General features: G+C 45.9%; 1 protein-coding gene and 1 long non-coding RNA gene across 3 annotated transcripts; both read right to left on the reverse strand.

Moving 5' to 3' along the window:
* Positions 1-15,015: 15,015 nt before the first annotated feature.
* Positions 15,016-17,795, reverse strand: LOC123133510 (uncharacterized). Of its 2 annotated transcripts, XR_006465280.1 has the most exons (6): positions 17,491-17,795; positions 17,216-17,344; positions 16,862-16,990; positions 16,318-16,574; positions 16,004-16,148; positions 15,016-15,463 (listed from the first exon to the last, which is right to left on the reverse strand). It is a non-coding gene; the product is annotated as an uncharacterized lncRNA (long non-coding RNA). The 2 variants fall into 2 exon arrangements; XR_006465279.1 differs by having other exon boundaries at positions 16,318-16,990.
* A 38,776-nt stretch (positions 17,796-56,571) lies between these two features.
* LOC123133511 (acetolactate synthase 1, chloroplastic-like) lies at positions 56,572-58,233 on the reverse strand. The gene has a single exon (XM_044552990.1). The coding sequence runs from the start codon at positions 58,216-58,218 to the stop codon at positions 56,572-56,574; it is 1,647 nt and encodes a 548-aa protein (XP_044408925.1). The 5' UTR covers positions 58,219-58,233.
* Positions 58,234-67,254: the final 9,021 nt, after the last annotated feature.

The raw sequence follows: 67,254 nt of genomic DNA on the forward strand, positions 1-67,254 counted from the left end.
ACCGGAGTCCTGTTAGCCCGCTACAGCCCGGTTCACCGGAGTCCTGCTAGCCCAGTGCTACAGCCTGGATTCACTCGCTGATGACCGACACGTTCGATGCTGGGTCATGGATGCCTGTCCTTGTAAGTTTGTGCCACTTTGGGTTTACGACTAGCCATGTCAGCCCGGGCTCCTTATCATATGGATGCTAGCGACACTGTCATATACGTGTGCCAAAAGGCGCAAACGGTCCCGGGCAATGGTAAGGCGACACCCGTGGGAATACCGTGCGTGAGGCCGCAAAGTGATACGAGGTGTTACATGCTAGATCGATGTGGCATTGAGTCGGGGTCCTGACAACCGCGGGATGGGTTTTCTATGTACAACTCCCCAAGCTGGGTAAGTCGTCACTCTTTCTCCTGCTTCATTCAGTCCGGTGTCCTTCGTGAAGATTATTTACCTCGATATTTCTGAGCACGAACTGAGGAGGGCCGTAGAAGGATTCTCCAGCCCCTCCCTGCAGCCAAAGGACCCCAGAAGGGCCTTCGATCCAAGACTCGAAGAAGACCCGGATATTACTATGGAGCTCGTCAATGGGACATTTTATCAGGCGAGCTACGATTGCGCCTCAATGGCTATTATTGCCGACTGTCCCGGACTGCTACCTGCATCGCGTGTAAGCAAAGCCAAAAAAACCTATCCTCTAAAGAGGAATCCTTTCTGATGCCATGCCTTATGCCTGAAATATCATCTTTTTGTAGAGGCGACAGTCAGAACGCGGCGCCGAGCCCCTGGGGGCCCGTCGGCAAAGGGCGTCCAAATCGGGCGGGTTCAAGAGGAAGGCGGTTAGGGCCGAAACACCGCTACAGAGGTATGGTAAAAACCTGCTTTGTGATTATTGTGTTTGAAATGTGACAGCGTCCTTTGTGTCCTAGCAGAAAGAGGAGTAGCCAGACTATATCCGGAGATCCTGCCAATCACGCCTCCACCAGCCGGATTCCAGGACCGGCTTCGAGGGAGGAAGCGGACGCGGGGCCAATGCCGAATTATCCTCCGACAGAGGATGCGGATATGCTCTCTGCCACGAATTCCGAAGTAGAGAGTGCCATGAATCACCGGCGCCGATGGGTCGTACTCCGCAACATCTTTTCTGAAGAGGCATTTAATGCTTTCAATTCGGGAGACGCATACATCCGAGCTGCTCAAGGCGGGCTTGCCCATGTGATGGACCAGTATGCCAAAGATATAAGGGTAAGAAGATTTGGTAAGCATGTATAGCAGTAGCCCCTGAGACTTGAAACGGTTGGAACAACTGTTTTAAGGATCAATTTATGCACAGGTCCTTGTAGATAAAATGCCCAATTCTCCCGAGAGCTGGAGGAGTGCAAGACCCAGCTAAGCACCACGGTTGCCAAGCTAGAGGAATCCCAGAAGGCCTCATTTGGTAACATTTGTCTCAATTGTATGGAAATGTACCAGTTAGTAAGTGGCTTGTATGATAAGTCTAACAGAAAAATTCTGTAGACAATCCTGGGGTGAATCTGGAGGTCGTAAGAGGTGACGAGTCACATCTCCAAAGGCAGCTAAAAGTTGGCAAGCATATTCTTACGCAAGTTAGGCAGGAGAAGAACAATCTTGAAGATGCCAATGTCCGGCTGGGCATCGAATTAGGAGATGTTCGCGCTCAGCTGGCGGACTCCGTGAAGAAGAACAAAAGGCTTTGTCGTGGCATTTTTGGTAAGTGCCAAGACGAACTGTAGTACAGCTTGGCGAGGAATCATATTGAAAGAATTGATATCTGTAGGTATGTTGACGGGCCGCCTTGAAGAGGAGATGCCCGCATCTGCAGGCGATATGCTGCAAGACCTCTCACAACTGCACAAGCGAGCTCGGCAGGTGATGCAGGGTATTGCCCAAGCCTTGTGGCCATCCACCTTCCTACCAAAAGGCATGGGGGAGCTCGTGAATATGCTCCAAGGAGCACGGCGGCGCTTCTGATTGTGGAAGATGTCATCCTGTCGACAAGATGCAAGAGAAGCCTGGGCTATGGTGAAGACGTGCTACACCAAGCTTGACCCGAACCATATGGCCGAAATCGGACCGGCGGGGTTAGATGGGCAAGAAATTCCCGTGAATCTGGTGTATGACCAGGTAGTGTTAGCCGCAAAGTATTCCCAACAGGATTGTAAGCTATATAGCATGTTGGATGGTATAGAGGAAGAATATAGTGAGTCCAAGTGACTATGTAATTCAATGGACATATGTAGTCCCTAGCCGGATTAAAATCATTTGTCATGGCAGACCTTTTCGCTTCAGCCCCCGGATCCGACAGTCCAGGGTGTATCCGAAATACCCGCTCAGTTATTTAGAACTGGGGTATGCGTGGAAACCAGGCGTAGGGGTCATAAGTGCTTGAACAGACAAGTACCTAAATAGTTATGTTATATTACATGGATAGTAAGAAACATCTTCCAGGGAGAATAGTTCCGTTAGGGGTTCCTTTTCCTGGGTGCGCATGCATCGATGTACATGTCCGGACTGCGAACAGAGACACGGGATAAAAAACTTATGGGGGTTCATGTTGTGATAAACGAAAAAACATCTTTTGTTCACCGACCGAATATTCCCTTAAGAACGCTAGCTTTCGGCTTCACCCAGTCTGAGGTACACATCCGGCTCAACCAGCAGTAACAATCGTAGAGGTGCTCCCTCTTATGCCCTAGCCGAATTAACAGGAACGTAGGGCATAAACACAAGAGCCAGGCAACCCAGCATGGCCACATCTTAAGTCATATCTATGCATATAATGGTGAAGAAAAGGCACACATGGAAAAAGAACGCATATGTGATAAGCAAGAAGCCATGAAAGCAATTATATTTAGCTTCCATATAGGAAGCCCCCAGGTATGGCTTACACACATAGTGCGGTCGGAGCGATCCGAGCATCCACACTGTATTCAGTAATTTTTGTGAAGAATGAAAAGAACAAGAAAGGAAAAAGGGGAGGAACATAATGAAAAAGGAGTGGTAAGGAGACGAACACTGAGTTCGGCGCTAGGCGTAGAATCTTCAGAGTCTGGCCGCGTTCCATGTGTTCGGCTTGAGTCTGTTATTGGATGCATTACATAGGCGGTAAGCTTCTCCGGTGAGAACTTTGTCAATAACGAAGGGCCCTCCCACTTAGGTTTGAGCTTGTCCTTCTACTTCTCTGGTAGGCGTAGAACGAGTTCGCTAATATTATAACTTTTGGCCCGCACTTCTCTGCTTTGGTATCGTCGAGCCTGCTGCTGATAGAATGCGGAACGGGCTTTTGCGACGTCGCGCTCCTCCTCTAGGGCATCTAAGTTGTCCTACCGGTCTAGCTCGGCTTCCTTCTCTTCGTACATGCGTACGCGAGGCGAATCATGTATTATGTCGCAGGGTAGTACTGCTTCTGCCAAGGATCGCACTAGAGTATCCGGTGGTGCGATTCGGAGTGGTCCGCAGCCCCCAGAGTACGGAGTCGAGCTCCTCGACCCAGTGCATGTCCGATTCTGTCAAGGATCGCACTAGTCTGGGTTTGATGCCGCTCATGATGAGAACGTTTGCATGTTCGACCTGGCCGTTTGTTTGGGGATGGTAGATGGAGGATTAATCGAGCTTAATGCCATTGTCAGTGATGATGCTGTGGGGGATGCCGTATTGGTGTACACCCCCGGATATGAAGTCTATCACTGGTCCGGATTCGGCCATTTTGACTGGTTTGGCTTCTATCCATTTGGTGAACTTGTCCACCATGAACAATAAGTATTTTTTCTTATGGCTTCCCCCCTTAAGGGGTCCGACCATATCCAGCCCCCAGACCGCGAAGGGCCACATAATGGGGATTGTTTGGAGAGCGGTGGGGAGCATGTGGCTCTGATTGGCGAAGAGCTAGCAACCGACGCAGTGTTGAACAAGGTCTTGTGCGTCTGCTCGGGCTGTCGGCCAATAAAAGCCTATGCGGAAGGCCTTGTTGAGGAGTGTCCGAGCCGCAGCGTGGTGCCCGCCGAGTCCGGCATGGATTTCAGCCAAGAGCTGCCGCCCTTCCTCCTCGGAGATGCATCTTTGGAGCACTCCGGTCGCACTTTTCTTATAGAGTTCTCCCTCATGGACTTTGTAGGCTTTGGAGCGCCGCACGATGCAACGTGCTTCATTTTGGTCCTCGGGGAGCACCTGCCTATTTAGGTAGGCCAAGAAAGGCTCGGTCCACGAGGCAATTACAGCCATGATTTTGTGGGACGAAGGTGTTATTTCAGTGGTGGAGCCTCCGATTATGCCTGATGGTTCGGAGTCTGGGGGTGTATTCGGGTCCGTGCTAGTGTTGCCGGACTCCCCTTCCCATACCACGGATGGATTGAATAGCCTTTCCAGGAATATATTAGGTGGGACAGGGTCGTGTTTAGCACTGATGCAGGCGAGGATATCCGCCGCTTGATTGTTTTCTCGAGTCACATGGTGGAATTCGAGCCCCTCAAACTGAGCTGACATTTTGAGGACGGCATTACGATAGGCCGGCATTTTCGGATCCTTGGCATCAAAGTCTCCGTTTATTCGTGATATTGCTAGGTTTGAATCCCCGCGCACCTCCAGGCGTTGAGTGCGCATAGAGACTGCCATCCGAAGACCATACAATAGAGCCTCATATTCGGCTGCGTTGTTGGAGTCTGTGTATAATATTTGGAGTACGTATTGGACCGTGTCACCGGTGGGAGACGTCAGGACTACACCTGCTCCCAATCCGGCCAGCATTTTAGAGCCGTCGAAGTGCATGATCCAGTTAGAGTACGCGCCGTACTCTTTAGGGAGTTCGGCTTCTGTCCATTCGGCGACAAAGTCAGTCAATACTTGCGATTTAATGGCCCGCCATGGTTTGTATGTTATGTCGAGTAGAAGGAGCTCGACGTCCCATTTAGCAATCCGGCCTATAGCGTCGCGGTTATTTATTATGTCATTGAGTGGTACTTCAGAGGCCACCGTGATCGAACACTCTTGGAAGTAGTGTCGTAGCTTCTGGGATGCCATGAAGACCGCGTATGCTATCTTTTGATAGTGTGGGTATCGGGATTTGCATGGGGTGAGGACCGTGGATACGTAATATACCGACTTTTGGAGCGGGAATTTGTATCCGTCAGCCTCTCGTTCGACGACGAGCACTGCGCTTACAACTTGATGTGTTGTAGCTATGTACAATAGCATAGGTTCGCCAGTATTTGGTGCTGTTAGAACTGGATTACTGGCCAATAAGGTCTTTATTTCGTCTAGTCCGGTCGCGGCTGCATCCATCCGCACGAAGTGTTCGGTGCGCAGAAGAAGGAGGTAAAGAGGTAATGCCTTTTCTCCTAATCGGGAGATAAAGCGGCTTAGGGCAGCCACGCATCCAGCTAGTATTTGGATATGCTTGAGGTCTGTTGGGATAGCCAACTGCGACAGAGCTCGGATTTTTGCCGGATTTGCTTCAATTCCTCTATTGGAAACAATGAAGCCGAGCAGCTTCCCGGAGGGCACGCCGAAAACACATTTTTCTGGGTTTAGCTTGATGTCGTATATCCGGAGGTTATCGAACGTAAGCCTCAAGTCATCTATTAGGGTTTCGACATGTCTTGTTTTTATGACCACGTCATCCACCTATGCCTCCACTGTTTTTCCGATTTGCTTTTCCAGGCATGTTTGAATCATGCGTTGATAGGTTGCGCCGGCATTTTTAAGCTCGAAAGGCATAGTGTTGAAGCAGAAAGGACCATAGCTGAATCTGGATTCTAATCCGATCTAACGCCCTGGGGCAGGGGACCTTCCGGGCTTGACAGCTCAGGATCCGGAGCGCTGTCCGATTTTTCCGTCCTGATACCCGATTCTAAGTCCGGAATCTGGGCCGTGTCCTCCCGTGAGCGGGTATCTGGCTCCGGGAGCTCGGTAATCCGGACATAATTCGTCCTCAAAATAGAGGGATAATCCGTATGTGGCTCCTCCACTACCGCTATCTCGTGGGTGACCGGTGGGGATTTGATATCCCATTGGTCGGGTTTAAGCCCGATCCGGTCATAGTCTGTGGCGACGCCCAAAGCCGCGATGCGATCCAAGAGCTCATTAATGGAGGAGAGCTCCCTTGGATCCATCTGTTCCGCGAATTCCGAATTGACGTGGAGGCTATTCGTGATGACCCGAGAGGCCATCGTCGGTGCGAAAGCCGATCGGGCGGCCATGATGAAGCCGCCTAATCAGAGAGTTTGGCCTACAGCTAGCGCTCCCCTAGAGGTGATGTTGTCCTTAACAACGAGACGGGCCATCAAGCCTTGCAGCGACAACACAGAGGAACTCTCAATGAAAGCACCAATGTCGGTGTCAAAACCGGTGGATCTCGGGTAGGGGGTCCCGATCTGTGCGTCTAAGGCTAATGGTAATAGGAGGCAAGGGACACAATGTTTACCCAGGTTCGGGCCCTCTCGATGGAGGTAAAACCCTACTTCCTGCTTGATTGATATTGATGATATGGGTGTTACAAGAGTTGATCTACCATGAGATCGTAGAGGCTAAACCCTAGAAGCTAGCCTATGATGATTATGATTCTGTCTCTAAGGACTAAACTCTTTGGTTTATATAGACACCAGAGAGGGCTAGGGTTTACATGGAGTTGGTTAAAAAGAAGGAAATATAATATCCGGATCACCAAGCTTGTCTTCCACGCAAAGGAGAGTCCCATCCAGACACGGGACGAAGTCTTGAGTCTTGTATCTTCGTGGCCCAATAGTCCGGACAAAGTATATAGTCCGGCTGTCCGGATACCCCCTAATCCAGGACTCCCTCAGGAGGCACGGCTACGACACGGTCCACAATGCGGCTCAACCGCCCCAGGATCTGTATATCTTCACACCTTTTCTATTCAGGTCCCTATTTTTTGGAGGCTCTTCCGATAGTCCGACTATCGGACCCATAACGGGATGGAAACACCAAGGAGACAAGAAGCTTTGGCATACAAGGGAATCCCCAGGTGGTCTCTCATATTGATTGCTATACATGTTTTACATACCCACATAGCTCGCTCTTGGTTAAGGACTTGTCAAATAGTCCTATTTTGCTTATCGCACCTCCTGTACACATACGCCTTGACTTATTATTCAAATAACAATGGAAAATAATGTACAACGTCAGCTTACTATTACATTTCTTTATCATTTTACTTTACTTCTTATTTATTACAAATTGCACTTGTACATTTTGGTACGTCCACTTCGCCAGGGGCTTCAGTGTACGCCATAACACGGCAAGAAAAGTCCGAACACTTTCGACAGTGCGGCACCACGAACTTATAGCATTATATGCATCAGCTCCGAATCATGTCTTGGGTCAATAGTTGGGTTTGCCCGGCTCCCATGTTTTGGTGCCTTACGTTCCGCTATATCGGCTAAGGTAGCACAGGGAAAACTACTGCGATTGTGTCCCGGTTCTTCCGGATAAGCACCTCAGTAGAGAAAGCCGAAAACTGACTGTCATGATGAGGCGAGAGCTGGTCGCTGTTCGAGAGGTCTCAAATCCTTAAAGATTTTTTCCGCTTCGGGCGAGGAATTGGCCTTGTCTGATTTAGGCGTTTATAGCGCCCCAAGTTCAGCCTTCCGAATACTAGGGGCTTCGCCAAAATTTAAAATTGTAGACTTCTATGGCTAAGTGAGAGTGAGTCGTATAGTCCGATTGCCTTGTTCACTGCGCTAAACACCTCCTTAAAGGACCAAAAAATTTGGATAAAGAGTGTTTAGATTTATCCCGAACACCTGAGTATTAGTTACATCGGGGCAGAAGCCGACGACTGGCCAACTCTCAGATTTTATAAATGGCCGCACAGAAGGTAATATTTTAAATCAACAAGCGTTATATAACGTACATGAACTCGTTTTCATATACAGGATCACATGAGTACATTCATTCAAATATTACATCCTAAGCACATTCCTCCACCACAAGGCGGGCACCCTTCAAGACACTGTCATAATACTTTTCGGGGTGGCGATGCTCCTTGCCCTCCGGTGGCCCCTCTGTCACCAGATTCTTGGCATCCATCTTCGCCCAGTGCACTTCCGCACAGGCAAAGGCCCTGCGCGCACCTTCAATACAGACTGACCGCTTTATTACTTCAAGCCGCGGGCAAGCATTCACAAGCCACTTTACCAGGCCGAAGTAGCTGCTGGGCAGGGGCTCGCCAGGCCACATCCGGACTATGACATCCTTCATGGCCAGTTCGGCAGCCTTGTGAAGTTCGTCCAGTTGCTTCAGCTGGTCGCTCAAGGGCATCTGGTGTTCGGCCCCAATATACTGGGACCAGAACAACTTCTCCATCGAGCTCCCTTCCTCAGCTCGATAGAACTCTGCGGCATCAGAGATGCTGCACGGCAGATCTGCGAATGCTCCTGGAGAGCTCCAAATTCGGGTAAGTAAAAAAGAAAGTCTCCTTCACATCCTTGCTTTGCATATTGAATGCCTTACCATCGCAATCTTCTTGGCCGCTTGAACCTCTTGGAGGGACTTTTGGGCTTCAGCTTTGGCGTCCTGTGCACTCTGGTGGGCCTTCGCAAGCTCAGACTCTTGCTTCTTAGAGTCACACTCCAAGGACTCGTATTTTTTGACGAAGTCCTGGAGCTCTTGCTGGACCTCGTCAACCCGGGCCTCTTGTTTCTCACGCTCGGTGTGCTCCTTGGCCGCTTTGTCTTCGGCCTCGGACAGCGCCTTCTTAAGGGCCACCACTTCGGTCGTGGCCCCTATTAAAATTCATGATGCTTCTATTAGCATCAACAACTTTTCCTTTATATGACATACAAAGGGGGCATTGTGTACCTTTGTTTTCCTCGAGCTGCCTCTTCACGAGGCCGAGCTCTTCCTCGTTCCGCTCCAGGTCCCGCTTTAGTCTAGAGACCTCCACAGTATGAGCGGCAACGGCCAGTAGCAACGCCTGCTTATTCACATAGACATATTCTGATTAGACTCCTGTGGATGTTATTTGATCCATTGTTCGGCCTTTCTTTCCGAACACCAAATAGAGCATCAAGGGTTACTCTCTATGTTGTGATATTTTCTCAAAATTTGATTACTTACCTCAAATCCTGTTAGGAGGCTGGCGCAGGCTTCGGTCGGTCCGCTTTTGGCGGACTGAACCTTCTCGATCACCACACTCATGATGGTGCGGTGCTCTTCGTCAATGGAAGCGCCGCGAAGCGCTTCTAGCAAGTTGTCCGATGCCTCTGTATGAACAGAGGTCATCGGCACAGGCGGCTCGCCCCCCTTAGTAAGGAGCTGCCTACCTGAATCCGGAACCACTGGAGGTTCCGGCGCAGTATCCGGCTGGGGGCCAGACTTGTTGCGGCCCCCGTCATCAGAATCCGTGGGGATCTCCCCCCCCATGTGCCCGGCGTCTGGGATTTTGCCTTGGGGTGTCTCCAGAACTGTCTCCCCCTGGTCCGGTATCCTCTGAGACAACACCTCGGTGTCGTCCGCGGGCCAGGGGGTGGTGGCCGTCGGGAGTGAATTGTTGTTCATCACCGACTGGCTCAAAGACCCATCCGAGGACGATACGTCGAAGTGGGCTTTGGACAGACTGCACGATCATATTTAACATGATAAGAAGCAATAAAGCAAAACATGCCGGAAGTATTATAGTGTCCAGATACTTATGACTTCGCCAGGGGCTTGTCCCTTGACAACCACTCCTCGTCGCTATAGGCGGATGTTGTGGAGTGGCCTGGAGGGAGGGTCTTTCTCTTCTTGGACCCTTCGGCCTCCCCAGACGGGGCGGCCTCCCCCCCCCCATTGGGGAGGGAGGACTTTCCTCTTCCTCCTCCTCGTTTTCGTTGGAGGAGCGCGCCTTGGTGTCTTCAGACGATGAGTCTGATACAACCTTGCACCAAAGACCTTTCCTGGTCCCCATGGCCTTCTTCTTGGCCTTCTTCTTTGGCACCTCATAGGGCGCCGGAAACAGCATCTCCGTTAAGAGAGTCGTTGTTGGAACTTCAGGTAGTGGAGCCGGACAGTCAATCCGCTCCGCTGTCGCTACCCAGTCCTGTTAAATTGGCATGGAGGCTTAGATTCCTCCCATGAATATACTGGGGAAAGGAACATCTTGTGAAATATAAAGAGCTTACCGGATTGGCGGGGCGCTTTGCGCTGAGTCCGCGATCCTCGGTAATGGGAGGAGGTACCTCGGTGGCCTTGAACATCACCTTCTAGACGTCTTTGTGTGTCGTGTCGAAGAGCTCTCACAGTGTCTGGTGTTCGGCCGGGTCGAACTCCCACATATTGAAAGCCCGTCTTTGACACGGATCGCGCGGCTCGGTGATATAGAACCACCCCGATTGCCAACCGTTCATGGTCTCCACATTGGAGCCTTCGGGCTAGGTGACGTTGGGCATCTTGCCCACTATGGCGCCTCCGCACTCTGCTTGCTGGCCGACCACCACCTTCGGCTTCACGTTGAAGGTTTTTAGCCACAGGCCGAAGTGGGGCTTGATGCGGAGGAAGGCCTCGCACATGACGATAAACGCCGAGATGCTGAGGATGAAATTGGGGGCCAGATCATGGAAGTCTAGCCCGTAGTAAAACATGTGCCCGCGGACAAATGGGTGGAGGGGGAATCCCAGTCCACGGACGAAGTGGGCAAGGAATACAACCCTCTAATAGGGTTCTGGAGTAGGGACAATCTGCCCTGCGTCTGGGAGCCGGTGCACGATGTTTGCGGCCAGGTATCCGGCTTCCCGGAGCTTCGTAATGTCCTCCTCCGTAATGGAGGAGACTATCCACTTGCCTCCTTCTCCGGTCATGTTTGGAATGGCTTTGCGGAGAAGGTGAGAACTTGGGCGCTGGATCTCGGGCATGCGAGAATGGGTGGACAGGGGAAGAAGAAGGCATGGGTGAAAATAGGAATCCTTAACCCTTTATAAAGGCGGTAGAAACTGTGCGCCTCCCCACTTGCCCCGTAAAATCGCTTATTCCCCAAGCGTCGTGATTGATGGCACGGTTGGGTTACCCACACCCGTATTGATGAGAATCTCGTGATAAGGGGACACGATCTCTGCTTTGACAAGACGTGCCAAGGAAACCGCCTCACAATATGTGCAGTAGCTGGTTGAGAAAAACGGTTCGAATAATGATCGGGCCGTGGCGTGATGTCACGCTGTGAAAAGTTGTCAGCAGATTAGATTTGTGGAATATTGTACTCTCTACGGTGGTATGTGTAATTTGTTTTGCAGAGCCGGAGACGGTCCTTGTGTTCAAAATCTTCTATGGAGTATTCGAAGAAGGAACCCGCCTTGAAGAGCCGGACTCATCATCATTGAAGCCTAGTTCAGGGGCTACTGAGGGAGTCCTGGATTAGGGGGTCCTTGGACAGCCGGACTATATACTTTGGCTGGAGTGTTGGACTATGAAGATACAAGATTGAAGACTTTGTCCCGTGTCCGGGTGGGACTCTCCTTTGCATGGAAGGCAAGCTTGGCAATTCGGATACGTAGATCTCCTTCTCTATAACCGACTCTGTGTAACCCTAGCCCCCTCCGGTGTCTATATAAATCGGAGGGTTTAGTCCGTAGGACAACAACAATCATAATCATACTCTAGCTTGTAGGGTTTAGCCTCTACGATCTCGTGGTAGATCAACTCTTGTAATACTCATATCATCAAGATCAATCAAGCAGGAAGTAGGGTATTACCTCCATCGAGAGGGCCTGAACCTGGATAAACATTGTGTCCCCCGCCTCATGTTACCATTAGCCTTAGACGCACAGTTCGGGACCCCCTACCCGAGATCCGCCGGTTTTGACACCGACAGTGACCTTTGCTAGAAAGTGCACATATAGAGCGCCTGAAATTTGCCGGAATGGAAATGAATCAACATTTCCGGCAAAACATAGGTCACTTTTTTAACAGCAAGCATTTCAGCACTCTAACAACCATTTTAACAGCCACATTATGAGCACTCTAAGAAGCTGAAACAAACATCACAGACTTTGCTGCTGCTGACATATACACAATCAGGAACATTGCTGCCCAACTGATGCAAAAAAGATCAACTACCGCAGTAAAACTGCAAGCTCATTAACCAATCTAACAGCTCCACTCCCTATTGCATCATTATGAACACTTTAACAGCCACATTATGAACACTCCCCCTTGCATCATTATGTGATGATATATGAAGAGGGAGGGAAGAGGGGGTGGCGCACCTCGGGGTTGGGATCGGGGTCGGGGTCGCCGGGGCAGAGGGGGTCGGGGGGGTTGAGGGCGTCCTTCTCCTCCTCGTTGATCTGTGCCTAGCTTCGATCTGTAGAAAGACCTAATTTGGTCAGAGAGAGAGAGAGAGTGACCAAATTTTCAAACACTTCCATTAAAAATCCTCGTTTTCAAAATGGACAGCAACATAAGCTAATTTTCAAAAACTGTAATTTTCATTTTCATTTTCATTTAAAAACAAACACTAACATCAAATTAAGCTAACTAACACTAACTAACACTAACATCAATTAAGCTAACAGAATACACTAACTAACTAACACTAACAGCAATTAAGCTAAGCACCATCACTAGGCTAACACTAACACTAACTAACACTAACAGCAATCAAATTAAGCTTGTACGCACGGGGCGGGAGGGAGGGGGGAGGGGAGGGAAAGGCACCTATCCACGAAGTGCTCGCTGGCATTGCTGGGCGTCGCCGGCTGCTTCACGGGGGGAGGCGCTGAGGGGTCGGGGTCGGTGGACGGCGTCGGGGTCGCCGGGGTCACTGATCTGCAGAGACATACCAGAAAGGGAGGGGGTCAGAGAGAGAGAGAGAGTCGGGGCTGAGGGGTCAGAGAGGAAGGAAGAGGGGCGGGGGGCCATATCGGAGCGGGAGGGGGTCGGTGGCCGGCGTCAGGGTCGGGGCTGAGGTCGAGTCCGGCATCAGCGGCGGCGTGGGTGGTGCAGCATCGACGGCGTCGGCGGCGGCGTCGGCGGTGCGGCGTCGGTGGCTGCGTGGGCGGTGCGGCGGTGGCGGTGGCGTCAGAGAGGGGATCGACTAGTGGCGCGAGTGAGAGACAAGAAAGAGGGAAGCTAGCGGAGCGGTGCTGTAGGCAACTTAGCTATAGCACGTGTTGGCAAAACACGCTATAGCTAAGTTAGCTATAGCACTGGTCTAGCAAAAACGCGCTACTGCTAATTTTTCTTTTTTCTTTTTCTTTTTTTCTTTTTCTTTTTCTTTTTCTTAGCTATAGTGCTGCCCACGATAAAACGCGCTACTGCTAACTTTTTTTCTTTTTTTTCTTTTTTTCTTTTTTTATTTTTCTTTTTCTTTTTTTATTTTTCTTGCATTTCATTTTCCACATCTTATTAGTTTCTTTTTCTTTTTCTTTTCATTTCATTTTGTAAAACTTCCTTTCTTTTTCTTTTTCTTTTTCTTTCATTTGCACTTTTCCTTTTCTTATCTTTCTTTTGCAATTTCCTTCCTTTAATTTGGTCTATCGTTTCAGCAATACCACAGTTACCCTCCAGATAATAATTAGTATAACTAGTCGTCAACCCGTGCATTCGCACGGGCTAGCATGAAAATACTACCTTTGAACATTTATAAACGTACCTTATAATTAAGCTATTATTAACTGACGATTTCTTTAGTAACTTAATCATCTGATTGTTGCCGCTAACATTAATTTTCATAGAAGGCACTTACATGATTTCTAATTTATCCATTTGTTTCAGTACATATTATAATGTATTTATAGCAATTCTAAAAGTATGTCACCCTATTTGGAAACTGGCCTATGAATTTATTCAACTTGGTGCACGTTGCATAAGACACTTACCTTCAGTGCATAATTTAAAATTTGGTTCGACTCTAGGATGTACAGAATACGTTTCCTATTTGCATGTGTAGCCGTGTGTATTGTCAAGTATGACATATGCTTATCTCTATCTCCTCACTGTGAAAATAATATTTAATTCTATTCCAGATTTTTGTCATGGTTGGTTACACGTGACAGAGCTAGGTGGAGTGCTCTCTTGGTTGGCAATGTAGATTATTAGTAGATGTACCTTCTTTTAACCCGTCATTAGTTACCATGCTCAATTGATCTAATTACATTGTTAATTTGTAATCAAAACAAAGTGTATAGTGAGATTTAAACAATGTATGCGACTCTAGCTAGCACATGGAGCAGACACCTGGGAGAGAACTGCACTTCCCGATGATGTCAAGGTGCGCTAGGCCGTGTACTTTGTTGTGCTTGGTGGTGATGAGAGCAGATGGCCAATGTTTTTTTCTTACTTTGTGACACAAAAGAAAGGGATTAACAACGAAGTATATATGTAAAGTACAAATCGTACGCTCCCATATATTCTATTAAATCCTAGTTTTTATTAAAATATACATCAATACCCTGCTTATCTTTCGAGGTCTTGATGCTTCTAGCTTCAGAAATTGTTTGGTTGCTGATTGTTTATTAAAAACACTATGAAACTTATATTATGAAAGAACATGGAAATGCACCAAAAAATCTTACATGTTTATCCTTTTAATTCCATTGTTAGTGACAGTACCTTTTTGTTGGTCTTTGAATAATTTTAACTTCCTTTTTTCCTTGAATGTGCAACATCAATATTTATACTGGTATTTTACGTATAAGCCACATATGCGAGTTAATGTAAGATTTATCGTAAGTCTTGATTCCTTGAATATGGATTCATCTTTATCCTCATTACCATCATATGCGCAATACAACTGTCCTGTTGGTTCTAGTCTTTTGAATTTTCTTCCCAATTAGTTTATCATCGCTAACATGCTTCTACAAAAACCTGACCAAACCTGTGTTACCGTAAAATATTTATTGTAAATATAATTTGGAATGCATTAGATATAAAAATCATAGAACATCATATTAGAAAAGGTAGATGCATGTGCAAAGTTGCTTTCGATCTCCTCGATCTCCCAAGTAGAGGAACCCGCTTTGTTTTCCTGTCTCGTATTACAAAACAATATTATTATGCAGTACCGACTCATGAAATCCTCCATAAAAAATCTTAATTATAATTTAAATAACTTATATCTCAAGCTATTTAAAACTCCCAATCTGTTCAATAAAAAAAACTGTAGGTGCCATCTAAAATGCTGTTTGTGGCTAAAGTCATAGATATGGAGACATGCAAACCGTATATGTTCTGTTGTTTGTATTCCAACAACAAAAACTGTAGAAGCCACCTCTAAAAAACGTGTTGACGTGCCATGTATCTGCCCCTCGCTGTGTCCGGTTTGCCTCTCTATGTACTCCTCGCCCATCCTTTTCCAAATTTCCAGTCTTCCGCGAGCCCATGCCGGACTACCCTGCCGCAGCCTATAGCTGCCACCGGATATGAATCCCTCTTCCGGTGCCATTGCATCGACATCTCCACAAAATGCGCGTCCAGCATCCGGACGCTGTATAGACAACGCCCGCCTCAACACTTTCCTAAACCCACGGTCCTGGCAGTCGAGAAACATATGTACAAACACAGTTATTCGTCATAATGCTGATCGTAGGTAAGACTAATCAGCTTCTCGAGCATTCAAATAATGAATTCCATATAACGGAAAATGAAATAGAGATACCATATTGGTCACTAATGCATGTGCTCTAATGATAGACCGATAAACAATGGTATGACCGTGGAAATAAAACAATGAATAGTGCACAATGTGTTGGAAAAAAATGATCAATCAATATAGATGCTATTGAGTTTCTTCTTCTTTGTGAGTGAAAATTCCATGAGCAGCATTTATGGGCACAGGTTTTCAGCCTTTCGATTGAGCAACACACATACATGGGATCCGTTGAAAGCATATCTGCATATGTTTGTTGGTGAACACCAAGATAAATTAGTTCTGCTAAAAAGAGTAATATAGTTTGCTTGTCGGACATAAACTGTGAATAGAGGATCAAACTAACCCTAGATCGACAAATTTCGACAAAAAGTAAAACTTAAGGAGGAGTAAACCTGAATGCAGATTTGAGAGAAGACCAACCTATCTAGTTGGTCCGATTCTCGTCTTCGCCCTGCTCAAGGGAAGTGCATGCTTTTTCTCGACATGTGTCAATTCAAAGAAAGGATTTGTGCCCTTCAGTCTTGTAACACGTACATGGAGTCTGTTCGATGCATATCTGCATTTGCTGTTGGTGAAAAACCAATAAATTTGTTTTGCTAAAAGAAGTAAGATATTTTGCTAGTCGGCATTAAACTGTAAACAGAGGATCAAACTAACTATAGAACGAAAAAATTTGACAGACAGTAAAACTTAAAGAGGAGTATACTTGAATTCACAATAGAGAGAACACCAACCTATCTAGTTGGTCTGATTATCGTCTTTCCCTGGTCCAAGAAAAGTGCAGGATTTTTTTTTAGAAATAGACAGGCTGTAATCGGTATGCTGGTGGCTGTTAGGGCCGTACTAAGGACAATAATGGGCCTAGCTACCGGCAGTTGGGAGTGACTCTGGAGATGCACAGGTGGAGAGGAAACGCCTGCCCATTGAGAAACACCTGCCCACGTAGTTTGTTGAGATGACCGATAGGCGGACGCTAGATAACAAATGGAACCTGCAGCATTGCCTTGCGTCAACCCTTCTCCACTGCATCGTCCATCATGGATTACAGTGTGATCAAGCATGTAAGTTGAGGAGATTAGAAAAACCGAAGACGTAGCACTGCCCAACTACATATATCATCTGAATAATATTTAGAAACTTGGAACCCACAAACTGGTCCACTTTTAATCCGTTTGTGACGTTGAATGCTTTGGTCAAGCAATCAATCAACTACACCAATTATATTGGAAAGAAACTAAAAAAGCTGCACAAACATAAAATCAAATTGAAAGTGCTTACTTGTAGGTTCTGAACCTACGAAAAATATTCCATACAGTGTTGCAGATATTGAATAATGTGAACTGATATATCAATCTGTGTCCGCGTACTTTCCGGGTTTGTTTTGTGTTGTCGCCATTGGTTTAGATCCTAAATTGCAGAAAACATAGAAAGGAGAACATTAATATAACAGATCAAAGGAACCCAAATTTTTAAGTTAATAATATTTAGAAACTTGGAACCCACAAACTGGTCCACTTTTAATCCGTTTGTGACGTTGAATGCTTTGGTCAAGCAATCAATCAACTACACCAATTATATTGGAAAGAAACTAAAAAAGCTGCACAAACATAAAATCAAATTGAAAGTGCTTACTTGTAGGTTCTGAACCTACGAAAAATATTCCATACAGTGTTGCAGATATTGAATAATGTGAACTGATATATCAATCCGTGTCCGCGTACTTTCCGGGTTTGTTTTGTGTTGTCGCCATTGGTTTAGATCCTAAATTGCAGAAAACATAGAAAGGAGAACATTAATATAACAGATCAAAGGAACACAAATTTTTAAGTTTATTCAATGCACAAATCGGAAAGAAAGGAGTATGAAACTTTGATCAAATCTTGGTAAAAACAATGTGAGAAACAAACCTGATCCAATTGCTTTTTAGATCCAGATGAGGAACCAAAATTTGATGCATTACGATCATTGATCAGCTGGATCCATGCCGAAAACTCCCTTGCTTCAGTTTGTGGAGAGAAGATGATTTCGTTTTCCCTGGGGGAAGAGAGAGAATGGAGAGTGGAGATGCGCGGAATTTCTTCTGAGAAAGGAAGGGTCGGTGGGATAGTTTCTAGGGTTTAGAGAGAGAGAAAGAAATAGAGGAAGATACGTGTGAGGGAGAGGGAGAGGAAGATATGGGGTAGAGAACAGAGCGATGAAGGGATCGTGTTTAGATAAAAAAAATTTGGTAGAAGTGACGTGTTTACACGGGAGAGAGAATTAATTAAGGGATAGGCCGGGAGGGCTGGTTTATGTTTTTCCCTTTTGAAGGGATGATATATGAGTTTTTTTTTTAGGGGTAGGATGATATATGAGTGTGTAGTTAGGATTCTTGTTTAGTTACAAACAGATTGGTTCGTGGGCCTTTTATTTTTTTTTTCCTTTTTACAGTTATACGATAGAGAATTTGATGGGTTAATCTAGACCGTAAAAAAGTGGCCCCACAATATTAACGGCTCCTAATTTCTAATTAACATGAGATTTTCTAGGGAGTCACTAATTAGTATAGGTATAGATAGATAGATATATCTTACATCATTTGACCGCTATCGGCGGTATACAAAATAACTAGACAAACACAAACTTTGGGGATTAGTTTGTCAGCTTGGGCAACGACGACGCCTCAGACTGATCTTCTTCCCTCTTTTGTTCGTTGTCGAATAATTGAGCCCATGGTCGTGACTTTTCCTTCTCCAGGGATTACGATCTTTCGTAGGTAATGTAGTCTTCGTTCTTCTTTTAACGTATGTTTCATCGTTATCAGCATCATCTTCCCTCATCGGATCACCGTACTGGTCATAGTCTTTCTCATTGGCGACTCCATCCATTCCGGCGATGCTCCTTTTGCTTCTCCTCACGACAACACGGCTGGGATTGATCGGATCAGTTATGAAGAAACATTGTGTCACGTGTTTAGCGTGTACCCATGGCTCATTTTTGGTGATGGCGTTGACGGTACCGCTATCGGATTCGGGTATACACATGGTAGTGAAATGTCGGTTTTCTCTGTGTACATTCTTAGCCCATCTGACGCGGAACATCATCGCGCTATGCAATCCAGAGTAGTTAAGCTCCCATATCTCTTCGACCCTTTCGTAATATATTTCAATTACATTCTCGGTCATGGATTCCATCGTCACCCCTGAGTTTTGGTCATCACTGTTTATATCTTTCTCCTCCGTGTAGAACGTGTATTCGTTGATATCGTATGCTTGATAAGTCGCGAGGTTGGTCGAGGGGCCATGTGCTAAGGCGTATATGAGTGTTCCGTTCGGACAACCCTCTTTTGAGGGATTAGCCAGAACTCGCTCTTTGAACCAACACACAAAAGTGGAGTTGGCTCTCTAATAACTTCAGCGTCCGTCCTGTCCACCCCATGGTCACGGTACTTCTTTGTGATGGTCTCTTTGTGCAGTGTCATGAAATATTCTAGCACATCTAGGTGTTGAGCACTACTAAGTTTTCCCTGCCAAGGTCGTTTTGTCGGCCCGAGCGTAACACATTCACATCCCTATGACCGTTGGTGTGACCTTCGCCTTCGAGCCTTCCATAGTGCTTGTTGACGGGCAAACCAACAACATGGTCTTTGGTCAGATAACTCTCACAGAAAGAGATGCACTCTTTGGTCAGATATCCCTGGACTATGCTTCCATCTGGACGGGACATGTTACAAACGAATCCTTTCATGACCCCATGCATCCTCTTGAACAGCATCATGCTATGCAGGAATGTCGGCCCTAGGTCGATGATGTCGTCCATGATGTGGACACATAGATGCACCATGACATCAAAGAACGCGGGCAGGACGTACATCTCTAGCTCATTCAGTATGACAACGATCTCTTCATGTAGCCTATGGAGTTGCTTAACACTGATCGACTTTCGAGAGATAGCATCAAAAAAGTGGCATAGGTCAGTAAGCGTCTCACGCACATGTGTGTCCATAATCACTCTAAGTGCAACCGGGAGTAACTGCATCATCATCACATGACGGTCGTGAGACTTCATCCCACTAAACCTTTTTTTCTTAGTGTCCAGATATCTGCTTATCTTCCCACAGTATCTGGAACTAACTTTGATTTTGGCAAGGCACTTGAACAATTGATCGACCTCCTTCGGATCTAAGGTGAAGCAAGAGGGGGGCAATATTGGTCTTCCTTCTTGTTTACTTTTTTGCCCCTATCTTCCGTCTTCGTCTCCGTCTCGGTCTCCTCTGACCTTTTACCGGGCATTTGGAGATCTTTCCTGATATTCAAAAATTCCAAGTCTTTCCTTGCCTTCGGCCATCCTTGGTCCTCTCCGGCATGTTCATCAATATTCCAAGAAAACTCTCAAGGATATTTTTTGTGATATGCATTTGATCAAGGCTATGAGGCGTGTCGAGTATGGGCTAGTATTCCAAGTCCCAGAAAACAGATCTCGTCTTCCATATCTTCAGCAGGGGCTCCGGCACTTTTTTCTTCGTCTTTCCCGGCGAGGGGCACTCTTCCCAGTTCTTCAATAACTCATATATTTATGAACCGCTATGCTTACATGGAGGACCCCAATGCTCAGCCTTATCATTGAATAGATCCCCACGCTTTCTCCATGGGTCATCCTTCTCGTCCATCTTCGATGCCCCATGTACATGATTTTCTAAGACCCGCCATCTTTCGATAGCTGCAGAGAAGTCGTATCATCCATGCACCTCGTGCATCCGCAATATCTGTGGCACACCTGGACGGAGAGATAGCCGTAACCGAGATAGTCCTGCACCGTCGTGATCAGCACGACTCTCATGTAGAAATACTCTCCTTTGCTTGCATCCCATGTCTTGGCCGACGTTTTCCATAAGGTATGAAGCTCCTCTTTCAGTAACCCGAAATACAGATTTATATCATTTCCCGGCTGTCTCGGCCCTTGAATAAGCATAGCCATGTGTATGTATTTTTCCTTCATGCACAACCAGGGGGAGGTTGTACATCCATACATACACGGGCCATGTGCTATGATTGGTGTTCTGGTTGCCAAATGTATTCATGCCATCACTACTAGCGCCAAGCACGATGTTCCTTGCATCATTTGCGAAAAATTCAAATTCAGCATTTAATTCTCTCCACTGGCTAGCATCTGCGAGGTGTCTCAGCTTCGGCTCATCTCCGTCATCTGGCTTCACCCTCTCCGCGTGCCAGCGCATAAGCTTTGCTTCCTTAGGATCTACGAAATACCGCTATAGACGCGGAGTGAACGGAAAGTACCATACAACTTTCTGTGGAGCTTTCTTTCCGGCCTTTTTATATTGTGAAGCATTGCACTTTGGACAGATGGTTTTTTACGCATGCTTGTTCTGATATATGATGCAATCATTGATGCATGTTTGATATCTAATATGTGGCAGATCAAGAGGGCACACGATTTTCTTTGCCTCCTCGACACTAGTAGGACATAGGCTTCCCGCGGGAAGAACCTTCTTTAGATACTTTAGAAGCTCATCCAGGCTTGTATCTGTCATTTTGTTTTTTTGACTTCCTCTTTAGAAGTTCTAGTGTGAAACTCAACCGGGTGACCTCGAGATTGCAACCATCATACAAAGGAGTCATCGAGTCTACCTCCAGTTGTGCCAGTTTGGCCTCCTCTCTTGAAGCAGCTCTGTAGCTAGTCGTCTTCTTGCGAAGCAGGTCTCGAACATGTGGGTCCCGCATGGCTGAACTTGGTAGCCATGAAGACGGTGGCGTGTCCGCGTCTTCTTCTCTTTGAACTGTCTCTTCACCATCGACATTTCCGAGGCCGTCTTCCTCTTTGGGCACATAATCAGTCATCTCTTCATCTGGTGGCCCCATGTCATAATTTCCTGCCCCACCGACGTCCTCATCATCATCATCATCATCTTCACTTATCCACCGAGTATGGCCATGCATGAAACCATGCATGAGCAGATGCGCCTTGAATTTACCACCCTGAAAGGGGTCGAGCCTGACTCTTCCTTTGCATTTTCGACACGGCCATAAAACATCCTTCAGTCTTTTTTCATACATGTCATCCACAGCGGATTGCCAGTATCTTTCCACCATCCTTCCATTGACCTTCATGATCACCTGCGCACAGAGTAAATATTATAACCACGTATATATGCATGCATTTATCAAATTCATACAAAAATTCGGCATGACCTTCCCTAAACATAGGACATATGGAGTATGCATGCCCGAAATTCGCCGAAACGGAATTGAATCGACATTTCGGCAAAACATAGGCAACTCATGTCACCCACATTATTTCATCAAATACACAATGTAGGCAACTCAAATTATGCCACACACAATTCGGTATATATATTCTCATATTGCCTATATATATAGTTTCGGTCCAGTCCACACAAACACCTTTTTTGCTCACCTATGTGTCGAGAGGGATATCGAGCACCTTTCTTCTTAATTACCTAGTACCTCTAGATATATAGCTCTAACTAGCTAGCTAGCTAGGGAGGAGAGAGAGCTAGCTAGCTAGGGAGATAGTGGGAGAGGAGAGGGAGAGAAGAGGGAAGGCATTAATGGAAGAGGGGGAGGGCAAAGAAGAGGGGGAGGGAGGGCATTAATGGAGGGGGGGTGGTGGAGGGCACAAAGAAAAGGGGGTGGTGGAGGGCAAAGAAGAGGGGGAGGGAGGGGGCTCTAATGGAAGGGGGAGGAGGGGCAAAAAAGAGGGGGAAGCACTGAAGAACAAGCAAGTGCAAGAGGGAGGGGGAGAAAGAAAGGGGGGAAGAAGAGGGGGAGGGGGAAAGGTGGTAGATATTTTGGCTGGCAACCATAGCAGTAGAGCGGGGCACCAAAGCGCACTACTGCTATGTGTGCCAGCCAAAATATCTACTGGTACATAAAACTATCTATAGCGCTTGCCCAAAAACGCGCTACTAGTAAAAGATTACACATAGAAGAAGTAGCAGTAACACTTCTTGGTGGCCCCGCGCTACTGCTATTTTCTTAACAGTAGCACTTGTTAGAGTACAAACGCTGCTACTATTTTTTGGTCGGGGGTGTGGTGTTGCTAACTTACCAGTAGCGTGCCCTCTAGAAACCAACGCTGCTCCTAAGTTGTACCAGTAGCGCGGTTCGTGACACACGCTATTGGTAATTATCAGTAGCGTGGGCTACAAAACACACGCTACTGGTAAACTTCTATGTATAAGCCTTTTCCTAGTAGTGCATTGTCAGGACCCCGACTCGATGTCACATCGATCTAGTCGGTAACACCTCATATCACTTTGCGGCCTCACGCACGGTATCCCCACGGGTGTCGCCTTACCTTTGCCCGGGACCGTTTGCGCCTTTTGGCTCACGTATATGATAGTGTCGCTAGCATCCATATGATAAGGAGCCCGGGCTGACATGACTAGTCGTAAACCCAAAGTGGCACAGACTTACAGGGACAGGCATCCATGACCCAGCTTCGAACGTGTCGGTCATCAGCAAGTGGGTCCGGGCTGTAGCACTGGGCTAGCAGGACTCCGGTAAACCGGGCTGTAGCGGGCTAACAGGACTCCGGTACTCAAAGCGTGACATTTCCCCGAAGGGACAGACACAGGAACGAAGAAGGACACATGCCGGCCAGCCTAAGTGTTCCGGAGCAGTAGCAAGCTACCATGGCTCAGTGGAAACACTAGGAGACATTTCCCGGTAAGAGAGGCTACTAAAGATAAACAACTAGATGGTCAGATCCCACACATACCAAGCATTTCAATAACATACACACAATATGCTCGATATGTGCAAATACAACATGGCATCACAACATGTCTCTACGACTCAAGTAATTATTCATTAGGCTCCGAGGAGCGAGACATTACAAACATGGGTCTCACGACCCAACAATCAGAGCATACAAGTCAAAGCACAAGCGGAAGCTATCATGTCTGAGTACAGACATCTATAAATGAAAAAGGCTGAGAAGCCTGACTATCTATCAGATCCTGCCGAGGGCACAAGATCGTAGCTGAGGTATCAAGCTAAACGTCGAAGTCCACGTGGAACTACTAGTGAGACTGAAGTCTCTCTGCAAAAACATAAAATAGGCAAACGTGAGTACAAATGTACCCAGCAAGACTTACATCAGAACTAACTACATATGCATCATTATCAACAAGGGGATGGTGGGGTTTAACTGCAGCAAGCCAGCTTTGACTCGGTGGCTATCCTGAACTACGACTGCAAGTAACTCTTTTGAGGTGGCGCACACGAGTCCACATATTCACCATATCAATACACCACTATGGATCCGCTCCCGTCTCCCTACGAGAACGCCATCCATAGCACTCACGCTTATCTTGCGTATTTTAGAGTATCCACTTTCACTTGTCTATGAACTGATACAAGGGGTCCAAGTTCCATATCCGAGGAATCCGGCTATTCGAATAGATCATGATAACCCTGCAGGGGTGTACTTCTTCACACACGCTCTCGCCACTTACCGCCCTGTACACGTCATGTACCTCGGCAACCTTCAAGCGGAAGCCGGGCGAGGGAGTCGGCCACGACCTGACTAACCGAACTCAAGTCTCTAGTCCAGGTTTATCGCCTATTCGGGTTCCATCAATGAGGAGATCCGGCCGGAGTTTCGCTCACAGCCCCAAACGATGTGTACAGGGTTCCCGAGACACCAAACGGGCGCCGGGTACACCGTGCCACGTGCCTACCGCATCACAGCCCACCCCTACGGTCAGCGCTGCCCACGGCCTCCAGCATACTACAAACACCAGAAACTACTTGCAACTCCTGGACAGAGAACAAGGGTGATCAAGAAGCCGAGAGGGTCCATTGGTTTCGGGCCCAATGCATGGTAGTAGCTGAATCATGGATCACAAACACAGAACTCAGTTCCTGAGGACGGCTGCAATGAGACAACCCACCATGTACTCCTACATGGCCTCTCACCGCTACCTTTACCAAATCGTGTTCACACACTTAGCTCACACACAGTAGGACAGGTTCACACGCCTCTGATTCATCCCCGATGAATCAGACCTGACTCAACTCTAAGCAATAGCAGGCATGACAAACAAACATGAATGAGTAGGCACATCAGGGCTCAAACAACTCCTACTCATGCTAGTGGGTTTCATCTATTTACTGTGGCAATGACAGGTCATGCAAAGGATAAAGGGTTCAGCTACCGCAGCAAGTATCAAATATGTCGTTGTTGTCCTAATGCAGTAAAAGAGAGCAGGAGCGAGAGAGTAGGATTGTATCGGAATGAACAAGGGGGTTTTGCTTGCCTGGCACTTCTGAAGATAACATTGAGTCTTCATCAGTGTCAACGATCACATCATCGGTATCACGTCTATCGAGAGGGGACAAATACCGGCAACACAGAAAGGAACACAATCAATGCAATGCACAATATGATGCATGATCATGACATGGCAAAATGAATGTGTTTTGGGCTAATGCAACTAAAACCAGATTAAATGAAGTTGGTTTGAATCCAAGATTCAAATTCAAACTCCATATGTGGTTATTTAAATGCCATTTACTTCATTTGCCCTAAACAGTAGTGATAAGTTGTTCTAACATGCATGAAAATGGTACAGATGGATTCCTTGAATTTTTCTGATAATTTTTCATATATAATTATTTAATTTGGAGTTACGGTTGAATTTCTATGATTTATTGAAGTTTTAGCTATTTTCTGGAATTTCCTGATTATTTTTAAATCCAGAAAATACTTATTGCGTCAGCCCCACGTCACAGTGACGTCAGCAGGGTCAACTGGGCTGGCTCGGGTCAAACCTGACGTGTGGGGTCCACACGTCAGTGACACAGGGGCTAATCCCGCGTTGACCCGGGCTTTGACCCACTACGGGGCCCACTGTCAGTGGCTGTGGGGGGGTGTTTAGGCGTCATTAGTGCTAATTAGGCGTGCCACGTCGGCAGTCGCCGGAGTTCGGCCGGCGACGACCAAAACTGCGGCGGGAGCTCGCCGGAGTGGCGCTGCGAGCGGTTTTGGGCCAAGCCAAGGGCACCAGAGGGTTGCCCTTGCTTGCGCGCATCCAAAGGAGGCATGCGGGAGGCGCGGGGTGGCCGGAGCTGCCGGCGGCGAGCTCCTTTGCGGCTGCCGGGGTTCGGGCAATCTCGGGGTCGGGGTTAGGGAGCACGGCAGGAGGAGCTGGGGCGTGCTACGGACTCCTGAGATCACGGTGAGCACGTCAGTGGGCTCGGATACGAGCTGGGGTGGCTGTGGCCACGGCCACGCCATGGCCGGCGGCGAGAGATTCTCGGGCAAAGTGGTGGGGCTAGCTAGAGAGGGAGGTGGGGCACGGGGAGAGGGGGAATCGGGTCGAGGGCTCACCGCGGTTCTTCTGGTGCTGCTGGCGAGGCAGGGGAGGCACGGGGTCCGGCGAATCGACGGAGGGGAGCTTCGGTGGCCGGCGACGGAACGGCGATGGTGACGGCGTTGCAGGGCTTCCGGAGGGCCGTGGGTCGGTGGGGAGGAAGGAGGGGGTCGAGGCGGAGCTCCCTGGGGCGTCGGTGAGGCGTGGGGAGCACGGTGGCTGCGGCAATCGGCGTCGGTGGCGACGGCTGCGCTCGGCACGAGAGGGAGAGAGAAACAGAGGAGGGGGAGAGCTCGGGAGAGAGTGAGGGGCGGTCGGGGAGGCCGCGTGTCGACGTCCAGGGCGTCCAGAGCGTCGGGGGAGAGCGGTAAGCAGGAGCTGGCGAGGCGCGTGGCCAGCGCGCGGCGGGCACGCGCTCGTCCTCCTGTCCAGGGAGGAAGACGACAGGGAAGGCGCTGGTGGGCTGGGCCGGCCAGGGGGGGGAGCTGGGCCGGCTCTGGTGGCTGCGCGGGTAAGGCCAGGTGGGCTTGCTCTTTTTTTTTTTGTTCTCTGTTTTGTTTTAACTCTGTTTTCTATTTTGCAGGTTTGTTTTGAATTTGGTTTTGAAACCAATTCAATTTATTTTGCTTCTGACAATATTTTTAGGAGCTAAAAGAATTAAAACAATGCTCCACAAAATATTTCAGAATTATTGGACCTATATTTATTTAATAGTAGATATAAATCCAATTCAAATAATTATTGCTTTAATTCAAATGCCCCAAATTAAATGTTTCTGAGACACCAAAATTATTGGTTTGGATTTTACCTCTTGCCAATATTTCCAGAGGATATCAGGAACATTTTCTTGGACACATTGAGAGAATTTAAATGTTGGTTATTTTTAGAGGTTTCTGAGGCTTTGAAAATTCCTCAATTCAAGTTTCATTTGAATTTAAACATGATGCAGCAAGAGGTCTAGCCTAGTGCATTACCAGAAGCTAGGGATGTGACAACTCACCCCCACTAAACAAGAATCTCGTCTCGAGATTCAAGCGTAAGGTAAGGTGAAAGGGAAACGCAACTAGTATAATCTTCACGATCCAGGGTGCACTTCAGTTGAACGTTGATTCATTCACCATCATTGTCTTGATGTCTTGCTCTGAGAAATCCTGCCAACATGACATGGAGGGAAGGAGACTCTAGAAGGGTCGATCTTCTTGAAGATCGAACAACTCACGGAATGAGGCATAGGACCATCTCTCGGGTTGAGACACGAGATACACATCAAGAGGGGTGGAAAGAAACGGATGACGAAGGTTCACTAGGTAGACAACGATTCCACACCTAAGAAGGTGGTAAACGATTGTCCACGTAGCGAGAAGTTGAGTTGCCATGATACCACGACGAAACATCCTGAAGGAGGGTGATTCGTAGATTATCCCCTTAAGTGGCAAAAAGAATTACCTTTGATTCAAAGATCATTGAAACTCTTTATACCAGCCTAAGGCAATCACAAGCGATCATTTGGAGGGGGTCGGTAGAATGGCATACTCGGACTTGGATGATGTGGATTATCTTGTTGAAGACAACGTAATGGATGAATTTGCTTATCACCGGAGGTGGAAGAGACCCATGGTAGAATGGCACATTGGCGGTGCAGGCTAGGAACAAAATGCAAATGCTGGGAATGATTCTGGTAACTGGGGAAGAACACAACAATAGAGAGTGAATTCACTGTTGGAGTGGTTATAGCATAACCGAGGAAATCTGGGGCAATCCCAGCTAGTGCCGATGATAAGACGTAGCGCTTGTGCGTGCTCTCAAGAACTTGAGCATTTCCACAATCATCAAGGTTTTATCAACAACCGCGTCAAGGGTGCTGACAACACAACATACTACCATGATGAATAGCGATGGACGATGCAGATGTGAAGGAGGATAACACTTTCTCATATTTCACCTTAGCGAGGCCAAGCAAATAAAATCTGGATGATTGACCGAGAGACATTTAGCACTCCGCTTCTAATGTTCTCCTTGATGTGCTAGTATAACCCATTCATAGATATGGTTTGATATCTAAAACATCAAGTAAAGGTCGGACTTCGGGAGCAATAGAATCCATAAGGAACAGTTATGGAGGTAAAACCTACGAAATCCTTATGGGGAGGTGGCTAACTTCCTCAACCAAGATACTGCAATAATAGGTCTTCCGGCTGGGTGTGTTGGCCACGACATCCACTTTACCGGTTATCGAGGGACCAATATTATAGTTCTTGGGAAAAGTTCCAACCATCATATCTGCCTGAGACTCAGATCTGGTTGGTGTCAGGATATTCCAGACTCATCGAGTCTAGGAAGAAAAATGAAAGTTTGCAACACAAATCGACGAGATGACGTTGCGGGATTCTCTGGAGATGAACTACGATAGCAAGCTCCAAAACATGAGCTGGTTCTGCTACAAACATGTGAACACGCTGTCCCAGACAAACATGACCACGAAGTAGTCTTATAATAAAACACTACCGAGTTCAGGAGGGGGGAACCATCATTAATGACATCGAAGTCTCCACGCGTGGAAGTCCAAAGAGTTCACCTTGGACAAACTCCTTTATCTTTGAACAACTCAATCAGTGGCTTGGTGTGCTAGGATATACATATGGAATGAAGATGATCAGTCTAACAGACCACAGAATTCTTCGCACGTGCATGACCGACTTGGGATGATTCCAAAGGAGCAAAAACAAACTTTCTCGAATTCACGACGGCAACTTACATCAAATGCACGTGAATCAAAGAAAGTCACTTTATTCATCCAGCATATGCTTCATGAACGGGGCATGAAGAAAATGCTTTCAAAAGTTTCCAACACTAACTTAATGTTCAACAACATCATGGAGGAGATAAGAATGTTGTCAATGGGCTCAACAACAACTCATCGGAATTTCCATATCACTGGACTTCCACCATCGTGTGAACACGGTGATAGCATTGGTCAGCCCCAAAAGATATAATGGTGTATGCTCGAGGGATCAACCACGAGTAAGACAACATTACGAACATCGTTGGTTCTGACTTGATTTGACGATAGCCCACACTCAAATCAAAGGATTGATAAGACAATAGGTCCAGCAACTGATCACAGGGACCAATCGATGAAGATATCATCTTTCTTCAACACACACTACACAAGAATATCCCTTTGGAACGAACTAAGTCAGGCAAGCTTTTATCTTCCAACCCTCCAAGTTATTGTTTAGCTTAACCAACTAGCTCAGGGATATCTAACACCGATTCTTGGAGAGAAGGTGGTTCACAAGAAACCAACTTGATCACGAGCTCAACATAGCGGTCAGGTGACAACCTGGTAATACTTCTGAGAAGATATTCAGAAAATCACGAGCCACCGGTATGTTACTAAGCTCGAGAACAATCTTGCTTTTCAGGGCAAGACGATATGATCAATAGAGCAAGAATTTGAAATAATCCTAACTCATCGATCGAGGAGTGAACCAGGAGAATGGACTAGGTAGCACGATCAATCTTAGAATGATGATTCAATAACCAACACACTAAGAATAAAATTATTGTCTTTTAACTACCCAGCAACGAGGTTGCTAGGCGTATTGATTTCACACATCACAATTCATTTGTCGGTATTCCGGTTGCATCAACACGAAGACCGAGGAATGACTAATGACGACAAGAAGTATCACTGTACCAGGAGTTCATAGGATGGTGTGCAATTCCTATAACAATCCCGATTTAAAGATGGTAATACTCCAAGGTAGAACAGAACAAAAGCTGGATTAGCAATTTGATCTGCGGAGCACAACTTCTTTGACCCAATCCTGGATATGGAAGAGGTACTGGAGTTTGTTTCTCCTAGTCGTTCTGCGATAGAATGGCTTGACGGACCACAAGAGTAATAGGCATCGATAAACGAGCGCACGCATACTCTTGACTATCAATTGATAGACGAGGGTCAGAATGCAACTAAAGAGAGACAACTCAAAGGAACTTATGATTTCCTGAGTTGTGGATGCATGGTTTAGCATGTCGAACGAAATCCACATGTTTCTTCCGGATAACCCATGCAGAAAAGTAGAACTGGCAGAGTTACAATGTAGAACCGAGAACCCATCGAGAGCACTCTGATTGTGATCTTTCGATCAGCGAGGAACATCTGCCATAAGCGGTTCATAGTATTTGGAAGAAAGGAATACCACGAACATCGAGGACTAATGCAAAGGTTACTAATAACCTAAAGGAACGAGCAAAACTATCAACATGAAGCAAGTAGAGTGAATCTCGGGTTCAAAACCCAGGGATAGAATACCTACTACTAAGTAGCATCACGGGATGCTTTCGAGAATGATGGCCAGAATCATCACACTGGGAACACAAATCATGGCTAGATTACTAGATGATCCCCTAAGACACCTAGGGTCATAGTAGTAACTCCAACATAATGTCAAGGCAATAGAATACCTCAACTCAACAATTAGTGTGATTGAGCTGGCATAAAGGAACATCGAAACCAGAGGGAAAGGATTTTGCAAATGCATCAGACTATTTAGAAACCTGGATGACTCGGACAGCATAACGGCTGTAAATGCTCAAAAAGATTTGAGACATTCACAAAAATGGTGGCATAACCACTCAGAAGCACAATATCAAGGTTTCGAGATCAACAATTTAACATACGGAAGTAGTAGGAACTGAACTGAGGCTTAAGTCCAACAATCTATAAGTCTACGGATTAGTAACACGTGATCCTGATAGAAAGAAGAGATAGCCTAGTTCTTAATCCCCGTAGAAGAGAGGATGATGACTCAGATCAGAAGGCCATGAGGTATAAGGAGTAAAAAGAGCCTTACGTTCCATCCCACAATCAATTCCCTTATATAACTAAAGAATTTCTAGACTCAACTTCGACCAGTTTGGCTTGGTAATCCTACAGGCAGTCAAGCTCTGATACCAACGCTGTCAGGACCCCGACTCGATGTCACATCGATCTAGCCGGTAACACCTCATATCACTTTGCGGCCTCACGCACGGTATCCCCACGGGTGTCGCCTTACCTTTGCCCGGGACCGTTTGCGCCTTTTGGCTCACGTATATGATAGTGTCGCTAGCATCCATATGATAAGGAGCCCGGGCTGACATGACTAGTCGTAAACCCAAAGTGGCACAGACTTACAGGGACAGGCATCCATGACCCAGCTTCGAACGTGTCGGTCATCAGCAAGTGGGTCCGGGCTGTAGCACTGGGCTAGCAGGACTCCGGTAAACCGGGCTGTAGCGGGCTAACAGGACTCCGGTACTCAAAGCGTGACATTTCCCCGAAGGGACAGACACAGGAACGAAGAAGGACACATGCCGGCCAGCCTAAGTGTTCCGGAGCAGTAGCAAGCTACCATGGCTCAGTGGAAACACTAGGAGACATTTCCCGGTAAGAGAGGCTACTAAAGATAAACAACTAGATGGTCAGATCCCACACATACCAAGCATTTCAATAACATACACACAATATGCTCGATATGTGCAAATACAACATGGCATCACAACATGTCTCTACGACTCAAGTAATTATTCATTAGGCTCCGAGGAGCGAGACATTACAAACATGGGTCTCACGACCCAACAATCAGAGCATACAAGTCAAAGCACAAGCGGAAGCTATCATGTCTGAGTACAGACATCTATAAATGAAAAAGGCTGAGAAGCCTGACTATCTATCAGATCCTGCCGAGGGCACAAGATCGTAGCTGAGGTATCAAGCTAAACGTCGAAGTCCACGTGGAACTACTAGTGAGACTGAAGTCTCTCTGCAAAAACATAAAATAGGCAAACGTGAGTACAAATGTACCCAGCAAGACTTACATCAGAACTAACTACATATGCATCATTTTCAACAAGGGGATGGTGGGGTTTAACTGCAGCAAGCCAGCTTTAACTCGGTGGATATCCTAAACTACGACTGCAAGCGACTCTTTTGAGGTGGCGCACACGAGTCCACATATTCACCATATCAATACACCACTATGGATCCGCTCCCGTCTCCCTACGAGAACGCCATCCATAGCACTCACGCTTATCTTGCGTATTTTAGAGTATCCACTTTCACTTGTCTATGAACTGATATAAGCAACCCAGAAGTCCTTTTCCGCGGACACGGCTATTCGAATAGATCATATTAACCCTGCAGGGGTGTACTTCTTCACACACGCTCTCACCACTTACCGCCGTTTACACGACATGTACTCGGCAACCTTCAAGCGGAAGCCCAACGTGGGTGTCGGCCACGGCCTACCTAAACACTCAAGTCTCTAGTCCAGGTTTATCGCCTATTCGGGTTCCATCCATGAGGAGATCCGGCCGGAGTTTCGCTCACAGCCCCAAACGATGTGTACAGGGTTCCCGAGACACCAAACGGGCGCCCGGTACACCGTGCCACGTGCCTACCGCATCACAGCCCACCCCTACGGTCAGCGCTGCCCACGGCCTCCAGCATACTACAAACACCAGAAACTACTTGCAACTCCTGGACAGAGAACAAGGGTGATCAAGAAGCCGAGAGGGTCCATTGGTTTCGGGCCCAATGCGTGTTAGTAGCTGAATCATGGATCACAAACACAGAACTCAGTTCCTGAGGACGGCTGCAATGAGACAACCCACCATGTACTCCTACATGGCCTGTCACCGCTACCTTTACCAAATCGTGCTCACACACTTAGCTCACACACAGTAGGACAGGTTCACACGCCTCTGATTCATCCCCGATGAATCAGACCTGACTCAACTCTAAGCAATAGCAGGCATGACAAACAAACATGAATGAGTAGGCACATCAGGGCTCAAACAACTCCTACTCATGCTAGTGGGTTTCATCTATTTACTGTGGCAATGACAGGTCATGCAAAGGATAAAGGGGTTCAGCTACCGCAGCAAGTAACAGATGATCGTGTTGTCCTAATGCAGTAAAAGAGAGCAGGAGCGAGAGAGTAGGATTGTATCGGAATGAACAAGGGGGTTTTGCTTGCCTGGCACTTCTGAAGATAACATTGAGTCTTCATCAGTGTCAACGATCACATCATCGGTATCACGTCTATCGAGAGGGGACAAATACCGGCAACACAGAAAGGAACACAATCAATGCAATGCACAATATGATGCATGATCATGACATGGCAAAATGAATGTGTTTTGGGCTAATGCACCTAAAACCAGATTAAATGAAGTTGGTTTGAATCCAAGATTCAAATTCAAACTCCATATGTGGTTATTTAAATGTCATTTACTTCATTTGCCCTAAACAGTAGTGATAAGTTGTTCTAACATGCATGAAAATGGTACAGATGGATTCCTTGAATTTTTCTGATAATTTTTCATATATAATTTATTTAATTTGGAGTTACGGTTGAATTTCTATGATTTATTGAAGTTTTAGCTATTTTCTGGAATTTCCTGATTATTTTTAAATCCAGAAAATACTTATTGCGTCAGCCCCACGTCACAGTGACGTCAGCAGGGTCAACTGGGCTGGCTCGGGTCAAACCTGACGTGTGGGGTCCACACGTCAGTGACACAGGGGCTAATCCCGCGTTGACCCGGGCTTTGACCCACTACGGGGCCCACTGTCAGTGGCTGTGGGGGGGTGTTTAGGCGTCATTAGTGCTAATTAGGCGTGCCACGTCGGCAGTCGCCGGAGTTCGGCCGGCGACGACCAAAACTGCGGCGGGAGCTCGCCGGAGTGGCGCTGCGAGCGGTTTTGGGCCAAGCCAAGGGCACCAGAGGGTTGCCCTTGCTTGCGCGCATCCAAAGGAGGCATGCGGGAGGCGCGGGGTGGCCGGAGCTGCCGGCGGCGAGCTCCTTTGCGGCTGCCGGGGTTCGGGCAATCTCGGGGTCGGGGTTAGGGAGCACGGCAGGAGGAGCTGGGGCGTGCTACGGACTCCTGAGATCACGGTGAGCACGTCAGTGGGCTCGGATACGAGCTGGGGTGGCTGTGGCCACGGCCACGCCATGGCCGGCGGCGAGAGATTCTCGGGCAAAGTGGTGGGGCTAGCTAGAGAGGGAGGTGGGGCACGGGGAGAGGGGGAATCGGGTCGAGGGCTCACCGCGGTTCTTCTGGTGCTGCTGGCGAGGCAGGGGAGGCACGGGGTCCGGCGAATCGACGGAGGGGAGCTTCGGTGGCCGGCGACGGAACGGCGATGGTGACGGCGTTGCAGGGCTTCCGGAGGGCCGTGGGTCGGTGGGGAGGAAGGAGGGGGTCGAGGCGGAGCTCCCTGGGGCGTCGGTGAGGCGTGGGGAGCACGGTGGCTGCGGCAATCGGCGTCGGTGGCGACGGCTGCGCTCGGCACGAGAGGGAGAGAGAAACAGAGGAGGGGGAGAGCTCGGGAGAGAGTGAGGGGCGGTCGGGGAGGCCGCGTGTCGACGTCCAGGGCGTCCAGAGCGTCGGGGGAGAGCGGTAAGCAGGAGCTGGCGAGGCGCGTGGCCAGCGCGCGGCGGGCACGCGCTCGTCCTCCTGTCCGGGGAGGAAGACGACAGGGAAGGCGCTGGTGGGCTGGGCCGGCCAGGGGGGGGGAGCTGGGCCGGCTCTGGTGGCTGCGCGGGTAAGGCCAGGTGGGCTTGCTCTTTTTTTTTTTTTGTTCTCTGTTTTGTTTTAACTCTGTTTTCTATTTTGCAGGTTTGTTTTGAATTTGGTTTTGAAACCAATTCAATTTATTTTGCTTCTGGCAATATTTTTAGGAGCTAAAAGAATTAAAACAATGCTCCATAAAATATTTCAGAATTATTGGACCTATATTTATTTAATAGTAGATATAAATCCAATTCAAATAATTATTGCTTTAATTCAAATGCCCCAAATTAAATGTTTCTGAGACACCAAAATTATTGGTTTGGATTTTACCTCTTGCCAATATTTCCAGAGGATATCAGGAACATTTTCTTGGACACATTGAGAGAATTTAAATGTTGGTTATTTTTAGAGGTTTCTGAGGCTTTGAAAATTCCTCAATTCAAGTTTCATTTGAATTTAAACATGATGCAGCAAGAGGTCTAGCCTAGTGCATTACCAGAAGCTAGGGATGTGACATGCATCCGCAGCATAGCGAGATAATTCAAGGAATTTCCTTTGATATTCATCCACAGTCATTGAGCCTTGTGAGAGTTTGCAGAATTCCTTCTTCTTCTGGTCCATCAAGCCTTGAGGAATGTGCCATGCACGGAAGGCTAACGGAAATTCCTGCCAAGTGATTACAGTCTCTACAGGCACCATACCCTTGTGGCTTTCCCACCATTGGGCAGCTGGACCCTTCAAGTGGAATGTCGCAAAGGTGACATAACTGGCAGGGGCAACATTAGCTGCTCCATCTCAAACTGAATGTCACGAAGCCAATCATCAGCATCATAGGATTGGTGGAGTTGCGGAAAATGGACGGGTTGAGACGCACGAATTCTTGCAGTGTTATTGGGGCAGGCTATTGATGAGCATTCTGGTTCGGAAGCTGGGCGATTACTCCAGTTATAAACTGACGATTCAGCTCAAACTGCTGCATCATTGCGACAATATAGGGTGGAGGTGGAGGATCGTCAGCCATCCTGCTAAAACATCAGGAAGCAATTTAATAGGGGATGGAGCAGGTGTATGGAGTCATTCATGATGTAACTTGAACAATGAGCGAAGGCGTAGTGTGTATAAAGCAGTAGTCATTAAAGACATACAGATACATATATAAAGCCAAATACACGTTGTTAGTAGGAGTTGGACAAGAGGATCATCCTAGAAATACTAGGCGGCACGCATGCCCGCGATGGAGGGATACAACATTGAGACGTAGCAAAGGCTACATCATCGTCGGAGAAAACCAGTAGAGCGAGGAATATGCAGCGGACGATGCAGGGTGCCCTCGATAGAAGGATTTCTGTAGCCCGTGGACAAAGTGAAGCAGATCCTGGCTCCCAATTCAAGAAAGGCATGATACAAATCTCCGGGTGGGTGTGATCACGAGAACCTAGGGTAGAGTTAGCAAAACCATTTAACCCAAATAAGAGAGATTTGAGTCCCAGAGTAAAGGTCGAGGAGTAAAAGATCCTAATACCACCCAATGGCGACGTGGGCCTGTAAGCCACACAGCCATGTTAGTAAAACCATTTTTCAAACGCTAGACTCAACTTCGGCAAAGGAGTTGGAAAGGGGGATCCTATAGGAAGTCGGCTCTGATAACAACTTGTGACGCCCCCGATTTAATCGTACACTAATCATACACGCAAATGTGTACGATCAAGATCAGGGACTCACGGGAAGATATCACAACACAACTCTAGACAAAAATAAAATAATACAAGCTTTATATTACAAGCCAGGAGCCTCGAGGGCTCGAATACATAGCTCGATACACAAGAGTCAGCGGAAGCAACAATATCTGAGTACAGACATAAGGTTAAACAAGAATGCCTTAAGAAGGCTAGCACAAAAGCAACACGATCGAAGAGGCAAGGCCTCCTGCCTGGGACCTCCTAACTACTCCTGGTCTTCGGCGGCCTCCACGTAGTAGCATCCATCGGCGGTGGCATCTGGCTCCAAGGGTCCACCATCTGGTTGCATCAACCGGAAAGAAGAAGGGGGGAAATGTAGCAAAGCAACCATGAGTACTCATCCAAAGTACTCACAAGCATCAGATCTATACTAGGTATGCATTGGTATCAAATGGAAGGGTTGTATCTGTGGACTGAACTGCAGAATGCCAGAATAGAGAGGAAGGCCTAGCCTATTGAACACTAGCATCTTCAAGCAGCTCCAAGCATCTTGCAGCATGTGGAAGAGTAAAGAATAGCAGTTTATAATTAACAAGCATGTTGTAGCATTAACGCCCAGAGATCCTTCCTCGACTCCCTGCGAGAAAGCAATCCCGGGGCCACATATCCATCACATATCAAGTATCCATTTCTAGTTGTATAAGATCAGGATACAAGTCCGAACGTCCATTACCGTGGACACGATATTCGAATATATGACTTCCCTATAGGGGTGCACCACATTACCCAACACGCTCGATCACTCTGGCCGGACACACCTTTCTGGGGTCAATGACCGGCCTCGGAAGATCAATATGTCACAGCCCTACCTAGGCTCAGCAGAGAGGTCCCCGCTGGTCTACATCCTAAGCACTCCGGGATCTTGGGCCCATCGCCTGCAGCACTCCGGGTCGTTGTGTGCAGGGTGGATACCAGCACCACCTCAGATGGCCAGCATGATCCGACCGTGCCACAATGCTGAACTGGACGTCTAACAAAGCTTCGACTGATACCGCGACGTCGAGGCCCATATATATTCCCGCGTGGTGGTTAGTGCGTAAAGGCCAGAGGACAACTCAGAACAAATACCCAAACATGTATGTGCATTGGGGGCTCACAGAGACGAGCAGAGACTCGCGATAATGTGAACCCTTCGCCCCATCTCGTGGGCCTACGACAAGGGCCTAGACTGCCCGGCCGTGCCATGTGGAAAACTCGCGGGTGCTCTACGGGCCAGCCCGACTTTCACATCAACTCGCGGGTACCCCTCAGGGCCGACCCAACTTCCACAATGGTCTCAAGTAAAGTCAAAGTAATCGTGTGTCCAAACATCAAGTGGAAACCCTGAGGAATCACCCCCGATGGATTCCACTCGATGTAATCATCAAGGTGAACGTAAGAGGAACCCCCCTCGAGGTTCACACTTGAGGGGTTGCACGACAGAGCCGTATCGGGAATGGTGAAGGAGGAACCACCCTCGTTGACCACGACCGAATAGCTACACTACAGAGATCTCATCAGGAGTGATGTATGAGGTTCCACCCTCGACACTCGCTGGTAACTCTGCAGAGTCGAGAAACAAAAAGGGCGTGATGTGATGTGAGGTGTCAAGCTTCAAGAACATCAACTCTATGAAAAGTATTCTAAATGTGAATTTTGGCTTCCTGAAGTGACCTACCTTGGGCTTGTCATCTCCAAGGATGGTATTGCCCTCAACCCCGAGCGAGTTTAGGCTATTCTCGATTGGACTCCTCCGAAGAATGTCAAGCAATTTAGAAGTTTTCTCAGACTCGCCAGCTATTGCCGTCGATTTGTCGAGAACTTCTCCAAGATTGCAAAGCCCCTGACTGGTCTTCTTCACAAGGGAGTCAAGTTTGATTGGACAGAAAAGTGTCAGGAAAGTTTCGCATGGTCGCACTCTCCGGACCTATTCCAACATCCCTTGCAGGGTACTCGGGATGGATACTGGTGTACTAGCGCCAACACCTTCTCCCTGGTTCAGTACTGAAAGTCTTGGAGGAAACTCACTCTTCCTTGGACAAAACTATCCAATGATGGTGGAAGGCGATCCAGTTGTTGTTGACACAACGTTACTACCATTTATCAGAAGCAATTATATCTATATCTCGGACATTGTTATGCTTCCCTACCATCCCAATATGGGTCCTGACATAGGCCGCTTCTGCCTAAATGATCAGTCCTGCGTTGGTCTCGAGATTGAAAGTAGCTGGCCCTTCCCAGAGAATCACTTCAAAGCAAGCGTTTCCAATGCCGGCGAGTGGTTGAGCTAAAGTTCATTTCATCACTTTGTTATTTGTTGTGTGAGAAAAACTTTACTAGAATGTTTTGTTGGAAATGATCTATAATCGAACGTGTATCCTCGTTGTCGTTGTGGGTTGATGACTTGTTGTATGTAATCAATATTACATTTCATATGCGTCCATCAACTCACGCCTGCTAGTGGTGTCCATATGAACAGTGCTATTGATTTTAGTTGCAAAAATTAGATAGTGCTAGTGATTTTTAGCTGCATATTTTGACAAATCGCAGTGTTACAAGGTCAACAAATGGCAATGTTACTAGATAAACAAATGTCAATGTTTCCAGTTTGACAAATGGCAACATACCCAAAATGACAGATATGAAAATCTTACCCAATTGTTTGTACATGGTTACACACGGGTCTAGGGGCAAAACTAAGCACAATCTGCATCTGAGGGCAAAACTGAGCACATGGACACCACTGAGGGCAAAAGGATAATTAACCCTAAAATTTATTCAACAAAAAATATAAAAGTATTTTCTGTTAAAACATTAAAAGCAAAAAGAATTTTCATAAAGAATTTTTTTGTTAGAAACTTTAATAGCAAAAAGAATTATCATAAAGAATTTTTTGTTAGAAACTAAAATAACAAAATCTGTTTTTGAATATAATGATAAAACACAGTAATATTAAATAGCAGGAAAAAGAATCACTCAAAAATCTATTTTTATAGTAAAGTTATTCAAAAACTAGTGATTCACACAAATTTCAAAAAAAATCAAATTTAAACTATTCAAATTGGAAAACAAATGGCACTTATATAATTTTTATTACCTAAAAGCAAAAGGAGTTACGTGAAAAACTAGTAAGTATTTTGTTGTAACTAGAAACAAAATATAATAAATAAAGCAAAAAAGAAAAAAGTGCCACCTACTGGGCCACCACGGCCTGAATACGACTAGAAACCCAACCATGGGCCAGGATTCAGGCCTGCAGCAGGCCCAGTAGGCCCATAGGTCAGCGTGACAGAGATTAGGCTCGAAAGCCTGCAGTTGAGAGGAGCTTGAGAGGGCGGTGGAGCAGCGCTTATAAACCACTCTCAAGCTCTCTCAACTAGCGAGGTGGGACTAAACTTTTGGACGCAACGCGGGCAGCACAAGGCCTTTTGTCCAGGTTGGTGGCACCAACCGGGACTAAATGGGTGCATTAGTCCTGGTTGTCCATTTGTCCCGGTTGGTGCCACGAACCGGGACCAATGATGTGGGTTTATAAGAAAGACGTGTGAAAATTTTCAGTTTCGTCTCGCAGTTCCCCCCGCCCGAGGGCCCCTACCTCCTCAACTCCGCCCGCCAACCCCGTCGTCGCCGTCGCTGTCGCCCACGCCCATCGTTGCCGAGGCATGGCCCCGCGCGCCCTGCCCCGACCACGCCGCCGTCATCGTCCATGCGCGCCCTGCCTCTGCCTCGCGCGCCCTGCCCCAACCACGCCGCCGTCGCCCCTACCCCGAGCATGCCGCCGTCGCCGCCCTCTGCCCCGCCGCCCTCTGCCTTCTGCCCCGTCCACACCGTCGTCGCCCTGCCCTGGCCCGCCCCCACCGTCGCCATTGTCAACGCCCTCGCCGCCCCCGCCGTCGCCCTTGTCGGCTGCCCCCGCTGTTAGCCGCCGCTGCCCTGACTCTTTTTTCATTTTTTATATGTATGTATGTGGTTATATATGTATGTATGTGGCTATATGTATGTCGAAGTTCACAATGCATTAATTTTTTGTTCATATGTGTATTAATTTTTTTTTCATATATGTATTTTTTTCATGTATATATGTATGTGGCTATGTATGTATAGATGGATAGTTTTTCCGTGTATGTATTGTTGTTGTCGATATACCCCCTCCCCCATAACTTCGACATGAGGGGGGCGATATACCCCCTCCCCGATAACATTTTTTCCATGTATGTATTGTCGTTGTCGATATACCCCCTCCCTGATAACTTGGACATGAGGGGGGGGGTCGATATACCCCCTCGCCGATAACATTTTTTTCCATGTATGTATGTCGTCATTGTCGATATAACCCCTCCCCGATAACTTCGACATGAGGAGAAGAAGAAGGAGAAGAAGAGGAGAGGAAGAAGAGGAGAGAAAAATAAGAAGAGGAGGAAGAAGAAGGAATAGAGGAGAAGAAGAAAAAATAGAAAAATTCTATTTTTTTTCTTCTTCTCCTCTTTTTTTTCTTCTTCTTCTCCTCTTTTTTCTTCTATTTTTTTTTATTTTTTTCTTCTTCTCCTCTTTTTTTCTTCTTCATCTTCTTATTTTTTATTGGGAACGAGGGTGTCGGGAACTAGGGTAGAGGGTCGGGGGTCGCCGAGGGGTCGAGGGTCGAGGGTCGTTGAGGGGTCAAGTGGTCGAGGGTTGTTGAGGGTCGAGGGTCGAGGGTCGTCGAGGGGTCGAGGATCGAGTATCGCCGAGGAGTCGAGGGTCGTCTAGGGGTCGAGGGTCTCCGTTTAAAAAGAATGCCCCCATTATGGATGTACACAAGTTGATCCATTTTTTCTGATCTCATCTATATAATATATTCGTCTATATGTCACGTTGTCTATCAAAGTATTAAAGAAATCTATGGCTACATCATTTGCTGGAAGTAACAGGCGTATGATGCTACGAAGCTCTTCAAAGTTGTTTTGGAACGGAGTTCCTGATAGAATGATTCGCCTTTTTGTACGAATTTCAGCAAAGGCCTTCCAAATAGCGATATTCGGAAGGATTGCTGAACTTCGTACCAAAAAGCTAATTATCCTATCCGGGATTTCGTTCCAAAACAATTTTGAAGAGCTTCGTACCATTATGCACCTGTTACTTCCGGAAAATGATGAAACAATGGTTTTCTTGAATCCTTTGACACTAGACAACATGACATATAGAAGGGTAGATGAGATCAGGAAAAATATGGACCATTTTCTGCACATCCAGAATGGCGCCTGATATGTCTCCAACGTATCTATAATTTATGAAGTATTCATGCCATGTTTACAATAGTTTTATATGATTTTGGTATGATTTGATTAGAACTAACCCGGACTGACGCTGTTTTCAGCAGAACTACTATGGTGTTGTTTTTGTGCAGAAATAAAAGTTCTTGGAATGCGCTGAAAATCAACGGAGATTTTTTGGGAAAATACAAAAAATACTGGAACAAAAATCTGCCGGAGGGGAGTCCCGTGGGCTCCACGAGGGTGAGGGGCGCGCCCCTGTGCCTCGTGGACTCCCTATGGGGCCCCTTGACTTGTCCTCGACGCCAACCTCTTCTATAAATACCCAAACCTCCAGAAAATAACCTAGGTCGGAAGTTCCGCCACCGCAAGCCTCTGTAGCCACGAGAAATCAATCTAGGCCCTCTCTGGCACCATGCCGGAGGGGGCCATCATCATCGAAGGCCATCGGGAAGGATCTCGGAGGGGCCATCATTGCCATGAAGGCCAAGGACCAGAGGAGGGACCTCTCCCCATCTAGGAGGGAGGCCATGGAGGAGGAAGCACAAGGGGGAGAACTTCTCCTCCTCTATCTCGGTGGCGCCGGAGTGCCATCGGGAGGGGAATCATCACCGCGGTGATTGTCTTCTTCAACATTAGCATCATCATCACCATCCTCATCTCCTTTACGCGGTCCACTCTCCCGCACCCTGCTGTAATCCCTACTTAAACATGGTGCTTTATGCCACATATTATGATCCAATGATGTGTTGCCATCTTATGATGTTTTGAGTAGATATCCTTTGTCTTTGGGTTGATTGATGATCTAGATTGGTATGAGTTGTATGATTTATTTTGGTGTTGTCCTATTGTGCCCTCTGTGTCGCGCAAGCGTGAGGGATTCCCGCTGTAGGGTGTTGCAATATGTCCATGGTTTACTTATTGTCTGTGTTGCTTGAGTGACAATAGCATACACACAGATAAGTGGGTCACGGCGTATGGGAATAAAGGGGACTTGTTATGTTAATGCTATGGTTGGGTTTTACCTTAATTATATTTAGTAGTTGCGGATGCTTGCTAGAGTTTCAATCATAAGTGCATATGATCCAAGAAGAGAAAGTATGTTAGCTTATGCCTCTCCCTCATATGAAATTGCAATAGTGACTACCGGTCTTGTTAACAATTGCCTGATAATTCCGCACACTCGCCCATCATTATTCCACACTCACTATTTATAATACTTAGTAATATATTCTAAATTTATGATAATAGCACCTGCTTTTATATTTTAGCTCTTCGATATCATACAAAGTTATCCTCTTCATACCCACAACGTAGTTTTATTTCTCGTTTCTAGTTGGAAGCAAACGTTCGGTGTACGTAGAGTCGTATCAGTGGCAGATAGGACTTGAGAGAATATTGATCTTGCCTTTAGCTCCTTGTGGTTTCGACACTCCATGCTTATCACTTCCATCTTTGGAAATTGCTACGATGATTCCCTGCACTTGGGGATTATCAAGATCTTTTCTGGCGCTGTTGCCGGGGAGCAATAGCGTGGGGTTGATATTCTCCTGTGTGCTTGTTTGCTTTCTTCACTAATTAGTTTTTGTTTTTCCTTTTTGTTTCTATTTATTTGTGGGTGAAACATACAAAAAAATTAAAAGAATGAAAATACAAAAAAATTCTACTTGCCTCTCATGCCTAAAAAGTTTTTCAATAAGAGAATTGATTGGAAGGTTATGCAGTGAAGAAGTGAGGGTCGACCTTGAGCACTTGTGTTCATGCTCATGGAAACAATGTAAAAAATTTCATGGAAGCTTCTTTGAAAATAATTATCCCCTTATATATCCATTTTATTATAAAATTAATGTGCCAAGCTTTGGTTTTAGGATGATTAGATTGCTTGTTTACTATGTGCAGTACAAAAATAGAATCTTTGGCTATAGCGCATGAATTTACATTTTTTTTACTCAAAAGTCAAATGGGTATGAAACTTTTTGAACATTACTTATGTACAAATTGTTTAAATTGTCATATTTTTGTTTGAATTTTTGGAGTTACAAAAGTTTACTAAATTTCCAGATTACTACAGACTGTCCTGTTTTTGATAGATTCTGTTTTCTATGTGTTGTTCGCTTATTTTGATGAATCTATAGGTAGTATCGGGGGGTATGAACCATGGTGAAGTTGGAATACAGTAGATAAAGAGCTACTATTAAATTTAAATGAGTTTGCAACACTACCTAAAGGTAGTGATTTGCTTTATTATACTAACGGATCTCACAAAGTTTTTCTTAAGTTTTGTGTGGATGAAGTGTTCGAAGAACGAGGAGTTACAGATGTGAGAAGAATAAAGAGAGGCAAGAGTTCAAGCTTGGGGATGCCCAAGGCACCCCAAGTAAATAATTCAAGGATACTCAAGCATCTAAGCTTGGGGATGCCCCGGTTGGCATCCCATCTTTCTTCTTCAACAATTATCGGTATACCTCGGTTTTTGTTTTGTTCACATGATTTGTGTCCCTTGTGTTTTTCTTTTTCTTTAGGAACCATGCTAGTATGAGATGGCCCTTCATTGATTTACAGAATGCTTCATGTGCTTCACTTATATCTTTTGAGTATGGTTTTATAGAATGCTTTGTGTGCTTCACTTATATATTTTGAGCTTGGATATTGGTTAGTCTATATTAATTGTAGAATGCTCCATGATCTTCACTTATATCTTTTGGAGTATGAATAATACTATCATCTAAAGTGGGTTTGGAAGAGTGTCAACTTTAGAAATTAGTGATCCCACTATTTTGTAGGGTGTTGAATCTTAGTTTGATATTTATTAAAGTGGATTTGGAAGAGTGTCAACTTTAGTTAGTAATGATTCCACTATTTCGGAAGAGGTTCCAATTGATTATGAGAACAAAGTTGCTATTTATGATGATTAATGTGATGACATGTATGCTATAAAGAATAATGTTAACCATGAAACTTGTCATCATGATTTTAATTCTCAATTGGATTATGCCTCACATGACGGTTATTTTGTTGAGTTTGCTCCCGCTATTCCGAATGAGAAGAATTTTTGCTTATGTGGGAAGTAGTAAAATTTCCATGCTTGTAGATCATGAAAATAATGCTTTATGTGATGGTTGTATTGTTAAAATCATTCATGATGCTACTGAAAATTATTATGAGGGAGGAATATATGCTTGTAGGAGTTGCAATAATATCATGTTTCCTCTCTATGTGCTTAAAGTTTTGAAGTTATACTTGTTTTGCCTTCCTATGCGAGTGGATTCTTGTTCCCTTAAATTGTGTGATCACAAAATCCCTAGGCATAGGAAGTGGGTTAGGTTTAAATTTTCTAGTCATATTCTTCATGATGCTCTCTTTATGTTTCAATTCTTATCTTTTATGTGAGCATCACTAAAATCATCATGCCTAGCTAAAAGGCATTAAAGAAAAGCGCTTGTTGGGAGACAACCCAATATTTACCTTTACTGTTTTTGTGTGTCCACATGATTAATATACTATAGTAATCATGTTTTACAGCTTTTGTTTCAATAAAGTGCCAAGTAAGACCTTTGGGAAGACTTGGGTGAAAGTTAATGTGATCTTGCTGTAAAAAACAGAAACTTTGCACTCACGAGATTAGCTGTCATATTTTACAGAAGAGTGCTTTTGAGTTGATTATTTTTGCAGAAGATTAATAGACAAATTCCTCACGTCCATCAGTTAATTTCAGAATTTTTGGAGTAGCAGAAGTATGGTTGTTGTTGAGATCATTACAGACTGTTCTGTTTCTGGCAGATTCTGTTTTTAATGCATAGTTTGCTTGTTTCCTAGTTTCTGTGGCTTATATTGATCAATATAAATTGTAGAAATGATATGGTACAGTAGGCATTGTGTGAGAACAATTATGAATCTTGTCTTTGACAATACCAAAGTGAATGATTTAGTCTTTATCATACTAACCCATCTCACGAAGTTCCGTTAAGTTTTGTGTGATTGAAGTTTTCAAGTTTTGAGTGAGATATCGATATGAGGAGAATAAGGAGTGGAAAGACTCTAAGCTTGGGGATGCCCAAGGCACCCCAAGTTAATATTCAAGGAAGACTCAAGCGCCTAAGCTTGGGGATGCCCTGGAAGGCATCCCCTCTTTCGTCTTCAAAACCATCGGTATACCTTACCCGCAGCTATATTTTTATTCGTCACATGATATGTGTTTTGCTTGGAGCGTATTTTCATTTTACTTGCTGTTTGAATAAAATCATTGGATCTAAAATCTTGAATGAAAAAGAATCCTCCCATGGCTGGTTAATTATTTGACTACTTAGTGTTATTCACTTATCTCTTTTTGGAGTAGTTTGCCATTTACTCACGTGCTTCACGTATATCCTATGAGTAAATGGTTGAATGAATTGAATATCCTAAATCTAAATTTATATATGTTTCATATGCTTATAACATGGGGAGTAATGCCTTCACACATAATAAGTATAGGTAGTAAACTTTTTGAATGTCAGCAAACGCAGCATTGGTCACTTGAACAATTCATGAAAGAATATTAAAGGAAGAGAGATTTCACATATAAATATACTATCTTGGAGATATTTTGTAATTGTGAGCACTCATTAAAATATGACATGCTAAAAGGTTGATGTTGGACAAGGAAGACAACTTAATGGATTATGTTTTCCTATATCCTAAACGTTATATTGTCTTGGATCATCCAACATGTTGAGCTTGCCTTTCCCTCTCATGCTAGCCAAATTCTTTGCATCAAGTAGAGATACTACTTGTGCTTCCAAACATCCCTTAAACCAGTTTTGCCATGAGAGTCCACCATACCTACCTATGGATTGAGTAAGATCCTTCAAGTAAGTTGTCATCGTGTATGCAATAAAAATTGCTTCTTAAATATGTATGATCTATTAGTGCGAAGAAAATAAGCTTTATACGAACTTCTGATAGGGAAGAAATAAAAGCGACAGACTGCATAATAAAGTTCTTTATCACAAGCGGCAATATGAAGTGACGTTTTTTTGCATTAGGATTTTGTGCATGCAACCATAAAAGCGCATGACAACCTATGCTTCCCTCTGCGAAGTGCCTATCTTTTACTTTTATCTTCTACCCTTATACAAGAGTCATGGTGATCATCACCTTTCCTCTTTACACTTTTTCCTTTGGCAAGCACTTTTTGTTGGAGCGATTCGGATATATATATCCACTTGGTGACATATAGAAGGGTAGATGAGATCAGGAAAAATATGGACCATTTTCTGCACATCCAGAATGGCGCCTGATACGTCTCCAACGTATCTATAATTTATGAAGTATTCATGCCATGTTTACAATAGTTTTATATGATTTTGGTATGATTTGATTAGAACTAACCCGGACTGACGCTGTTTTTAGCAGAACTACCGTGGTGTTGTTTTTGTGCAAAAATAAAATTCTCGGAATGCGCTGAAAATCAACGGATATTTTTGGGAAAATATAAAAATACTAGAACAAAAATCTACCGGAGGGGAGTCCCGTGGGCTCCAAGAGAGTGGGGGGAGTGCCCACCCCCTGGGGCACGCCCCAGTGCCTCATGGACTCCCTATGGGGCCCCTTGACTTGTCCTCGAAGCCAACCTCTTCTATAAATACCCAAACCTCCAGAAAATAACCTAGATCGAAAGTTCCGCCGCCGTAAGCCTCTGTAGCCACGAGAAATCAATCTAGGCCCTCTCAGGCACCCTGTCGGAGGGGGCCATCATCACCAGAGGCCATGGGAATTATCTTGGAGGGGCCATCATCGCCATGAAGGCCAAGGACCAGAGGGGAACCTCTCCCCATTCAGGGGGGAGGCCATGGAGGAGGAAGCACAGGGGGGAGAACTTCTCCTTCTCTCTCTCAGTGGCGCCGGAGTGCCATCGGGAGGGGAATCATCGCTGCAGTGATCGTCTTCATCAACATCACCATCATCATCACCATCCTCATCTCTTTTACGCGGTCCACTCTCCCGTACCCCGCTATAATCCCTACTTGAACATGGTGCTTTATGCCACATATTATGATCCAATGATGTGTTGCCATCTTATGATGTTTTGAGTAGATATCCTTTGTCTTTGGGTTGATTGATGATCTAGATTGGTATGAGTTGTATGATTTATTTTGGTGCTGTCCTATTGTGCCCTCCGTGTCGCGCAAGCGTGAGGGATTCCCGTTGTAGGGTGTTGCAATATGTCCATGGTTTACTTATTGTTTGCGTTGCTTGAGTGATAAAAGCATAAACACGGATAAGTGGGTCACGGCGTATGGGAATAAAGGGGACTTGTTATGTTAATGCTATGGTTGGGTTTTACCTTAATGATCTTTAGTAGTTGCGGATGCTTGCTAGAGTTCCAATCATAAGTGCATATGATCCAAGAAGAGAAAGTATGTTAGCTTATGCCTCTCCCTCATATGAAATTACAATAGTGATTACCGGTCTTGTTAACAAGTGCCTAGGATAATTCGCACACCGACCCATCATTGTTCCACACTCGCTATTGATAATATTTAGTAATATATTCTAAATTTATGATAACATCACCTACTTTTATATTTTAGCTCTTCGATATCATACAAAGTTATCCTCTTCATACCCACAACATAGTTTTATTTCTTGTTTCTAGTTGGAGGCAAACGTTCGGTGTATGTAGAGTCGTATCAGTGGCAGATAGGACTTGAGAGAATATTGATCTTGCCTTTAGCTCCTTGTGGGTTCGACACTCCATGCTTATCACTTCCATCTTTGGAAATTGCTATGATGATTCCCTGCACTTGGGGATTATCAGCGCCATCTTGTTAAATCCCTTAAAGGTTAAGAGAATCCGAGCGGTCGAGGATCAGAACTAGGTTAGAGGGTCAAGGGTCGCGGAGGGGATGAGGGACAAGGGTCGCCGACGGGTCGAGGGTCGAGGATCACCGAGGGGTCAAGGATCGCCGAGGGGTCAAGAGGGGGACGTCGATCAACCCCCTCTCGCTCGACCAACTCTCGTGGACATCCAAACCATAGAAAAAAAAGTTGTCGATCTCGTATCCCCTCCCGCCCCTACCCGACAAACTCTCCCGAGATTTCTAAGAGATTTATCAAGAATGCCCCCATTATGGATGTGCATAATTAAGTTGATCCCTATTTTTTCTTATCTCATCTACCATTCTATATGTGTGTGTTCTATTGTGTCAAAGTATTGAATCCTTTGACACTAGACAGCATGACATATAGAATGGTAGATGAGATCAGGAAAAATAGGGACCATTTTCTGCACATCCAGAATGGCGCCATCTTGTTAAATGCCTTGTTTGACATTCATGAGAGAGGCGGTCCGGACGTCGGACATTCATGAGAGAGGCAGTCCGGGCCAAACCCTAGAAGCATTGACGAGGCCACCCCAAACCCTAGAAGCGTGGACGCCACCCAAATTTACCAAGTTAAAAGAGCGTGGTCGAGACAACCCCAAACCATAGAAGTGTTGTGACTGGCTAGGTAGGTCTATGTTTGCCACTTTTAATATATCCATCTCTCATGTTTGTATATTAATTGCCATGTTGTAATATTTGCAGAAACTATGGATCGACAAAGAGACTTCGAACAAGAACAGATATTGGGGGACACAATCCGCGACGAACATGATGTCTTGTCGTTATTTCTCAATGAAATCGATGGTCTGGAAGGAGAGGAAGTAGGCTATGGTGATCGAACAATGGAGGAGGAAATTCATGATCATGATGGCTCCGGCGACCCTGATGATGGCTCCGGTGACCGAACGTAGTCGGGATCAGCTGTTGCAAAGTCCGGCAAGGTATATATATATTAATTAAGCCTGTGCTGACTAGCTAATTGATGCATTAATTGTTTTGGTATGTACATATATTAACTCTTCTTTCTTCTTTTATAGCCCTCCAGATCGAGCCAAACTTCAGTAACGAGACAAGGCCCGAAGAACAGGTTGCGCCAGGATGAAAGGTTCACGATCATAGCAATCGCGGGCGATGGCCAACCGATTGAACCCCTCCTGACCAAGGAAGCATTTTCTGCTCAGTGCGGGGTTCTTGTTAGGGACATGATTCTGACCAGCATCCACCAATGGTATAAGCCTAAGAACGAAGACCCTCAAGTTTCTTATGTCGAAGATAAACAGAAAGATGATCTTTGGACCGCGCTGAAGGAAAATTTCACCCTACCGGCAGAGGAGGATCCAAATAAGACAGCTATAGAGCCATTGGTCATGGCTCATGCTCTCAAGAAGATGGAAGATCTATTCAGGAGGTGGAAGAATGAGTTGAAATCAACGTATGTTGACAAAAACAAGACTCCAGAATTCACCGGCCGATTTGAGAAGATAAGAGATCACTAGGCCACATTTGTGGCCCACAAGACATCGAAGAAGAGTAAGAAGATGTCAGCGACAAACAAGATAAACGCTGCAAAGAAGGAGCATCACCATCGCACGGGCTCAGGTGTCTACCTCAAAGCCCGGCCGTTGTGGGACAAGGCTGAGAGTGACCTGATTGCTAAAGGGGTCAAACCAGAGACATTGAACTGGCCAGACTGTTCAAGGACTTGGTTCTTCGGGGTTGGGGGAACCTTGGACCCTGAAACAGGGAAGTGTGTTTGGACGGATGAGCAACTTGAAATACCCGTCAAGAAGCTTCAGAAGTATATCGCTGCAGCGCGGCAAGGGACGTTCGTTCCCGATAGAGAGAACGACGAGCTCACACAGGCCCTTAGGAATCCTGAGCACCCTGGACGAACACGAGGCATGCCAAGCTCCGTTGCATGGAAGGTTGGGTTTCCCAATGTAGGCGGTTACAAAACCCAGGAGAGGAGGAAAGTGGAGCTGAGCGAACTACAGAAGCTGAATGCAAGGGTACGAAAGCTAGAGGAACGACAAGCTGTTGAGAACCAGCGAGCTCCTGCCCAAGCTACCCCAGAAGCTACCCCGCCATCTCAGCGGAGAAATAGCGTGGCTTTCACCGAGCTCGTTTAGCAGTCTGACTTCACGGCTCCTAGCTACCCCGTGGATGCTATCACGGAGTCACACCAGTGCCAGCTTATGACGCATTGGCAGAACCTCAAAGTCAAGGCGGCTGTCGGCTCTGTGTTCCCTCCTGAACCCGATGCAACTTTTCACTGCCTTCCGATTCCACAAGACTATGTTGTTGTGATGGTGGATGAAATTTGAGGAGCTCCAGCTTGACCACCCTACAGGTGAAGGGGAGACTCAGCTGGGTCTTGCTCTGAAGACTCCATGTCTATGACGGAAGGAGCACATCAAGCTTCTGAACTTCACGCCTTTGCCTCCTCCTCCTCCTCTGGCGAGTGATCAGGCAGTCCGCCTCCTGCTCCGGCGCGTGAGGACGGCACTCCGCCTCCTTCTCCGCTTGCTCCGGTGCATCCGAGCAGCCCGCCTCCTCCTTCGCCTCGTCGGTAACGGTGGAACACATACGCCGCCGCTCCGGCTGCTCCGGTGCGTTGGACCACTCCGCCTCCTTCTACTACTCATCAACAGCAACGGAAGAGAGCCATCGCCGCTCCGGCGTCTAGCAGTACAGCCAGAGGCAGGAGGCAATACAGATTCGGTCCATCTCTCAAGCCTATAGAGAAGTTACCATATGAGATGACCGTGGAGGAAAACGAGCAGACCATTCAAGCCCAAGTGAAGGACTTCTTTGAAACGAAAAGAGCTATGAAACATCCACCTTTGAAGGAGAAGATAGATCCGGTGACGAAGCGCACTCTCAATGCCCTGAAGCGACCACCACCGCGTTCGCCGGATAACAACCATCTCCGCTATCTTAAAAAGACATGGCAAGAAGCACGCCAGTCGGGAAGTACTTCAACTGACAAAAGGTTAAAAGAACGAAGAAGTGGGAAGAAAATTCCCCAGCTCGGAGAACAGGAGAACCAATCATTCCCCCCACTCAAGTTGTCTAGCGATATCGTCGCAAATCAGTCGCTGCTGCCCGGTTTCACTATTGGTGATTACCTATTCGGCGATGTAGAATTTGAAACAATGGAGGTGGATGAATTCAAATACCATTACGGGAAGCCTCTCGTCAAAGATACTCTTTCTCTAACAACAATGATGCGAAGATTCCATTACTGGTACATGAAAACCTGCAGAGAGTCTGGGAAGGATGCTCTGTCGATGCTGATTAAAGAGAACCACGAGTTCATTGGCCAAGAACTGTCAACTATTGGTTTTGATGAGTTTTTCCTGTTCTACAACCAAAAGGCCATCGACAAATCACTTGTGGCTTGCTACTGTCTATAAGTACTACTTTCTGTAACTAAGTCTCTCTCTCTATATCTAGCTCAGCTCTTTCATTGTATGTATATATAATTATCCTCACTATATTATGCAGACTGAAGATCATCGAATGCAGAAAAGCACAAATCTATGACATTGGGTTCATTAACCCAAATGTCATACATGAATACACAGTCAAAAAAATGCGAAGAGTCCAAGGATAACTAGCTCAAAAAATCAAACCAAAGATAAAATACTCTTTCCTTACAACTTCAAGTGAGTGTTACTGTCTTGTGCATATTCGGTTTCCCTTATTACTCGAGGTTATAGTCATGTAACTGATGAGTTGTGCATGTGTGCGCAACTTCCACTTTATTCTCCTGGTGATTAAGCTTGAGAAGGGAGAAGTAACCGTCTTAGACTCGAGACAAAAAGATTCTGAGGACTATGCAGACATGACTGGAATGCTCCAGAAGTAAGCTCAATCGATCATTATCGCACCATATCGGCAACTTGGTTCATTTCCTAATATCAAGTAATTATTTTCTTTGTCTGGCGGAGTTTGGAAAAAGTTCACCGCAATTTCTCCGGGACTACCGACCGAGCTGGCATTTAAACAACCGAAAGTAAGTACTATACCTAGTTCCGCGCATTCCCATTGATTGTAGCTAGTTGCATCAATACCATTTAGCATGCTTGCTTATCAGTTTGATTGACCTCTATTTCTCGTAAAGTGCTTGTGGCAGGAACAAGGAAATAGTTTCTGTGCATACTACGTTTGCGAGTTCATCTACAATGAGACGGCCAAGAATAAGCGGGGCTACACTGAAAAACAATATCAAGTGCGTAAGAAAAAATATTCAAAATTGTATTTTATTACCATCATTTGTCTTGAGTTTCATTCATACACATGTATTGAGCCTCTTCTTCGATTGAAAGCTGGCAGCTGCAGGAGCTCCTACCACATGATCGCATCAAAGCAATTCAAGAGGATTTGGCGGGATTCTTTCTTGACCACGTCATCAAGAAAGCCGAAGAATACCATGTGGCACTTGACTTCAGACTTTAAGGATTGTAATAGATCTTATATGGTATTTGTATATATGTAGCTAGTAGCATTGGATAGATATACGAAAACTTGTTGTTCGACCAATCTCTCGGAGAAGGAGAGGTCGGTCACTTCTCTCTGTATATGTTCATGATGATCTTCTGTACTTAATGGTTTCCTTTATTTTCTTACTAGCTAGCGTGTCGAGTCATCTATACGTATAGTACATAGCATCGACCAAGCATGGAGATAAGAGAGGTCACTTCTCTCTATTAGCTAGCTAACACAATATATAAAACCCCTAATTAAATTAACCCTCCAAAAACCCCAAACCCTCCCCCCCTTTCAAAAAGAAACAAAAACTCCAGTCTCTGAACTGCTGACACGTGGATGTTTTTTGGTCCCGGTTGGTGTTACCAACCGGGACTAAAGGCCCTCCTGCTTGGGCAAGCCGCATCGGCCATGTGGAGCCTCATCTATCCTAGTTCACGAGTGAACCGGGACTAAAGGTCATGGGCTTTAGTACCGACCCTTTAGTCCCGGTTCCAGAACCGGGACAGATGGGCATCTAGAACCAGGACAGATGGGCCTTTTTCTACTAGTGCACCTATCTTATTAATCGTCTCCCTAGTAAGGTTATTGGCAATACCACTCAATTGAAGCGATTATATCATGTAAAACCTGCCTACAACTCTCTTAGAATTTTTGGGTGTGCTTGTCATCCCAATATACGCCCATACAATCATCATAAACTTGAGCTTCGCTCCACCCAATGTAGTTTTCTTGGCTATAGTACTCTCCACAAAGGGTATAAGTGCCTAGGAAATGCCACTGGACGAATTTATATTTCTAGAGATGTTTTTTTGATGAAACTCTTTTTCCATTTGCTAAACTTCATCCCAATGCAGGGGCCCTTCTCCGTGCTGAAATAGCACTCCTTCCAGATTACGGGGGAGAATTACATAAAACTGATCATGTGAAAAATTCTATAGGAAATCGTGGTTCTGATAATATATGTGCAGATTTGGGTTGTCATTATGTGTACAGATCTGGACAAAGCGGGCATAGGTTCCGAGGCTGATTCGCCTGGCAGCGGCGCGCAATCCAATGCCGACTCCCGTGCCAGCCCTGCTGTCTCCATTGGCGAGGGATCCAAGGTGGATCGCCTTCCTCTACATGCAGCCAACCACACGCAGGCGGAGCCAGCCAGCCCAGCCGCGGGGGTGGCCGACAGCTCACGTGTGGTGGACCCCGCTAGCCCAAGCGCGGGGGGAAGCGCGTCGCCATGTGTGGTGGACCCCGCCAGCCCAGGCACGAGAGGGAGTGCATCGCCGGGTTGCACCGTGGGCCCATGGATCGAGCCAACCGCTGACAGCGGTACACCTGAGGCGCCAGGGGGATCTCCCTTGAATCGGGAGCCTGGATCGCCTGCGCCTCGATCTCCCTCAGATCGGGAGCTAGGATTTTTTGCGCCAAATCACACAGAGTCCTCTGAGCCGGGATCTTTTGCGCCTACAACATCAGCTCTTCACCATCCTCTTTGCCGACACACTAGATCGCATTCAGGTATGGTTAAAGGGAAAGAATACACTGATGGTACGATAAGGTATGACATAATCAAACGTGCTTTCCTTAGCAGTGTCGGCGAACCGACTCACTTGCATGATGCTCTTGCTCATAAGGATTGGAAAAAGGCTATGGATAATGAGTATGATTCACTCATGAAAAATAACACTTGGCATTTAGTACCACCAAGGAAGGGTAGTAATGTTATAGACTGCAAGTGGGTATACAAAATAAAGAGAAAATCTGATGGAAGTATAGACAGATATGAGGCTAGGCTAGTTGCAAAGGGTTTCAAACAGAGGTTTGGTATTGACTATGAGGATACATTCAGCCCTGTTGTTAAGTCAGCCACTATTCGACTTGTATTGTCTATTGCTACTTCCAGAGGATGGAGTTTACGACAGCTAGATGTTCAGAACGTGTTTCTTCATCGTGTTCTTGAGGAAGAAGTGTTCATGCTGCAGCCACCAGGATATGAGGATCAAAGCACACCACATTATGTCTGTAAGTTGGATAAAGCTCTGTATGGTTTGAAACAGGCCCCAAGAGCTTGGTACTCAAGGTTGAGCATGCAGTTACAACAACTTGAGTTTACACCATCTAAAGCAGATATCTCGTTGTTCTTTTACAATAAAGACAATATCACTGTATTTGTCCTTGTTTATGTTTATGATATAATTGTTGCTAGTTCAAGTTCAAGTGCTACCACTTGTTTGCTTAAAGATCTAAAGTTGGAGTTTGCTATCAAGGACTTGGGTAATCTTCACTATTTCCTTGGCATAGAGGTCAAACAAGTGAAGGATGGTATACTTCTCACATAGGAACAATACACCACTAACATACTGAGGAGAGTAAGATTGGAAAATTGTAAACCTGTGAGTACACCAATGTCAACCTCAGAGCAGCTTAATTACAACTAAAAGTGGAGAAGCACTTGGACCAAAAGATGCAAAAAAATACAGAAGTGTTGTAGGTGCTTTACAATATTTGACCCTTACATGTCATAATATTTCCTATTCTGTGAATAAGGTGTGTCAATATTTACATGCACCTAGGACAACTCATTGGACTGCGGTCAACCGAATTTTGAGGTATCTTAAATATTCAGAAGGACTTGGAATTCAAATCACCAAGTTTTTGTCCATGCTTGTCGCTGCATATTCTGATGCAGATTGGGCAGGGTGTGCTGATGATAGAAGATCCACAGGTGGCTTTGATGTGTTTCTGGATACAAATCTTGTGTCATGGAGTGCAAGAAAACAGGCCATTGTCTCAAGATCCAGTACAGAAGCTGAATACAAAGCTTTAGCAAATGCTACTGCTGAGGTAATGTGGATACATACATTACTCTATGAGCTTGGAATTAAGGCTCCTCAGGCTGCGAGGTTATGGTGTGATAATATTGGTGCAACCTACCTCTCAGCTAATCCTATTTTTCATGCACGCAAAAAACATATCAAAGTTGATTCCCACTTTGTGAGAGAAAGAGTAGCTCGAAAGCTACTTGATATTCGATTTATACCAACTGGATAGCAACTTGCTGATGGCTTCACAAAACCTCTCACTACAAGAAGGTTGAATGAGTTTAAGTACAATATAACCTTGGCAAAGTGCATACGGTTCATATTGAGGGGGGGTGTTAGAATAAATTGTATAGGGATAGGAGACTAGTTTGAATTGTAATCTATCTTCTATCCCTTCTTCTGTTATTCTCCATGTAACAATGAGATCGATCTCTATCTCTCTCTCTCTCTCGATCGATCGATCGATCTCCTCTTCCTTGTAAGCCATGACAAACCCTCAATGTATACAATGCGGCCCAGACGAAGGGTTCTACGCTTCCCACAATATCTTACACATACTACCTCTGTTCCTAATACAAGCCCTGTTAGAGATTCCAATATGGTCTACATACGAATAGGAAGTAAAATGAGTGAATAAAATACATTTACGTACATCTGCATGTAGTTTGTATTGAAATCTATAAAAGGTCGTATATTTAGAAATGGAGGAAGTATTATTCTGGTCAAGCCTTTATTGAATTTTCCATAGCACATCACAATATCATTCGCTTATTACTTGCTTGTGATTGGTACAACTACACACAACATGGTATGGTACGTGGTACTACAAACTAAGGAGATTATCCATAACAAACACACTGAGAAACCGATTACCGAACCTCGAGTCTGACGACTAAGGTCCTTGCAATTGAACACAACTACACAAGCCAGGTAAGATCACCGACTAATGGAGAGTTTGACCATCTCCATCCAGGATCGTGTCCTTGAAAGATCCACCACTTGGGATCATGGGTAGGACATGTTCCTGGTGTGGGACGATGACGTCCAGCAAGTACGGGCCTGGTGTCTCAAGCATCTCCTTGATGGCAGCACGAACTTCGCTCTTGTTTGCCACTCGGACCGCAGGGATACTGAAGCCTCTGGCAATTGTGATGAAGTCTGGGTAAATCACACTCCCCTTCTCCGGGTTGCCTAGGTAGGTGTGTGCTCGGTTGGCTTTGTAGAGTATGTCCTCCCACTGCACCACCATACCCAGATGCTGGTTGTTAAGAACCATGACCTTCACTTGGAGGTTCTCAATTCGGATCATTGCCAACTCTTGGATGTTCATGAGGAAGCTACCGTCTCCATCAATGTCGACCACAGTGACACCTGGGTTGGCCACTGCGGCACCAGCAGCTGCCGGCAACCCAAAGCCCATTGCCCCCAGCCCACCAGACGACAACCATTGTCTAGGCCTCCTATAGGTGTAATACTGAGCCGCCCACATCTGATGCTGCCCAACGCCGGTGGCAACGATTGCCTCCCCATTTGTCATCTCGTCCAGCACCTGGATAGCATATTGCGGTGGAATGGCTTCACCAAATGTTTGATAACCTAGGGGAAACTCAATTCTTTTCTGCTCCAACTCCGAGCACCAATCACGGTAGTCAAAATTCCTCTCCCCAATGCTCCCTTCTAGAAGAGCATTCATACCCTGCAAAGCAAGCTTGACATCTGCACAAATTGAGACGTGTGGCTGCTTGTTCTTCCCAATCTCCGCGGGGTCAATGTCAATGTGCACAATCTTGGCCCTGCTCGCAAAAGCCTCAATCCTCCCAGTCACGCGATCGTCGAACCGCACACCAAATGCAAGCAACAAGTCAGCCTTATCCACGGCGTAATTGGCATACACGGTCCCATGCATCCCAAGCATGCGCAGTGACAGCGGATGGTCGCTAGGAAAGTTACCGAGACCCATCAGAGTGGTTGCCACCGGGATGCCCGTGAGCTCAACAAAGCGGCGCAGCTCATCACCAGACGCAGAGCATCCGCCACCAACGTAGAGAACGGGTCTCCTGGCCTCGGCCGCAAGGTGGATGACTTGCTCGAGCAGGTCAGTGGCCGGCTGCTCGGGCAGGCGCGCAATGTACCTGTTGGGTAGCTGCATGGGCGTGCCCCAGGACGGCACAGCCATGTGCTGCTGGATGTCCTTGGGGATGTCGACCAGAACAGGCCCTGGACGTCCGGACGACGCGAGGAAGAAGGCCTCTTTGATGATGCGGGGGATGTCGTCCACGTCGAGAACCAGATAGTTGTGCTTGGTGATGGGGCGAGTGACTTCCACGACCGGCGTTTCCTGAAAGGCGCCCGTCCCGATCATGTACCGCGGGACCTGGCCGGTGATGGCGACGAGTGGCACGGAGTCGAGATAAGCGTCGGCGAGCGCGGTGACGAGGTTGGTGGCACCGGGGCCGGAGGTGGCGATGCAGACGCCGGGCCGGCCGGAAGCGCGCGCGTAGCCTGACGCGGCGAAGGCCTCGCCCTGCTCGTGGCGGAGCAGGTGGGTACGGATGGTGGGCGAGCGCGTGAGCTCCTGGTGGATCTCCATGGACGCACCGCCCGGGTACGCGAACACGTCGCCAACTCCACAGCGCTCGAGGGCCTCCACAAGTATGTCTGCGCCATTTCGCCTAAGCGTTGTGACGGTGGGAGAAGAGGAGGCCATGGTGTTTAGAGCGTACCCTTATTTAGATGCAAAGATGGCCAGAATCCTTAGGAAAACACCCGCACTCCTTGGCTAGAAACACAGCTCTCACTGGAACACACGCAGATGCTTTCCTTGCCCTCATTTTTATAGGACACATCTACATGCATGTATTATATAGACATATTTTACTGCGTAGATTCACTCATTTTACATGCATGTAGAAACTATCAAATTGCTAGATATGGGTTACGTTCTGTAAAGGGAGAAATGGGCTCCACGTATACGTGATTATTTTGGAGACTTCGATAGTGTTTCGGTAGGCAACGTACCCGCAAACGCCAGGAAACCAACGTGCATGTGTTAATTTCGGGTCAAAAGAAAAGGACGTCCTTAGCTACCACACGTGTGGCGGGAAAGAAGACGCACCCACGTCTTTAATGCAAATAGATTGCCACTCATGGCATGCATGCATGCGAAAATCTTTTCGGATTTTCATTTTTTTAAATGTTTTATTTCTTAAATGAAAAATCCGATTGAAGATCCGTTTTCACCATTAAATTCCTCGCTTTGAGATCTTCAAAACTAGATCTCATATCGATATATTTCGGCGAAATTTTTCTTGGTTAAAAGTTGTCATGTCTATTGCACATGAATTGCCATGATATTTACACTGAAGTTGTCATGATATGTTTCAACTATTTCCTTTTACATTTAAAAGTAAATTTTAACATATTATAAAACGGAGAATTAAGAAACTGGACTTGCCATGCACCATAAACTAAAATTGCCATGATACATGCACTTAAAATTGCCATGGATCAATAAAAAAATATTTTCATAGTCAAAGTACTGGAATTGTCATCATAAAAAAACTAAAATTGCCATGATCTACAAACTAAAATTGCCACATGGCAACTTTAGTTTAAGCACTATGACATCATGGCAACTTCTGGGCAAAAAAATAAATCCGTCAAAACATATCAACATGGGGTCTAGTTTTGAAGATTTTGTCGAGACGGATTTAATGGTGAAAACGGATTTTTAGTTCGCTTTTTTGTTTAGGAGATAAAACATTTTTAAGCCGAAAACCAAAAAAAAATCTGCTGATGTCATCTATTCATACGTGGCAAAATGAGTGGTGATGGAGGCGTGTGGGCGATCTGCAAACGCCCACACATGTGGGCGTTAGTAACGTGTGTTCATTTGAGAAAAGCCAAGGGATTCTCCTAACCCACACGTTTTTTTTTTCTTCATCAAAAATTCAAAGTGAAAGCATCACGTTTTATCCAGTGCCGAACAAGACACGTTGGAGATAAAAAAACAAGAGCGGGCAATATGTGATGGACTTGGCCACGGCAGGAAAAGAAAGCAGAGCCAAGCCTCTGAAGATGAAAGCAAAATGGACACCTCCTGATAATGGAGTGATCAAGGTGAATATCGATGCCTTATTCGATGATAAAAAAGACTCGGCCAATACAACCTTTGCCGAGAGCTCGCAATTGGGTGTCACTTGGCACAATTGGTCCATGTTGACGGCTCCGTAACGTCGAGTGCACCTTTGTCGAGAACCTTACATGGTACTACTTGGGAACCATTTTTTGGAAATACTTTTTCCACGCGCAGTAAAGGTTTCCTGTGTTCACTTTGACTGGTGCTTGGCAATCATACTTTTATAATGTGCCGTAAATATTCGTCGAGGTTCCTATAAGGTGTACTCGACAATCATTTATCCAAACACTTTTTTAAGTGTGGTAAAGATTTGTCGAGTTCCCAGCTAAAATACTCAGCATAGTGGTATAGGTGTTCTGCCGCGCGGCCTATGGTGCCTTGTTCTGCAGCCCTCAGGAAAGTGATGATGTTGTCAGTTGTTCCCGGGTGACACATCTGTAGAGAGCTGCATTCGGCAAAAGAGTACCTTTGTTGAGTACTGAACTTGGCGGGGGACAAGGAACATCGTTGTTTTGTCGTCTTAAAAGGGAAATTTCATAGTAAGAAGATGAGAGAAGAAATTAGGTAGTTTAAGGGATCATTCCTCCCTTCTCCTATTTTTTTTGTTCAGTTTAGCTGCATGAAAACGGTTGAAGGTAGAAGACGTAATCCGGACCGTTCATTTTTTAACTAACGCTTCATGCTGATCCTAGCAAAATCGACCGACCCGAAAACAAATTCCAGCCGACATGCCTCTAGCCATTCCTTTTCTGTTTCTCTTTTCAGTTGCTTCAGTTGTTTGTTGTGGAACACTCATATTAAATTGTACTCACTTACAAGAATATGTGAATATGTGTAAAACACAATGTGATATCAGATTTTGTTCTGTTGCTTTTTTTGAGAATCAGTTCTTGGCATGGGAAAAAGGTACTTACATAGAATAATATGAGACGATAGTGAGGATTCAATTAAAAGGCCATGTGGCAGAATCTTGTGAAACGAAAACTTTATCCAATGGATGATATTGTTCTGATTTGTCATCTCTCAACTGTTGGATGGAGCATATCCAACGGCTGATATTCAAAGTTATTGTGACACGGACACTATATAGCACCCCATCCCAGCAGGAGCTACACTATATAACAATCTTTTGCAAGGAGGCACCGGCTGCACTCAAATTTCCACCGTTATCTCCACATCTCATCCTTCACTTTCATCGATGGATATATCGAGGGTATACTGGTGTATGCTGCTACACAAACTGAAGTACTCATAAACCCCATCCCAGCATGAACTAAACGAGAACCTAGTTTGGTTGCGCGTAGCTGGGTCCCTTTTGTGCCAAGTTGACGGCAAGGAGTAAACTGAAGAGGAGTTGATGAGTGAAAACTGTGTCACTGCTGCCAATCAGTTGGAAATTACCATCTCTGGATATAGTCTGCGCAAATGTTCTGTGAATTCTTCTGCAGAGCTTGGGTACTGCTCTACATCTGGAGTTTGCTCTTGATGACTGGAAACAAATGGGTTCTGCTCATTGTGGGCACCGGCTCTTGCGATGTGTTCAGCATTGCTAACAGTGTACCCAACATCGTCGCGGCGTAGACCCTGGGGTAATTGTGATGTCAGTAATACTCGGAGTGTTTTTGAGCATCTTTTGGAGCAATCATGTCATGGTTATGTTGGAAATATGCCCTAGAGGCAATAATAAAAAGATTATTATTATATTTCCTTGTTTATGATAATTGTCTTTATTCATGCTATAATTGTATTATCCGGAAATCGTAATACACGTGTGAATACATAGACCATAATATGTCCCTAGTAAGCCTCTAGTTGACTAGCTCGTTGATCAACAGATAGTCATGGTTTCTTGACTATGGACATTAGATATCGTTGATAACGGGATCACATCATTAGGAGAATGATGTGATGGACAAGACCCAATCCTAAGCATAGCACAAGATCGTGTAGTTCGTTTTGCTAGAGCTTTTCCAATGTCAGGTATCTTTTTCTTAGACCATGAGATCGTGTAACTCCCGGATACCGTAGGAGTGCTTTGGGTGTACCAAACGTCACAACGTAACTGGGTGACTATAAAGGTGCACTACAGGTATCTCCGAAAGTGTCTTTTGGGTTGACACGGATCGAAACTGGGATTTGTCACTCCGTATTACGGAGAGGTATCACTGGGCCCACTCGGTAGTGCATCATCATAATGAGCTCAAAGTGACCAAGTGTCTGGTCACGGGATCATGCATTACGGTACGAGTAAAGTGACTTGCCGGTAACGAGACTGAACGAGGTATTGGGATACCGACGATCGAGTCTCGGGCACGTAACATACCGTCTGACAAAGGGAATAGTATACGGGGTTGCTTGAATCCTCAACATCGTGGTTCATCCGATGAGATCATCGAGGAGTATGTGGGAGCCAACATGGGTATCCAGATCCTGATGTTGGTTATTGACCGGAGAGCCGTCTCGGTCATGTCTGCATGTCTCCCGAACCCATAGGGTCTACACACTTAAGGTTCGGTGACGCTAGGGTTGTATGAATATGAGTATGCAGCAAACCGAATGTTGTTCGGAGTCCCGAATGAGATCCGGACGTCACGAGGAGTTTCGGAATGGTCCGGAGGTAAGGAATTATATATAGGAAGTGTTGTTTCGGCCATCGGGAAAGTTTCGGGGTCACCCGGTATTGTACCGGGACCACCGGAAGGGTCCCGGGGGTCCACCGGGTGGGGCCACCTATCCCGGAGGGCCCCGTGGGCTGAAGTAGGAGGGGAACCAGCCCCTAGCGGTCTGGTGCCCCCCCCTTGGGCCCCCCTGCGCCTAGGGTTGGAAACCCTAGGGTGGGGGGGGGGGGGGCTCTCCACTTGCCTTGGGGGGCACTCCACCCCCCTGGCCGCCACCCCCCCTGGGAGATCTGATCTCCAGGGGCTGGCGCCCCCCCCCCCTGGGGGCCTATATAAAGGAGGGGGGAGGGAGGGCAGACGCACCCTGAGTCTTGGCGCCTCCCTCCCCCTGCTGCACCTCTTCCTCATCCCACAGTTGCTTGGCGAAGCCCTGCCAGAGTCCTGCTGCATCCACCACCACGCCATCGTGCTGCTGGATCTTCATCAACCTCTCCTTCCCCCTTGTTGGATCAAGACGGAGGAGACGTCACACTGACCGTACGTGTGTTGAACGCGGAGGTGCCGTCCGTTCGGCGCTAGGATCTCCGGTGATAGGATCACGACGAGAACGAGTACCTCAACCCCGTTCTTTTGAACGCTTCCGCTCGCGATCTACAAAGTGGTATGTAGATGCATCTCTCCTTTCACTCGTTTCTTAGATGAACTCATAGATGGATCTTGGTGAAACCGTAGAAAAAAAATTATTTTCTGCAACGTTCCCCAATAGTGGCATCATGAGCTAGGTCTATGCGTAGTTCTCTATTGCACGAGTAGAACACAAAACTGTTGTGGTCGTAGATCTTGTCAACTTGCTTGCTGCTACTAGTCTTATTTTGCTTCAGCGGTATTGTGGGATGAAGCGGCCCGGACCGACCTTACACGTACGCTTACGTGAGATAGGTTCCACCGACTGATATGCACTAGTTGCATAAGGTGGCTAGCGGGTGTATGTCTCTCCCACTTTAGTTGGAGCGGATTCGACGAAAAAGGTCCTTATGAAGGGTAAATAGAAGTTGACAAAAAAATCACGTTGTGGTTATTCGTAGGTAAGAAAACGTTCTTGCTAGAACCCAATTGCAGCCACGTAAAAGATGTAACAACAATTAGAGGACGTCTAACTTGTTTTTGCAGCAATTGTCATGTGTGTGATATGGCCAGAAGTTGTGGTGAATGATGAATGATATATTGTGATGTATGAGATCATGTTCTTGTAATAGGAATCACGACTTGCATGTCAATGAGTATGACAACCGGCAGGAGCCATAGGAGTTGTCTTTATTTTTGTATGACCTGTGTGTCATTGAAGAACGCCATGTAAATTAATTTACTTTATTGCTAAACGCGTTAGCCATAGAAGTAGAAGTAGTCATTGGCATGACAACTTCATGAAGGCACGATGATGGAGATCATGGTGTCATGCCGGTGACGAAGATGATCATGGAGCCCCGAAGATGGAGATCGAAGGAGCTATATGATATTGGCCATATCATGTCACTACTTTATATAATTGCATGTGATGTTTATTATGTTTTATGCATCTTGTTTACTTAGAACGGCGGTAGTAAATAAGATGATCCCTTATAACAATTTCAAGAAAGTGTTCCCCCTAACTGTGCACCGTTGCTAAAGTTCGTCGTTTTGAAGCACCACGTGATGATCGGGTGTGATAGATCCTTACGTTCACATACAACGGGTGTAAGACAGTTTTACACATGCAAAACACTTAGGGTTAACTTGACGAGCCTAGCATGTACAGACATGGCCTCGGAACACAAGAGACCGAAAGGTCGAACATGAATCGTATGGAAGATACGATCAACATGGAGATGTTCACCGATGATGACTAGTCTGTCTCACGTGATGATCGGACACGGCCTAGTCGACTCAGATCGTGTAACACTTAGATGACTAGAGGGATGTCAATCTGAGTGGGAGTTCATTAAATAATTTGATTAGATGAACTTAATTATCATGAACTTAGTCTAAAACTTTTGCAAAATATGTCTTGTAGATCAAATGGCCAACGCTCATGTCAACATGAACTTCAACGCATTCCTAGAGAAAACCAAGCTGAAAGATCATGGCAGCAACTATTCGGACTAGGTCCGGAACCTGAGGATCATCCTCATAGCAGCCAAGAAAGCATATGTCCTAGAAGGACCGCTAGGTGAAGCACCCATCCCAGAGAACCAAGACATTATGAATGCTTGGCAGTCATGTGCTGATGATTACTCCCTCGTTCAGTGCGGCATGCTTTACAGCTTAGAACCGGGGCTCCAAAAGCGTTTTGAGAAATACGGAGCATATGATATGTTCGAGGAGCTGAAAATGGTTTTTCAAGCTCATGCCCGGGTCGAGAGATATGAAGTCTCCGACAAGTTCTATAGTTGTAAGATGGAGGAAAACAGTTCTGTCAGTGAGCACATACTCAAAATGTCTGGGTTGCACAACCGCCTGTCCCAGCTGGAGATCAACCTCCCGGACGAGGCAGTCATTGACAGAATCCTTCAGTCGCTCCCACCGAGCTATAAGAGCTTTGTGTTGAACTACAATATGCAGGGGATGGTGAAGACCATTCCTGAAGTATTTTCAATGCTGAAGTCAGCAGAGGTTGAAATCAAGAAAGAACATCAAGTGTTGATGGTCAATAAGACCACTAAGTTCAAGAAGGGCAAGGGCAATAAGAACTTCAAGAAAGACGGCAAAGATGTTGCCGCGCCCGGTAAGCCAGTTGCCGAGAAGAAGTCAAAGAATGGACCCAAGCCTGAGACTGAGTGCTTTTATTGCAAAAGGAAGGGTCACTGGAAGCGGAACTGCCCCAAATATTTAGCGGACAAGAAGGCCGGCAACACTAAAGGTATATTTGATATACATGTAATTGATGTGTACCTTACCAGTACTCGTAGTAACTCCTGGGTATTTGATACCGGTGCCGTTGCGCATATTTGTAACTCATAGCAGGAGCTGCGAAATAAGCAGAGACTGGCGAAGGACGAGGTGACGATGCGCGTCGGGAATGGTTCCAAGGTCGATGTGATCGCTGTCGGCACGCCACCTCTACATTTACCTACGGGATTAGTTTTAAACCTCAATAATTGTTATTTAGTGCCAAGTTTGAGCATGAACATTGTATATGGATCTCGTTTGATACGACATGGCTACTCATTTAAATCCGAGAATAATGGTTGTTATATTTATATGAGAGATATGTTTTATGGTCATGCCCTGATGGTCAATGGTTTATTATTAATGAATCTCGAACATAATGTTACACATATTCATAATGTGAATACCAAAAGATGTAAGGTTGATAATGATAGTCCCACATACTTGTGGCACTGCCGCCTTGGTCACATTGGTGTCAAGTGCATGAAGAAGCTCCATGCTGATGGACTTTTAGAGTCTCTCGATTATGAATCATTTGACACGTGCGAACCATGCCTCATGGGCAAAATGACCAAGACTCCATTCTCCGGAACAATGGAGCGAGCAACCAACTTATTGGAAAATCATACATACCGATGTGTGCGGTCCAATGAGCGTTAAGGCTCGCGGAGGATATTGTTATGTTCTCACTCTCACTGATGACTTGAGTAGATATGGGTATGTCTACTTAATGAAACACAAGTCTGAAACCTTTGAAAAGTTCAAGGAATTTCAGAATGAGGTAGAGAATCAACGTGACCGAAAGATAAAGTTCCTACGATCAGATCGTGGAGGAGAATATTTAAGTCACGAATTTGGTACACACTTAAGGAAATGTGGAATCATTTCACAACTCACGCCGCCTGGAACACCTCAGCGTAACGGTGTGTCCGAACGTCGTAATCGCACTCTATTGGATATGGTGCGATCTATGATGTCTCTTACCGATTTACCGCTATCATTTTGGGGATACGCTCTAGAGACAGCTACATTCACTTTAAATAGGGCACCGTCTAAATCCGTTGAGACGACACCGTATGAATTATGGTTTGGGAAGAAACCTAAGCTGTCGTTTCTAAAAGTTTGGGGATGCGATGCTTATGTCAAGAAACTACAACCTGAAAAGCTCGAACCCAAGTCGGTAAAATGCATCTTCATAGGATACTCTAAGGAAACCATTGGGTATAACTTCTACTTAAGATCCGAGGGCAAGATCTTTGTTGCCAAGAACGGATCCTTTCTGGAAAAAGAGTTTCTCTCGAAAGAAGTAAGTGGGAGGAAAGTAGAACTCGATGAAGTACTACCTCTTGAACCGAAAAGTAGTGCAGCTCAGGAAAATGTTCCTGTGGTGCCTACATCAACTGGAGAGGAAATTAATGATTATGATCAAGGTACTTCGGATCAAGTTGCTACTGAACCTCGTAGGTCCACAAGGACACGTTCCACACCAGAGTGGTATGGCAACCCTGTCCTGGAAATCATGTCATTAGACAACGGTGAACCTTCGAACTATGAAGAAGCGATGGCGGGCCCAGATTCCAACAAATGGCTTGAAGCCATGCAATCCGAGATAGAATCCATGTATGAAAACAAAGTATGGACTTTGACAGACTTGCCCCATGATCGGCGAGCGATAGAAAACAAATGGATCTTTAAGAAGAAGACGGACGCGGATGGTAATATTACCATCTATAAAGCTCGACTTGTCGCTAAGGGTTATCGACAAGTTCAAGGGGTTGACTACGATGAGACATTCTCTCCCGTAGCGAAGCTGAAGTCCGTCCGAATCATGTTAGCAATTGCCGCATACTATGATTATGAGATATGGTAGATGGACGTCAAAACGGCATTCCTTAACAGGCATCTTAAGGAAGAACTGTATATGATGCAGCCGGAGAGTTTTATC

This window comes from Triticum aestivum, chromosome 6B (genome assembly GCF_018294505.1).
Source record: "Triticum aestivum cultivar Chinese Spring chromosome 6B, IWGSC CS RefSeq v2.1, whole genome shotgun sequence".
In the NCBI taxonomy this organism is placed as follows: Eukaryota; Viridiplantae; Streptophyta; class Magnoliopsida; order Poales; family Poaceae; genus Triticum; species Triticum aestivum.

Bases quoted from the DNA above. Each gene is read 5' to 3' on its own strand.
- LOC123133511 (XM_044552990.1), bottom strand. From the start codon at position 58,218: ATGGAGATCCACCAGGAGCTCACGCGCTCGCCCACCATCCGTACCCAC.